The sequence below is a fragment of the Arachis ipaensis genome, chromosome B5 (assembly GCF_059453495.1).
Source record: "Arachis ipaensis isolate K30076 ecotype BB chromosome B5, ASM5945349v1, whole genome shotgun sequence".
Classification (NCBI taxonomy): Eukaryota; Viridiplantae; Streptophyta; class Magnoliopsida; order Fabales; family Fabaceae; genus Arachis; species Arachis ipaensis.
This window is the reverse complement of record NC_142440.1, coordinates 20,042,206-20,103,153: the sequence shown is the minus strand read 5'-3', so window position 1 is coordinate 20,103,153 and position 60,948 is coordinate 20,042,206. Positions and strand designations below refer to the sequence as shown.

The 60,948-nt window shown below is 33.9% G+C and overlaps 8 protein-coding genes and 2 long non-coding RNA genes across 20 annotated transcripts in view; 5 read left to right on the top strand and 5 right to left on the bottom strand.

Annotated features, from left to right (window-relative positions):
* Positions 1-6,899: 6,899 nt before the first annotated feature.
* LOC107643245 (cysteine synthase) lies at positions 6,900-9,750 on the top strand. Of its 4 annotated transcripts, XM_016346840.3 has the most exons (12): positions 6,904-6,946; positions 7,038-7,107; positions 7,485-7,543; positions 7,645-7,754; positions 7,838-7,895; positions 8,081-8,344; positions 8,425-8,562; positions 8,659-8,710; positions 8,860-8,939; positions 9,093-9,152; positions 9,304-9,384; positions 9,499-9,750. In XM_016346840.3, exons 3-12 carry the CDS (start codon positions 7,502-7,504, stop codon positions 9,589-9,591), a joined length of 978 nt encoding a protein of 325 aa, XP_016202326.1. In that variant the 5' UTR covers positions 6,904-6,946; positions 7,038-7,107; positions 7,485-7,501; the 3' UTR covers positions 9,592-9,750. The 4 variants fall into 4 exon arrangements, with proteins under 4 accessions (XP_016202327.1, XP_016202326.1, XP_020978947.1 ...); XM_016346841.3 differs by lacking the exon at positions 7,038-7,107 and having other exon boundaries at positions 6,900-6,946; XM_021123288.2 differs by lacking the exon at positions 6,904-6,946 and having other exon boundaries at positions 6,953-7,107.
* Positions 9,751-10,174: 424 nt separating this feature from the next.
* On the bottom strand, positions 10,175-19,095 carry LOC148563542 (uncharacterized). Its single transcript, XM_088486847.1, has 9 exons — positions 19,089-19,095; positions 17,283-18,664; positions 16,934-16,990; positions 16,625-16,771; positions 15,797-16,009; positions 15,071-15,238; positions 11,859-12,024; positions 11,488-11,750; positions 10,175-10,408 (listed from the first exon to the last, which is right to left on the bottom strand). The coding sequence occupies exons 1-9, from the start codon at positions 19,093-19,095 to the stop codon at positions 10,175-10,177; spliced, it is 2,637 nt and encodes an 878-aa protein (XP_088342973.1).
* Positions 19,096-19,255: 160 nt separating this feature from the next.
* Positions 19,256-22,018, top strand: LOC148563541 (uncharacterized). Its single transcript, XR_015883300.1, has 3 exons — positions 19,256-19,332; positions 20,271-20,553; positions 21,348-22,018. It is a non-coding gene; the product is annotated as an uncharacterized LOC148563541 (long non-coding RNA).
* A 1,183-nt stretch (positions 22,019-23,201) lies between these two features.
* On the top strand, positions 23,202-24,688 carry LOC107643247 (uncharacterized). Its single transcript, XR_002362592.2, has 3 exons — positions 23,202-23,676; positions 24,214-24,302; positions 24,411-24,688. It is a non-coding gene; the product is annotated as an uncharacterized LOC107643247 (long non-coding RNA).
* A 162-nt stretch (positions 24,689-24,850) lies between these two features.
* Positions 24,851-25,688, bottom strand: LOC107643246 (Lactoylglutathione lyase / glyoxalase I family protein). The gene is made up of 3 exons (XM_016346842.3): positions 25,477-25,688; positions 25,171-25,404; positions 24,851-25,098 (listed from the first exon to the last, which is right to left on the bottom strand). The coding sequence occupies exons 1-3, from the start codon at positions 25,558-25,560 to the stop codon at positions 24,982-24,984; spliced, it is 435 nt and encodes a 144-aa protein (XP_016202328.1). The 5' UTR covers positions 25,561-25,688; the 3' UTR covers positions 24,851-24,981.
* Positions 25,689-27,192: 1,504 nt separating this feature from the next.
* On the top strand, positions 27,193-31,116 carry LOC107641746 (uncharacterized). 2 transcript variants are annotated; one of them, XM_021123287.2, is made up of 5 exons: positions 27,193-27,468; positions 27,553-27,644; positions 27,812-27,935; positions 30,560-30,638; positions 30,974-31,116. In XM_021123287.2, exons 1-3 carry the CDS (start codon positions 27,258-27,260, stop codon positions 27,875-27,877), a joined length of 369 nt encoding a protein of 122 aa, XP_020978946.1. In that variant the 5' UTR covers positions 27,193-27,257; the 3' UTR covers positions 27,878-27,935; positions 30,560-30,638; positions 30,974-31,116. The 2 variants fall into 2 exon arrangements, with proteins under 2 accessions (XP_020978946.1, XP_016200702.1); XM_016345216.3 differs by lacking the exon at positions 30,560-30,638.
* A 1,466-nt stretch (positions 31,117-32,582) lies between these two features.
* LOC107643244 (CDPK adapter, putative (DUF1423)) lies at positions 32,583-35,096 on the top strand. Of its 4 annotated transcripts, XM_088486579.1 has the most exons (5): positions 32,583-32,597; positions 32,757-33,160; positions 33,664-34,223; positions 34,309-34,384; positions 34,499-35,096. In XM_088486579.1, exons 2-5 carry the CDS (start codon positions 32,809-32,811, stop codon positions 34,921-34,923), a joined length of 1,413 nt encoding a protein of 470 aa, XP_088342705.1. In that variant the 5' UTR covers positions 32,583-32,597; positions 32,757-32,808; the 3' UTR covers positions 34,924-35,096. The 4 variants fall into 4 exon arrangements, with proteins under 4 accessions (XP_088342705.1, XP_088342707.1, XP_088342706.1 ...); XM_088486581.1 differs by lacking the exon at positions 32,583-32,597 and having other exon boundaries at positions 32,624-33,160; positions 34,318-34,384; positions 34,508-35,096; XM_088486580.1 differs by lacking the exon at positions 32,583-32,597 and having other exon boundaries at positions 32,624-33,160; positions 34,508-35,096.
* Positions 35,097-36,069: 973 nt separating this feature from the next.
* On the bottom strand, positions 36,070-36,941 carry LOC107643243 (uncharacterized). The gene has a single exon (XM_016346835.3). It carries the CDS (start codon positions 36,747-36,749, stop codon positions 36,249-36,251), a length of 501 nt encoding a protein of 166 aa, XP_016202321.1. The 5' UTR covers positions 36,750-36,941; the 3' UTR covers positions 36,070-36,248.
* Positions 36,942-38,534: 1,593 nt separating this feature from the next.
* LOC107643241 (uncharacterized) lies at positions 38,535-42,802 on the bottom strand. 4 transcript variants are annotated; one of them, XM_016346831.3, is made up of 9 exons: positions 42,419-42,802; positions 41,124-41,232; positions 40,802-40,905; positions 40,384-40,559; positions 40,139-40,241; positions 40,021-40,065; positions 39,830-39,938; positions 39,366-39,654; positions 38,535-38,918 (listed from the first exon to the last, which is right to left on the bottom strand). In XM_016346831.3, exons 4-9 carry the CDS (start codon positions 40,429-40,431, stop codon positions 38,727-38,729), a joined length of 786 nt encoding a protein of 261 aa, XP_016202317.1. In that variant the 5' UTR covers positions 40,432-40,559; positions 40,802-40,905; positions 41,124-41,232; positions 42,419-42,802; the 3' UTR covers positions 38,535-38,726. The 4 variants fall into 4 exon arrangements, with proteins under 4 accessions (XP_016202317.1, XP_016202318.1, XP_088342709.1 ...); XM_016346832.3 differs by having other exon boundaries at positions 41,124-41,214; XM_088486583.1 differs by having other exon boundaries at positions 40,384-40,525; positions 42,419-42,801.
* Positions 42,803-60,253: 17,451 nt separating this feature from the next.
* The window catches only part of LOC148563540 (uncharacterized), a 1,049-nt gene continuing 354 nt past the window's right edge, over positions 60,254-60,948 (bottom strand). The window contains exon 2 of the mRNA XM_088486846.1: positions 60,254-60,820. Within this exon, the coding sequence (XP_088342972.1) occupies positions 60,314-60,820 (507 nt within the window). The 3' untranslated portion in view covers positions 60,254-60,313. The remainder of the gene's footprint in view (positions 60,821-60,948) is intronic.

The window sequence follows — 60,948 nt, the reverse complement described above, 5'->3', positions numbered from 1 at the left end:
ATATATATATATATTTCAACTACTATATCCACACAAATTTATAGTAGTTGGAACATATGTATAACATGATGTATTTGTAGTGTTTATCGATGATATTAACTATAAAATTGTTTTTTTTTAACACAAATTTAATAATAACGTCAAAATAAATCTTAAGAAGAGATGATTATATTATGACATAGATAGTATTTATAACAATATAACTTTTTATAATTATGGGTAAATAATATTAATAAATCAAGTGAGATTCAATATTACATAAAAGTCTCAAATAAAAAAATGTTACGTACATATTTTTATGCATAAATTTATCTAAATTGAATTGATCAAATTCGATTTAGCTTTTGGTACTAAATCGAATCAGTATAATTCGAGTTAGTAGAAATAAAGTCAAATCGAAACGGATAGCTTCGATCTATAAACGAATAAAATTCGATACAATATAAATCGAATTAGATTGTTTTGATTTAGCTTGGTCACCTAGTAAAACGAATTAATCTGATTTGATTTAGTATTATACAATATACACATAGTAAATCGAATCAGCTTCATTCGATTTAATTTAATTAGTATATAATTTTAATTATTTCATAAATTACATATTATATAAATATAGTTGGTCATTTTATATTGTATAACTATCTGTTATTTCTAACGAATTTTTAGAAATCGTTTATGATTCCGTTTTAAATTTATAAGTTTGTAAAAATGTAAATTTTCTGGAATTTGAACTAAAATACAAAATTTGAATTTCTATTATTTTTCGTTTTGATTTTTTTATATATTTTATTTGAATTCAAATGGGAGTATTTTCTTTTTTTTTTTTCAAAGATAGGAGATTCGAACCCGCAACCTCTTAATTGAGTATGGGGAGACTATGTCATTTGAGTTATAACTCATTGGCAAATGGGAGTATTTTCTTATTAACATTTATGTTTTAAAATTAATATATTAACTTAAAAGTAGTAAATGTCAATAGGCTGTATAAGTAGTAAATCAAATTAAACTGATTCGATTTACTATGTGTATGCTGTATAGTACTAAATCGAATTAGATTAATTTAATTTGCTAAGTGACCAAGCTAAATTAAAACAACTTAATTCGATTTACATCGTATCAAATTTCATTCATTTATAAATCGAAATTACCCATTTCGATTTGACTTTATTCCTACTAATTCGAATCATACTGATTCGATTTAGTACCAGAAAAATTAAATCGATTTTGGTCAATTCAATTTACATAAATTGGCCCATAGAGACATGCACGTAAGGTTTTTTTATTTGAAGCTTTTATGTAATATTAAATCCCACTTAGTTTATTAATGTTATTTATCCTATAATTTTTATAAATTTAAGAATTATTTTTTGATATATTTTAATGTTATTATTTTTGTTGTATATAATTAACATTGAATATAATTAATTTTATCGTTATAATTTAATTATTAATTTACTTATAATCATTTATTTGTTTGTTGTATATGTATTTATTTGTGTGTTATGATCTTTATTGAGTTAAACCCCACTTTGGTCCCTGAGATTGACGAGTTGCACTGATTTAGTCCTCCAGATTCTAATTGCACCAAATTAGTCCCCCAGATTCGAAAAAATGCACCACGTTAGTCCTTACCCTATTTTCCGTCACCGGAGGTCTGACGCCATTAGTGACTTGGCAAATATTGCCACACTGGACACGGTGAAAACGGCGTCATTTCTAGATTGGCGCTAAAATCCCCCTTTGAGCGACGTCGTTTCTATGCGATGGAAAACTAAACGTTAGCCTCTCCCTCTTTTGTCTTCACTCTTCGTCTTCAACCCCTCCATGACTGACACAGAGGAAAAACGTCTCTCTTTCGTTTCTCACTGAAATCAGGAACGAGTAAGCAATAGGATTCCGGAGACTGCTTGATCACAAGTGAACACTAAACAGTTGTCTGAGGAGGTACTTTGCTGCAACAAGGAGCTTCTGTTCCGTCACCGAGGTTAGTGAAGAATTTAAAAATTTATATTTTCAAATTTTAGGGAATGCGTTGATGGTTGTTGATCATAGTTTATTGCTTTGTATATTGTTTTTTCCTAAGGTTTGTAATGAAATTTGGGCTAGGATTTTATTTGGATGTTGTCTGCAACTATTTTTTTGGGGTTTGTCTTCATGCTCTGTTCTGGTGGTGGATAAATTTGTTTTATTTTGATATATGTTTCTATAATGTATGAATGTAGTTGATGAAAACTATGTTAAAGGGATCATTGTGTGGAACTGGTGCTGAAAAGAAATTTTTGTGAATCATGCAGATGGATGTGCACTTAGATATAATGTTCCACTATGGGAGAAAGTTTCAGAAAGATGAAAACGGGATGACCATATATTCTCCTGATAAGAAGGCATGCGTTGGATACATTGATGTAGATACTTTAGATGTTTTTTGGGTGAGAAATTATTATAAGGAACTAGGATATGATAGGATAGGAGAATGTTGGTGGCATGTGCCTGGGAGGAGTTTAGACATTGGGTTAAGAGCTCTGAATTGTGATGATGAGTTGAGAGAGATGTGTTTCATGGGTGAAAAGAATGAGGGGCTGGTTGATGTTTACTTTGAGCATGCAGTTTCAACACCAAAAATTCTTGAGGGAAATGAGATTGTGGAGTATGTTGAGGGTGACCATGATGATTTGAGAGAGGTTAGTGATGAAGCTGACAATGAACCTCTACAAGATAAAACCCCAAACCAAGCTAATAAACCCACTACCCCTGCTGATGAGACTCCATTCACCAAGAACACTGAACCAATGCATAATACCTCACCACCCAAGACCATAGAACCAACAGATCCTGGTGCTAATAACCCAACAACCCAAAACAGTAATCCTACTACCACACCCAACTCTAATCCTAGCCAAGCTACTACTACAAAGCCTGTTACCACTACTCCTCCAGTTCTCCCAAAAATGAAACCCAATTCAAATGTCAACCCAAATATGAAATTCAATACTACATCATCACATAAGGCCACTGTCAACCCGAAGAATGCCTCTAAGCCCAAGCCCAAGCCCAACCAGAATTCTGTGTCTAAGCCCAAACCAAAGCCAAAGCCCAAAATCAGAACTAAAGCCTATTGCACAAGGTCTGCTTCACAAGTGAGGACTAGGAAGCAACATGAGAAGAAAAAACAAGTGCTAATGTTGTCTTCTTCTGAAGATGAACACACCACAGAGAACAGTTCATATGATCCTCGGAGAGATGATAGCTCAACTGATGATGATGTTGTTAAAAAATGTGAGACCAAGAGGAGAGAGCCTGGGTCGAAGCATGCACCTGCTGATGGACTAGCAAAGTCTAAGAGGAAGTTTCTTAACGATGATGATGCATTGGTGGTGGATGATGAGGAGTGTGATGTGGACTTAAGTTTCTTAGAAGTCCCTGTGACAGGAGATGAAAATTTGGACAACTCATATGATCCTGGAGCAGAGTCTGATGGTGCAAACTCTTGGCACTCCGAGGAAATGAAGACTCATCCTCCTTCGGAAGATGAATTTTCTGAAGAAGAGTCAGATGATGTATTCCCAGTATTTAGAGATGGTATTCGATTCGGTGATTTAAAACTTGAGGTGGGGATGAAATTTAATACAAAGTGGGAGTTTAGAGAGGCAGTGAGAGAGTTTACAATTCAAGAAGGTAGGATGATTCAGTTTATTAAGAACGATGTTGTGATATGCAGGGCTGTTTGTAAGGCTGAGGAGTGCAAGTGGGTGGTATATGCATCACGAGATCACGAGGAGACATGTTGGCAGATAAAAACCTTCAATGACGACCACACATGTGCTAGAGAGGCCACCAACCGAGCTGCAAATAGGAACTAGTTGACTAGCAAGTTAGTGAAGAAGGTTAGGAATGTCCTGTGTGCATGCGTGTGCAGCCCTCGCAAGGGTGAATAAGAGGCCTGAAGATTTCTGTCATAAGTGGCTTACCATGGACGCATATAGAGACACCTATGCACATTACATAAATCCATGGCCTGGACAATCTCTTTGGAAAAAATTTGACCAGAATAGATCACAAGCTCCAAAGAAAAAGAAGAAGCCAGGACCAGTAACAAAGAAAAGGAGAAATGATGCAGATGAGGGTAATGAGGGAAGCAAGAAGTCTAAGGTAACTGGGACTCTAAAGAGACAACTAAAACCGTTTACCTGCAAATACTGTCTACAAAAGAGGCACACAAAGAGGGGTTGTCCAAAAAAGAGAGCAGCTGATGTTGCTCAAGCTCTTGCTGATGCAACTGCAGCTGCAGATGCAGCTGCTGCTAAGACAAAGCCCACTGAACAAGCACCTACTCAAGCTCCTCCAGATGCACCTGCTCAGGCTCCTCCAGAAGCACCATCTCAAGCTGCTCCAGAAGCCCTTGCTCAGCCACCTGCACCAGTTGAGATCGACCTCTCCCAGCCAAACTACTCCGATGCACAACAGTCCCAACATAGTCAAGAGGTAGTTGCATTTAGTTTCACAACTCATACTCAAAATTGTTGTCCACGTTCAACTGAATTTATGTCCTACTGAAACAGAATCCACCTGCGAGACCATCCAAGTTGCAGACAAGAAGGAGGTCCTCCACACCACCATCAGGATCGATTACTGTGGATCCACTACAAGGAGCAAGCTCAGCCACATCTTCAAGACTGGCCAACTTCCTAAAATTTGTCCCAACACCTGGCTTCAAGCCACCAAGAAAGAAGAAATGAAGATGTACCTGATCTTGTTTTTGCCTATTTTGGATGAAACTTGGCAGCTTTTTGTAAATGATGCTTTTTGTTTTGTGGCCTGAATTTATGGCAGTAGACTTTTAGTATATTTGAATAGAATATGACAATGATGGCACTCTGTGTCCTTTGGCTAAGGTGTATTTTGTCTTAAGAGTTGTCATTAGTATGGCAGGATTATTGTTACTTTTGTTAAAACTTATTGATATGGATATTATTATTGTTACAATTTCTTCCAGCTTCAATTATGCTACTTCAGATGCATTGTTTTTGCAATTTCTTTCAGCAATTTCATTGAATGACAGAAAACAACTATGACATTTGAGAAGAAAAATTTTTCTTTCTTCTAATACACTTCCACCCTGAATACAGTAACACAAACTCATCTTGAAGCTTTAACTACCAACATAAAACCAACAACAAAAACTACAAACAAAGCCAAACCTAAAATGTATATTTTTTGGGTTCTAACTTCAGCTTCTATCTTCCCAATTCTCCAAGCCAAATCCACCCTAACTTGGTCACCATCCACAGTAGACATTACCCTTCCTCTCAGGTCTTCTTCTCCAATGTCAGCCTAGACAAACAAACCACACCACTTCTTACCATTAACATTGTAGTTAGGGCACCCAAAGAATGGCTTGTTAGGGTTAGCCTCTGTTGTGGACCACCAAAGAACAGGGCGGCACCCACACTCACACCACTGCGGAACACCCGACGCTCTACTTCGACTGGAACTCCTACTGTTGGACCGGATGGAACTCTGGCTCCCACTTGCAATCATGCTGGTTAACTCGGAAGGGAGCAGGAGACGAAGAACCAGAGAGAAACGGAAAGAAGAAGAAGATGATGGGGTCATAGGATGAACTTAGGTTTTAAAAGGGGGATAAGGACTAAATTGGAGCAATTCAAACATTAGGCCACGTCATATAACCGTTAGTGTGTCCAGCGTGGCAATATTTGCCAAGTCACTAATGGCATATGACCTCCAGTGACGGAAAATAGGGTAAGGACTAACGTGATGCATTTTTTCGAATCTGGGGGACTAATTTGGTGCAATTGGGATCTGAAAGACTAAATCAGTACAACTCGTCAATCTCAGGGACCAAAATGGGGCTTAACTCGATCTTTATTAAATGTATATTTTATTATTATACGTTGTTATATATAGTTACATAACTAAATATATTAATATTAAATATAATATTAAGAATTGGATATATATATATATATATATATATATATATATATATATTAAATGCTCGGTGAAAGCGAGATGTTTTTTTGAATTTTTTAAAATATCGAAAAAATTATTCTCGCTATAAGTCAGTTACTTTTAGAATAATTTAAAAGAAAAATAAAAAAGGTCTCTTGTACATTGCGAGAAGGGTAAGTTCACTATCCTAAAGTTCAACTCCATATATCTTTATCTTTAAAAATAACACTAAAATAATTTTTTGGCCAGAAAATTGATGTGTTTGTTTTTAAATTCACATTGTTAATTTTCTATTTTTGTTTCTAACCTATATTTAAAAAAATCAACAATTTTATGTATTATATATAATATTTTAAAACATTATTAATTTCAAAGGATAACTGTATGCACATTAAAAAATATATTATTATATAATAGTTAATTTTCTTAAATAATATAATATATAATATTTTGAATAAAATGCATGCTTATACATATTTGAAAAAAATATATTATATAACAATATATTTTAACAAAATTAACTATTACAATATTTTTTATTTTTTTAATGAATAATTTAATTATTTTCAAGTAATATAAAATAATTAAATTGTTTAATATTTTTTAATTAAAAATAATACTATATAATAATTAATCTTAATAAATAAAAGTTATTTTTGTATGTATTTACACATTTTTATATTTACTTATTTTAAAACAAAAGGTCACATTTATTAATTTTAAAATATTATATATTAAAATATATTTATGTATGTATACATTGATAAATTCTATATTTATAAAATTTATCAATACTCTTTTTTTATAATATTTTTTATTTTTATTTAATAAAATTTAATAATTCATAAAAAAAAGAGACATCCAATATATATATATATATATATATATATATATATATATATATATATTTATTAATGTGTAAGAAGTGCGAGTGTTTCAGATACGTCCTTTGTACTTGGCTTCCCTTGTGTGATGCGTAAGTTTGACACTGACAGATTTCATTAATAAAGATTACATTCTATGTTTCCTCTCTAATCAATTTTCCAAATCACGATATTGTTAATCAGCTTTCATTGCGCATTATTACCGATCTGACTCTGTCCCTGGCCACTGCATCCATATCAGTTGCTACTATTTGTTAAGTTCCTTCTTATCATGTTTTTTTAATCGCAGTTTTATAATGTAAATCTGTTATCCTTGGTTTGGTGTTCATGCTAAAAGTCTCTAGATTTCTTTTCATTCTTGTGATCCTCATCGTGATGTTTGGTTCCAATACAAGTGGTGTTGACAAAACTTTGAGAATGAGATATAACACTTTTCCATAGCTGAATTTTCGGTTTTGGTATTTTGCTGATCTGAGTTTTCAATGCAAAAATTTTCTTTAAATATTATTCTTCTCTGTTATTATCTCCCACGAAAGCCAGATACGTATTTGGCTTTTTCTTTGTTAAGAAAAATTTGTGGTTAATGGAATTTGTTGTCGATGTGCTCATAGTTGTGTCTTTGATTCTCAGTGTTATAAGCTGATATAATGGCTGTTGAAAAGGCTGGAATCGCCAATGATGTTACACAAGTGAGTTTGATGTCCATTTCCGTTTAATGTTTCTAAGTTCTTAAAGGTTTTGCTTTGCCCCACTTGGTAGTTTTTCTCATTAGATTCTAACTTTTGTATAGTTGATTGGCAAAACCCCACTTGTATATCTTAATAAAGTTACCGATGGTTGTGTTGCCCGCATTGCTGCCAAACTAGAATTGATGGAGCCATGTTCTAGTGTCAAAGACAGGTACATACTCATTTTCTTTTCTTTTCTTTGTTTTCTCTAATTGTCACGAGTCTCAGTTCTTAATATATGTGTGTGGCATGCAGGATTGGCTACAGTATGATTGCTGATGCAGAAGAGAAGGGGCTAATATCACCTGGAAAGGTTGGTTTACTCTTGGAAGTTATTTTACACTTTGGTTGAATGGTGTTACTGTTTATTACTTTCTGTTAAAACTGAGATGCAGAACTAGCTAGAATGTGGATTGATGGAAGATAGTGTTGGTTATTTAGATGTATGATCTGATTTGTTTCTTATCTGCATGTGGCTCTTCTCATATTTTGCTGAAGAGTGTTCTGATTGAACCAACAAGTGGAAATACTGGCATCGGATTAGCTTTCATGGCTGCAGCCAAGGGTTACAAGCTCATAATTACAATGCCTGCTTCGATGAGTCTCGAAAGAAGAATCACTCTGTTGGCTTTCGGGGCTGAGCTGGTTCTGACAGACCCTGCAAAGGGAATGAAAGGAGCCCTTCAGAAGGCTGAAGAGATTGTGGCTAAGACTCCCAATTCCTACATGCTTCAGCAATTTGAAAACCCAGCCAACCCCAAGGTACCAGAAACACATCTATTCTATAATTAGTACAACTGATTCTTGCCAACTTTGGGTGATCAATTTTGTTCTTGTGGCAGATACATTATGAAACCACTGGCCCAGAGATATGGAAAGGTTCGGAAGGAAAAATCGACATGCTTGTATGCGGGATAGGTACTGGTGGTACCATCACTGGTGCAGGGAAATATCTGAAAGAGCAGAATTCCAACTTAAAGGTTAGCTGTTCTTTAGATACATTTGCAGAAGATAATTTCTGCTATAATCATGGTGTTATTTTCTTATGTTATCATTTTTCTTTTGACTTTTTGTAGTTGATTGGTGTGGAACCAACTGAAAGTCCAGTGCTCTCAGGAGGAAAACCTGGTGAGTTACAACCTCTTCTGTGACAATGACTTTCTTGTATTTTTGTTTTTAAAAAAAAGTTATTTATTTATTAGAAGTCCTCGGGGTTAAGGTCCACAACTTCATTTGTAGTACCCAGTGAGTTGCAATTTGTCATTATTAATGTGTAGGTCCACACAAGATTCAGGGGATTGGTGCAGGCTTTGTCCCCGGTGTATTGGAAGTCAATCTTCTGGATGAAATCATTCAAGTAAGCTTTATTCAAGAGTTGATAAAATGTTGTGATTCATGAATACCTTTTAGAAAGTTACACGAGCATTCAATATGTTCGAATTGGGAATAAGACTAAAAAAATGATGCATTTTATGTTTTGTTAACACTTGAGATATTTTTAAATTGGCAGATATCAAGTGAAGAAGCTATAGAAACTGCAAAGCAACTTATGCTTAAAGAAGGCCTATTTGTAAGTTCCCCAAATCTGTTGAAACTGAGAAGATCGAGCTTGAAAATGTCTATTGTACTAGAATCAATCTATGTTGAGCGAATTTCGGAAGTTAAAGTGGAAGCAGGTTATAAATTTGTTCTTTTTCCCAATTTTCTGGATGTTGTTGCAGGTGGGAATATCTTCTGGAGCAGCAGCAGCTGCTGCCATGAAGATAGCAAAAAGGGCAGAATATGCTGGAAAGCTTATTGTGGTGAGTTGATTGTACCCCTAAAGTTTTGGTGAAAGTATTTAGAAATCTCTATTTGAAAGACTGAGATGATGGGACATGTTTGTGGCATTTCTGAATTGGGGTTCTATGATGCAGGTTGTTTTCCCTAGCTTTGGAGAGAGGTACCTGTCCTCTGTTCTATTTGAATCGGTTAAACGGCAAGCTGAAAGCATGACTTTTGAGCCCTGAATTCCATCCAGCCTAAGCTCTTAAGTTGCTTCAGTCTTCAGATGGAGATTTTCAAGTGATCAAATAGACGTAGCTAGTGATCCTAGAAAACTATTTTCTGTGATTCTGCAATAAATTTTGCTTCAAAATTCTTGAATAAGGAAATTTTGAATCTTGAACTATTATTTTAAGCTGTCGTTTTTCATTTTTCATTAAATAAGTAAAAATAAGAAGGAACAAGCTAAGCTAAGAAATAAAAAGTAATATTGTATTGATGAAGCATGCATGCATATTGCATAGAGACAGTAGAACAGCAGCGTCCCTCTCTTATGCGTGCACGTCTTTCTTGATTTTGTGATCACCAACACCTACCTTTTGTCAGCATTTCTAAATCCCAATCTTCATTTCCTTCATGGGACGTCGGAAATCCATGAAGACTCCCACTCCTCCCTCAATTATTGAGACCACAGAGTGGTAGTAGGAGGTCATGTGTTGAAGAGAAGAAGAAGCGCTTTGTGGAGATCACGGATGGTAAGTGAGGTGGTAACTCATCATCACACGTGTCAGAGTCTGCTAAAGACGAATAAGAACAAGTCATCGTCGTCTACCTCCATGCTTGATGGGCATTGAGGAATGTTGGTGAAGCAGAGGCGAAAGCGTCTAGAGAAAGAGAAAAGCTTCCACATTTCTGATTTGTAGAGGGAATAAGGCAATAAGCATCTTCCTTTTTTTTTTTTAAGTCGATGGATTGGATCCTAGGCCTGGGTGCAGCTCCCAGCGAGGCAGGTAATGCTGCCATTGATCCAAGGCCTCGGCTGCAAGCATCTTCCTTGAGTTGCTTTAAAAGTAGTAGTACATCTTAGGCATGTTCAAGACCGGCCCACCCGGACTCGAGGTATATTTTGTCTGTTTTTTGTTTGTCATTTTTATTCGATACTATTTTTGGATTGGATTTAAGTTATATTTTGGGTCAACTTATCTCAAAATTATTTTTTAAAATAAAATTAGTAATATTATATTATTTTTATATTTTAATTAATATTTTTTATATTATATAGTATTATTTTTATTTTTAAAATAATTTATTTTAGTATAAATATGATATAATATTTATTAAATTTAATTTTGAAAAATAATTTTTTTTACTTTAATATATAAAATTTATAAATTTGTATATATTAATTTTGCATCGAGTTGACCTGTTATAACTAAGAGTGACAAATAGACTAAAATTCGCTGGACCAGCTTAGGTAACTTGTTAAAAAAAGACGGAGCCAAGTTAAAAATTTGAGACAGCCATAATAAAAAAAGTCCACCTAATCTATACGGCCTAATCCACGGGTCTTGGGTTTAAGATGATAATTGAATTTGAAACGTTATTGTAGTCGAGGCCTGGGTCAGATGGCAACTTTATTTGCCTCACATAGAGCTGCACGGGTGTAATGCCTAGGATTGGAGGCTGTCCAATTCACTTTACCAAAAAACATAGAGCTGCACGGGTGTAATGCCTAGGATTGGAGGCTGTCCAATTCACTTTATCAAAAAAAATTTGAAACCTTATTTTTGTGCCTGTATTTAGAATATTTGTTCGCTTTACTTTAAGCTATAATTTAGACTATACTTAATTGATTAGAGACTTGGATAATATTTAATTATATGTTATGAAAAATAATTGTTTTCCTTTAGACAATTTTAGTTTTATTATTTTGTTTCAAAAAACTTAATTGATGATTATGTTTATTAGATATTTAGAATTATAAAGACTTTATCGTTTGTGAATTTAAAAATTATAATTTATTTTATGTCTTTAGAAATTATGTTTATTTAAATATCGGTGAAATTAGATATTCTTTACTTCGGTCTACAAGTGCGCTTCACATTTTGAGTTTTCAGCCAAAAGCAATCAGAATCACTAACCTGGGATGCAAATGTCATCCATTTATACTTTTCTTTCTTTCTTCTGCAACCCACTCTATATCTCACCAACTTTATCATTCTTGACATACCTAACTTTCTATTTAATAAAGCATGTTCTCTAATAGCATCTTCAAATTGAGCGAGTAATTTGAACTCTAACTCCACCTTAAACTCATAGTCCTTGCTCATCTCAGTCTCATTATATTTAAGGTACCTTCTCTTTATAATCATATCATCTGAATCTCCCTCGTAGTTATCAATATCTTCATTTTGAAATCCTCATAAATTTTTCAAACTTCAACATCCTCACCAATAGTAGCATCCTCACCAACAGCTTGTCCATTATCATCTTGATTTAATGAGCCATTAACCCTCCCCCTCCAAAGCATTTGAAGCTCCACCATCATTTTCATCTTCAACCTCAAAACCAAAATGATCCTCGTAATCTCCATTATCAACATTATCATCAAATCTATCTTTCTCACTAGATGGTTCTAATTCACCTTCAACCTCTACTTCTATTAGACTACTGCCACTCTACTCATTTTCAGTTGACATATAATCTTACGGTTTGAAGTTATCTCAACACCATTACCTTCTTGACATCCATCAACAACATACATCAAGCAGTGCTTAACAATTTGTGACACTAGTAATCTATCCGCTGTTCTCATGGCATTTTCATCACTCATCAACTCTAAGATTTGAGTTCAATTGGCAGTTTGGTTTACTATAGTATATCTTGGCATAACCTTTGTACCCTAACTTCTTCAGCTCAATAACTATTTTTTGCAGACTCTATTCATCAAGCTTAAATTGCAAGTCTTCCAACACTTTTCCCTTCAAATATTCTAGACCGTGTCCTGTATCATGAAATTTTCACCGTGATGTAGGTTTATGGTGAAATCCAAATTTCCATCACTACACCAAAAAGAAAGAAAAAAAAACTAATAAACCAGCATCATTACAGCAACAACAATCAACAATAAACAAAATTCATAATCTGCGAAACCAATTCATAAACCAATTCAACATTTCAATTTAATCAATATTATATCTATTTATAATAAGCTCATAAACTAATTAAAATAAAATCCACATCAATAACATAAAAGAATCAACCTTGAAAAGAAAACTAAAAAAAAAAAATAAATTATCACCTGTTGTTGTAGAGGCAGAACGTGGACAACGAGCAGCAGTTCAAAAAACAAGAAAGGGACGGAGGACCGGTGCAGCGAGACGCGAGCAGTGGAGCACACTAGGGTTACGAGCAATGACGGCGGACGAGCAATGAAGGCAGATGAGCAGGGATGGCGGACGAGGCAAAGGGCGACGAGCACGCGAGGGACGACGAAAATGACAGGGACGACAAGAACGCGAGGGAAGACGAGAACGCGACGGAGGTCGACTGGGGGAGACGCCACGAACAGGAGCTCGTTGAAGAACTTAGGGCAATGTGTGAGTGTGGGATAAAATGACAAGGGTTATTTTAGAATTTTTAAAATATGCAGATGTCCTCAATTGGATTGGACTCCTCTAAAGTTGTATTGTCACTTTAGAGAAAAAGTATACTATTAATTACTATTGAATTAAGATTGTCACAGATAATAAATGTTAAAAATTTAAAGGTGATTTTTTTTGGTGACTTAAAAGAAAATAAACAAAAACCAAGAAAGAAAAAAAAACAAGAAACTGCTTAAGAAAGGCAGTCTCGCTGAATACTACTCTCAAACTCCTTCCAAGGCAATGGAAGCTCCACTTGGGGAGAAATAGTCCTCATTGCAGTCTTTGCCATGATGTCTGCTACTGTATTTGCATCTCTCAAGATCAACCGAAGATCAGCACGCCATTTCCAAGACATGATATCTCGGATTTTTAACACCAAAGGATTAATAAACCCAGAGCAATTTTGTAAATTATTGACAATAGTAAATGCCTCCACACAGTCTGTCTCACATATAATGTCTCTTTGTCCCGAGTCCCATGCTAAAAGAAAGCCTCTCCAAATAGCAAACAACTCTCCTTGCAAAATGCTACGACTCTCAATTGTTCCCAGACAGCCTCGTTGCCACCTTCCCTTCCAATCTCTGCTAACACAAGCAAAACTAACTCGAGAACCACTGCCAGGATAGCTAGCATCACAATTAATCTTAAAGGTACCCACTGAGGGGGGAATCCAAGAGCCACTAATGGTTGAGGGGATAGATAGTCGTTGCAACTCAAAAATATTTCGGAGCTCCTTTTCTAAGGACAAAGCCATACCAATCACCTTGTCTGTGGTCCAATGCTCGTGAGGATGAAAGATCTCGTTATTTCTCGAACACCAAATCCACCAGAGACCAGAAAAGAATCTAAAAGGGCGCTGTTTGCTATTATATAAGAACCAACTCATCAAATCCACTGGTTGATCGGAGATCCCTAAAGCTTGCCAAACAAGTTGGGCTTTTGGACAATCCCGAATACAATGTAAAACCGATTCCTGACCTGAGAAACATCGTGGACAACTATCCGTGTGCGAAATGCCCCTCCTAAAATGAAATGCAGCAGTAGGAAGAGCCTCCCGAAGACATAGCCAGGCAAAAAATTTGTGCTTTTCTGGAACATGTTGACGCCAAAGCCAAAGCCAATTACCCCTATCCTCCCAACTAAACATCTTCTTACTGAGCCACAAATAACCACTATGAGCATCATAAACCTTTGAGGCCGCACCAGTCCAACACCAACCGACCTCTGAACCAGCTTGAACATCTGGGTTGTAAGAGTTAATGTTGCTCTGCAGAGACTGATTCATATGAGAATAGATATTCTCAAGGTTCCACTGTCCAGATGACCAAAGGTCCAAGATCCTGAGATCCGAATCAGAAATGTGAACATAATCCATCTCCTGACATAGTCGCCCCTCTCTTCTCCATTTAGAAAACCAAAAGTTCTGTTCCAAATCCCCAATGCACCAACTAAAACCTTCCTTCAGGATATCCCAAGCTCGACATATACTCTTCCAAACATAAGATCCCCTTCCTCGAGACCGACTAAAACAATCAGCCTTAGAAGAATGGTATTTCTCCGTCAACAGTTGAACCCATAGCTTGTCGGGATGGTGAAAAAGTTGCCAAACTAGTTTTCCAAGAAGAGCAATATTGGCACAAAAAGGATCTCTAATTCCCAGACCTCCAAACTTCTTAGGAGTGACCAACACTTTCCAGTTAACTAGATTCAGGCCTCTACCATCAGCTTGACCCTTCCATAGAAAGTTTCGCATCATGGATTCTATCTTATTAGTTACCCCTTTAGGGAAGAGAGATACTTGCATGCGATAAGTAGGAATCGCAGTCACTACCGAGTTGAGCAAACAGAGTCTGCCTGCCTTATTAAGCAATCTCCCTTTCCAGCTGGCTAGCCTTCCCCGAATCTTGTCCAAAACATCGTTGAAAGTTGCGCGTGTCACCCGAGAGTGATTAAGGTTCACCCCTAAATACTTGCCCAAGTTCTGGACGAATCTGATGGAGGAGACTCCAGTGAAAATCTCTTTTCTTGTCGCTGAAACATTCCTGGAGCATAGCGCTTTAGATTTTTTCACATTAACCTTCATTCCAGAGGCTCTGCAGAAATTTTCCAAAGCTACCATTACAGTTTGAACTTGTTGTTTTTCAGCTTTACAGAAAAGAAGCAAATCATCGGCAAACATCAAATGAGAAATTCTTGGACCCCCTCTAGAAACCGCAACTGGCTTCCACAAGCCCTTATCAACTTGCTGATTAATAGAACAGGATAATCTCTCCATACACAATACAAACAGATACGGTGATATAGGATCTCCTTGCCTAAGACCCCTGCTCGGAGTAAAGCTATTTAATCTATCCCCATTCCAGAGGATAGATAGTGAGGAAGCAGTGAGACAACGCATAATCAGATTGACTGTCGGAGGAGGAAAGCCAAAACTCACCAGGGTTTGTTTCAGAAATCCCCAATCCACTCTATCGTACGCTTTCTCCAAATCAATCTTAAAGGCCAGGGTGCCTTTCTTTGACTTTGTCTTCTTCATAAAATGGAGAACCTCTTGTGCTACAATGATGTTGTCAGGGGTTCCTCTCCCCGGGATAAACCCTCCTTGAAGGGGCCCAATAATCTCTTTGAGATGGGGACGAAGTCTATTGACCAGGACCTTCGTTATAACTTTGTAAACCACATTACATAGACTAATTGGTCGGAAATCCTTCATGGAAACCGGGTTTTCTACCTTCGGAATAAGAACCACAAGAGTTTCCATCATCCTTGGATCCATATCCAAACCAGAGAACGCATGACGAACCATAGTCCAAACATCAAAACCAACAATCTTCCAGTATTCTTTAAAGAAGAAAGCCTGAAACCCATCAGGGCCCGGCACCTTAAAAGAATGCATACTGAAAACAGCCGACTTAACTTCTTCCAGAGTAACTGGTGCTGTGAGGCTACAACATGCTTCATCATTCAGGGAAGGCAGCGGCACATCACCAAGACAACCTAAGTCTACATCCTCCGACTGGCAGAATAGGCATTTATAGAAGGATTCAGCTTCCTTTCTAAGGACATCCGGGTCCGTTTCCCACACCCCATCTTGAAGAAAGAGACCATGAATCTTATTATGCTTTCTCCGCACAAGAGTCTGGACATGAAAGAACTTGGTATTTCTATCCCCAAATTTTACCCACTGCTCTCTGGATTTTTGAAACCATAGAAGTTCCTCCTGCACAAGCGTGTTATTAAATTCCTCAATCAGCTGTTTTTCTTTTTGCCGCATAGACAAATCTTCCATTACTTCAAGTCGCTTCTGAAGGAAATTAATCTGTCTCTCCAATTTGCATTTCCTAACGAAAATGTTGCCGAACACTTTAGAATTAAACTCCAAAGAGTTCTTCTGCACTTCTGAAAGCTTGCCATGCATCTCTCTGTAGCCAGCCTGCCATGACTGGTTCACAATATTTATGTACCCCGGATGAGTTGTCCAAGCTACAATAAACCGAAAAGGTCTATTCTTTTTCGGTTGGGGACGACCTGTACAGCGTACTAGGATAGGACAATGATCAGACTGAAGCCTATTTAAAATTTCTGCGTAAGCCTCTGGAAAGAGAGATAACCAGCCACTATTGATACAAACCCGGTCAAGTTTTTTCGCCACCTCAACACCATTTTTAACCCTTCTGTACCAAGGAAACTGTCTTCCAATAGTCTTCAAGTCAAACAGATTACTATTCCCTAGAGAGGCTGCAAGCCGATCTGCATGACGACTCGAGAAGAGGCAACCCTTAGATTCATGAGAGAATAGTACTTCATTAAAATCACCAAGAACAATCCATGGCCCGCAGAAAGACGAAGACTGAGTAACAAGATAATCCCATAGCAGAACTCTGGTATTAAATTGAAGACTACCATAGATACCACTGCACCTCCAAATCACAGTATTTACCTGAACCTCAACTGTAACACACTGATCGAAAGCATCAACCCATTTGCAGTGAACACCCTGTATTGCAGAAAGGAACCAAATACCCCCCTTGTGTCCTGACGCCTCCACTATACCAATAGGGTGATAACCAAGTCTTTCCCAGAACAGTTTCAAGTGTTGAAAAGGACAGTGAGTTTCAACCACAATAAAAATTACAGGTTTAAATTTCCTAACCAGCTCTTTACAATTCACCCGGGCTAACTTATTAGAAGCACCCCTAATATTCCAAGCTATTATATTTAAACTATCCATAATATAAAAATATAAAAATATAAAACAAGGAAATCAAAGTGCTTCACCAACCTCAAACCGAGGCTTGCCCAGCGGAAGTGACTCCCGTGACCTTCAGGTTTGCCGAATCTCCCTGGAATATCTCCTTAATCCCGCCTACCGACGCAGTAACAGCCGGCAATGCGCCTTCCTTCTCCAATGGAACCGCCACGGTAACACCTTCCTTCACGGTTGCAGGAAGACATGACGATGCTTCCACCACCGTGCCTCCATTCTTCTCAACTGGCGAGCTCTGTAGGGACCCCGGCCTTGGTCGTTTCCGGAGAGAGGACCCGCAAGGCACTGGGGTGTGTCGGGTTGAGGAGATCGACGTCTCACCAACACGGGAAGCGCTGTGTCCGACCTTGACTCGTGACCCGACCCTAGCGCGATAGGAGCTGGATCCATTCGTGTGAGAGAAGTGAATGGTGGGCCTGATTACTCTACTCGAATCGATTTTGGATTGAATGCCTCTTTGGACCTTGTTAAATTGCTTCTGACCCAGCTTGGTTTTACCTTTCCTCACAACTTGCTCCCAGCCTGGTTCATCATGCATGCAAGCCTCCTCAACATTATTTCCTTCCAAATTATTAGCCTCCAAATCTTCTTGCAAATTCGATGCAGGATTCTTGCCAGTAACGCCACCTACCACATTAGGTTCTACTTCATTTGAATTGTGAATTTTGGTCTCAGGATGTGGCACTGCCTTTATACCGTCCCATGGCTTGGTGGCATCGGAATCAGCACTCTTTCCTTCCCTAGAGTCTCTACCCAAGCACTGTGCCATATCGTGACCATAACGTGCACAAGAGTTACAAATTAAATTTAAACTTTCATACTCCACTACATGAGTTACGCCTTCCACAATGATATGCTTGATCACTGGCAGTCCTAAATTTATTTGAACACATACTCGGGCATATCGTCCCCTCTCAGCCAACTTAGTGGCTAAGTCCACTTTGATGGGAACTCCTATTGCAGAAGCAATACGCATCATGGCCTGTTCTTGATAGCACCAGATTGGGAGCCCCGAAATCTGAACCCATACAAGCGTAGACCCGAAGGATTGCTCACATGGCCGAAAATCTATATCCCACGGTTTTACAGCAACATAGTGCCCCTCAATCAACCACGAGCCACCAAGCATGACCTTCTCACGATCTTCACATGCATCGAATTTTACCATGAAGTACCCAAACCCCACATCAAGCAGATCAAAGCCACCTTTGATGCGCCAAACCATCCGAAGCTTGTGTGAAAGAGCTGTGTAACTATAATTTTTATCAAGAACCTTAATCACTAAAGCTTCTCGATAAGGCTCTGTCAAACAAAGCTTGGCTTCTTCAGTGAAGTTTACACATGGAGGTTGGGAATCGCCCTGCTTGCCCACCACTGTGGCTATACTATCCCCAGATATAGATCCTGCAAGTGCAAACGCATTCGATTTCTCTGACCCAATGACTTTATCTCTAAAGGAGATCTTTGTAGGATTTGAAAAATCCCCTCGTGAAAAACCCTCCTTGGCACTTTACTAATATTAAAGTATCACTTTATCACTTTACTAATATTATCACTTTAGAGGATTTTTTTCCTCTTTAATTAGGTCTCCAACCCTAATAGTGAGAATATTCATCTTTTTAAACAAAATATTCTGTTATTTCAAACAATTTTGTTAACATAAAAACTAAATTGAAAATAATTATATGATTTAAGAACCCAATTAAAAAGAAAAAAATATAGTAACTTAATTAAAAATTCGTAAAACTATAAATATCTGCAGAACAATTAAACCTAAATTTTATTAATCATGTAATATTGTTCGTTTTGTCAAGTAAAAAAAAACGACTTTCCATGGTTTGCTTTGAAATTTTTTTCCAAAAACCCAAAATTAACTGGATAAAAAACAGGGTCCATGATTTTTGGGCCGGTACACAGAATTGGTTAGCATTGGCCCAAAAAGAAAAAGGAGTTAAAAGGTGAGCTGGAACTGCAATTGGAAGAGTAGGCGAACAATGAAGCTAATTAGGGTTGAAAAGTGCCCTGCGTCCTGCGACTTATGGGGCCGTGGCGAGTGAGTAAACGCAGTGCAGGTATACATCTCCTTTTGATTTGATTGTGATCTGATGATATGTTCTGATAGAATGAGGCAATGATGATGGTGTTGTGCATTTGAGCATTGAGTGGTGAGTGAGGACGAGCATGGTGGCGAGGCGTTGTTTCTGTTGACGCAGCCATCTTATTCGTCGGATTGCCCCTCTCAGTGTGAATGCCAACCTGAGCCTCCTTTGACTCCTATCATTAGTTTAAGTATGAGGCTTGACTTCTCAATGCCTATGATTACTATTACTTCCCCTCTCTCCGTTTCGCAGCCTACAAACATTAGCAACAACAAACAACAACAAAAACAAAATTCACATGCAATAATTTCCTTGCTCTTTTTCTCTTTCTGTCTCTCTCTCTCTTTCCGTTCAACCTTAGTGTTATTGCATGTTAGTGTTATTGCAAGTGCTTCTGCTTCTTCTACTTGGAATCATATCATATATATATATATAGTACTTCTTCTTCTTCTTCTTCTTATTATGACGGCGGGGCAGTGATGATGATCTCTTCAATTGCAACAGACATATGAGTTGGGGGTTGAGAGGTGTGTGTTGTGGCAAGGTGACTCAATGTAGTGTCTGTCTGCCTGTTGATGCAGCCATGCATGCATGCCTTCCCCCATTTCTTGTCTGACAAAAGGCGAATCTGAGCCTCCTCCTTCAATTCCAACACTAGTTCATTCTTCAGCGCTTTTTCTTTTCCTTTTTCCCTTTCATTCTTATTAATCATGGACACCCACCCAGAAACATTTCTATATTTATTTATTTATTTCACACTACTTGTTTCGTGAATGGTTACTCTGTCTTTCTTATTATTCTTCAACTATTACTCTTTGCTTAAGTTCTCAACTTTCTTCAGATTGCAGTGTAGTTCCATGATTTTGATTTTTCCGTTTTCCTCTAAATATTTTTTTGTGGCTTGTTTGCAGTTGTGGAATGGGAATAAATATCCGATCCTGAGACTAATTAGTTTTTGAATTTGTTTAGTGCGAGAACCAGTATGGTTAGATTGCACAAAAAGACAATTTTATAGTTAATATTCATCAATATACATTTTAAAAACATCATGCTATACATATTTTCTAACTACTAGTTGAAAAATATGTATAAAATATATATAGCATGATGAGTTTATAATATTTATTAATGAATTTAACTATAAAATAAAGTTCAACTAATTTAATGTTCAAGACCGGCCCACCCAGATTCAAGGTATATTTGACCTGTTTTTGGTTTGTTATTTTTATTTGATATTATTTTTAGATTAGGTTTAGGTTATGTCTTGGGTTAACTTATCTGAATCGAAATAATTTTTTAAAGTGAAATTAGTAATATTATATTATATTTTTATATTTTAATTAATATTTTTTATATTACATAGTATTATTTTTATATAACATTTATTAAATTTAATTTTTAGAAATAAAATTTTATTATTTTAGTATATAATATTTATAAATTTGTATATATTAATTTTGTATTGGATTAACTTGTTATAACTAGGAGTGTTATAACTAGGAGTGACAAACAGATCTAAAATCTGCTGGATTGATTGGCAAACAGACTTAAAATTTGCTTAATCGATTGGCGTAACTTGCCAAAAAAAAGTGAGATTGGGCTAAAAATTTGAGCTATTATCATCTTGATTTAATGAGCTATTAATCCTCCCCTCCCCCACCCCAAGAATTTGAAGCTATATCATCATTTTCATCTTCAAAATCAAAATGGTCCTCATGATCTCCATCATCAATACTATCATCAAATTTATCCTCACCTTCAACCTCTACTTCTATTAAACTACTGCTACTATTCTCATCTTCAGTTGGCACATAATCATAGCAATGCTTAACAGTTTGTGTCACTAATAACTTATCCTTTCTCATTGTATTTTCATCACTCATCAATTCTCTAAGACCTGAGTTCAATTGGCAGTCTAGTTTACTGTACTATATCTTACCATAACTTTTGTACCCTAACTTCTTTAACTCAATAACTATTTCTTGCAGATTCTATTCATCGAGCTCAAGCTGCAAGTCTTCCAACACCCTTCCCCCCAAATACTCTAGACCTTGCCCTGTATCATGAAAATTTTCACCATAATGTAGGTTTATGGTTAAATCCAAATTTCTATTACTATACCAAAAGAAAGAAAAAAAAAATCTAGTAAACCAACATCATTATAACAACAACAATCAATAATCAACAAAATTCATAATATGCGAAACTAATTTATATGCCAATTCAACATTTCAATTTAATCGCTACCATATTTATTTATAATTAGCTCATAAACTAATCAACAATAAAATTCACATCAATAACATCAAAGAATTAACCTTAAAAAAAATGAAAAAAAAAATATCACATGTTGTAGAGGCAGAGCGTGGACGACGAGCAACAGTTCATAAAACAAGAAGAAACGGAAGAGCGGCGTAGCGAGACGCGAGCAGTGGAGCACACCAGGGTTACGACGGACAAGGCAAGGGCCGACGAGCCTACGAGGGACGACGAGAACGCGACGGAGACCGACTGGGGGAGACGTAGTGAACGGGAGCTCATTGAAGAACTTAGGGCAAGGTGTGAGTGTGGAATAAAATGTCAAGGGTTATTTTAGAATTTTTGAAATATAAAGATGTCCTTAATTAGGTCTCCAACCCTAATAGTGAGAATATTCATTTTTTAACATAATATTTTGTTATCTCAAATTTTTCGTCAAGATAAGGACTAAATTGAAAAAAAATTACATGATATAGGAACCCAATTGAAAAGAAAAAAAAGTATAAAGATTTAATTAAAAATTTGATAAAACTATAAAGATCTGCAAAATAATTAAATCTAACTTTTATTAAGGGTTAACCACCAAAAATATCCCCGAATTATTTAAACGTTGACAAAAATACACCTAAATTTTACTATTGACAAAAATGCCTTCAAATAATTTAAAAATACAACAACAATACCCAACAGGAAATATATATTTTTAAAAAAATATCTTAAGATTGAATTTTGATGCAATTTTTTGCAAATATGATTATAAAAATAAAATATTATAATACATAAAAATTGGTAATTTTTTATTAAGTATATATTTTTTTATAATTTTTTTTGTTAACAACCAATAATACTTTTAAAAAATCACAAAACAATATATACTTAACAAAAAATTACCAAATTTTAACAATAATAACATCTCATTTTTTAAATCATGCTTGCAAAACATTACATCAAAATTCAATCTCTAGTATATTTTTTGAGAAATACATTTAATGTTAGTTTTTTTTGCAAAATTATCTAACATTAAATATGTATTTCTCAAAAGATATATTAGAGATTGAATTTTGATATAATTTTTTACAAGCATAATTAAAAAAATGAGATATTCTTATTTTTAAAATTTGGTAATTTTTCGTTGAGCATATATTTTTCTTGTAATTTTTTGTTAATAAAAAATATATACTTAAAAAAATTACCAAATTTTAAGAATAAAAATATCTCATTTTTTTAATTATTCTTGTAAAAAATCACATTAAAATTCAATCTCTAAAATATTTTTTGAAAATATATATTTACTATTGAGTGTTGTTATTGTGTTTTTAAATTATTTAAAGACATTTTTATTGATAGTAAAATTCAAGTGCATTTTTATTCGCACTTAAATAATTCGAAGGCATTTTTGATGGTTAACTCTTTTATTAATCATGTAACATTGTTCGATTCGTCAAGTTAAAAAAAATCGACTTTTCATGGTTTGCTTTGAATTTTTTTCAGAAAACCCAAAATTTAGATGGATAGAAAACAGGGTCCATGATTTTTGGGCCAGTACACAGAATTGGTTAGCATTGACCCGAAAAGAAAAAAGGGGTTAAAAGGTGAACTGGAACTAGAAGAGAAGGCGAAATGTGAAGCTAATTAGGGTTGAAAGGTGCCCTGTGACTTATGGGGCGGTGGCCAGTGAGTAAACGGAAAGCACGTATACATCTCCTTTTGATTTGATTGTGATCTGATGCTATGTTGTCGCAGAATGAGGCAGTGATGATGGTGTTGTGCATTTGAGCATTGGCGAGCGAGGATGAGCATGGTGGCGAGGCGTTGTTTTTGTTGACGCAGCCATCTTGTTCGTCGTATTGCTCCTCTGAGTGTGAATGCCAACCTGAGCCTCCTTTGACTCCTATCATTAGTTTAAGTATGAGGCTTGACTTCTCAATGCCTATGATTACTTTCCCTCTCTCGTTTCCCAACCCACAAGCAGCAGCAACAACAAAGAACAACAAGAAGAACAAAATTCACACGCAATGATTTCCTCGCTCTTTCTCTCTCTCTCTCTTTCCGTTCAACGTTAGTGTTATTGCATGTGCTTCTGCTTCTGCTTGGAATCATATCATACATATATATATATATAGTACTACTTCTTTTTCTTCTTCTTCTTCTTATTATGACGGGGCAGTGATGATGATCTCTTCAATTGGAACAGACATATGAGTTGGGGGGTTGACAGGTGTGTGTGGTGGCAAGGTGACTCAGTGTAGTGTTTGTCTGCCTGTTGATGCAGCCATGCATGCATGCCTTCCCCCAATTCTTGTCTGACAAAAGGCGAATCTGAGCCTCCTCCTTCAATTCCAACACTAGTTCATTCTTCTTCGCTTTTCCTTTACCTTTCTACCTTTCATTCTTATTAATCATGGACACCCACACGGAAACATTCCTATATTTATTTATTTATTTCACACTTCTTGTTTCGTGAATGGTTACCCTGTCTTTCTTATTATTCTTCAACCATTACCCTTTGCTCAAGTTCTCAACTTTCTTTTCAGATTGCAGTTCCATGATTTTGTCCGTTTTCCTCTAAATACTGTTTTTGTGGCTTGTTTGCAGTTGTGGAATGGGAATCAATATCCGATCCCGAGACTAATTAGTTTTTGAATCTGTTTAGTGCGAGGACCAGTATGGTTGAATTGCACAAGGTAGAAATGAATCAGTGATGTCGTCTTTAACGAGCAGAGATGATTTAATCATATCATTGTGCTGAGTTTCTTATAACTTTTTAGTTTCATTACCCCTCTCCTGCCCAGGTACTGCGAAGCGAAGCTATTAAGATGTTATGATACCACTCTTCAAGTATTGGAGGACCTGCATTTGTTGTATAAAGTATTCAACAGATGCCACTAGTCCAAGTGACCAGCAGTGCAGCAGTAACTGCTGCAACCTGTTTGTTATGTTCATTCTCGAGAAAGTTGTACTATATCTATAAATTATTTGTAAATCACCCGAGACAGTGACCAATTCTTTCGATATTCGACTTATTTTGATAATCACCAATTCACCATCACACTCGTAAAAATTCACTTGCTAATTCGCTTGTCCGGGTTTAAGTAAGGTTTGTAAAATTTCTTACTAGAGTTTAAAATTTACATCGATTGAATTACTGTGCAATCCAAAAGTTATGACAAAAGCGATAGAAGAACTCAAGCTAGCCATTGGCAGAGGATGTATTAGGGTGTTGATCAATGCCTTTGATTGGAAACTCGAAGATAGCATGCATAATATAAATTGGTCATGATTACAAGTGTTGATAAACGATAAGGCACAAACACAATACGTCATGTCATAGATTCATAGTTATACATAGAAACATACTAGTAATTAGGAATCTTGTTCCCGGCTTGCAACCTCCAAACCGTTACCATCTGGATCGAAAAAGAAAACTTGCTTGATCTTGCCATTTGGTAGGGATTTCTGAAAAGTCTCGATACCCTTGTCCTGCACATATCAAAACGATAAGTTTCAATAAAATGAAACAAAAGGCATAACATAAATAAGTAAAAAGGAAACCTTGAGGGTGTTGACAAAGGAATCGAAGTTGGAGACGGAGAAGCAGATATGGTGGCCTCTGGGGAGATTCTTGGGATCAGCGACAGGAGAGCTGGCGCTCCATGGACCCTCGGGGAGGGAGGTGGTTGGGTCGCGCTCGATGAGATGGATGTATACAGAAGATGATGGGAGGCGGAGCCATATAACCTCGAAGTCTCCGAAGTTGGGGGTCTCCACTTGCTCGAACCCAAGTATCTGCACCGTAAAGTTAATTACAGATGCTGATATAATTACTTGGTAATTGAAGAGACGAAGGAAGCGGCTAACCTGTTGGTAGAAATTGGCGAGGCGCCTAATGTCAGAGGACTCTCGAGAGATATGATTTAGGCTCACTCCTTCAGCTGCCGCCATTTCTTCTTCTTCTGCTGCTGCCGCTGCTTCTGCTTCGGATTATACTTACTAAAATACGTGTACCGTTTTCTTTCTTAACTCCCACACAATTACAATTGCTAACAAATGCACCGCATGGACAATTCGCTCGCCTTCTAGATCCAAAAGATTAGGTTAGATTAAAACTTTATTTTAATATAAAAAAATTGTATTTGATAAAAGTGAAAATATTATGCAGTATGCACAAAGATTTTTTAGTAAAAAAATAAAAGTTAAGTTAAATAAAAAATAAATATAAGAAAAAATAAAAAATACTATTTATATATTAAAATCAGTTATCAAGTATTTGTGTAGAAATACATATATAATTTAACTCATTTTTAATGTGTATTTTACTCTAATGTCAATTTTTATGAATGATTTTAGTGTACACTTAGCATGATTGAAAAAAAAAATTATTCATTTTTTTGTGTAAATTTAATTAGGAGCCCTATGGTTAGACTTGGTTTGATAAAACATTTATCAAAGTTGTGAGAGTAGAATCGATTTTATAAACTGGTTTAATAATCCAACAAAAATTGAATCGTGATTGAACTGGTTTAATTAAATATAAAATAAAATTATTAAAAATTTAATATATAATTTTAAATATTTTAATTAAATAATTTTTAAACTAATAAAATTCTAAAATTTTATAATTTCACCTAATAGCTTATTTATAATTTATTATTAAAAATTTATAAACAAATTCAAAAACATCAAAATATATGAACGAGGAAGTTTTGAACTAAACAATGTACTTTTTATTGTTTCACTTTTAAAATAAAAAAAATTCTAATTAATTTTAATCAACAACACCTAAGTATTGAACACAAACTCACAATATTTCTAATCACATCCACAACAAACCAACAATACATTCAGGATCAGAAGTTAGAAGTATTTGTTGGATCACAGATTATGTTAAATTTTTGCATGAGGTGGTTCATTTCATTTCATTCCATTCATGATATGTAATGAGCATTATAACGGGCAACATAAAATTGTATCTCAAATTTGCAGGAATACATCAGATAATATTCTGCTACAGTGAAACTTATAACATGAGGTGTAAGAGCTTGTAAATAAGGCAAATAATTAAGTTAATACTCAATTTGATTCTTGAATTTGTATACAGAGTTTTAATTTAGATTTTAAAATATAATGATTTTTACCTTCATTCATCTCTAAATTTTCATCCTTAAAAGTTCATGGCATTATACGCATATGTTTATCGGAGTAATCGAAGCTTTCCTTATTGTTCGATTCATGAAGAAAATTTTTGTATTTTGTGGTCAGTATTTAACTATAGAAGAAAAGTTTGTGATTTTCCATCATTAAATGTAATCTCATACTATTAAAAAAATTATTGATGGCCAATTAATGGTTACAAAATACAAAAGTTTCTGGCTCAGTAGCACTTCTCATACAAATATTATAACAGAAGAAACAAAATAAAAATATATGAATTGTTTTTTTCCCTTCCACATATAGCTAACAAGGAAGAAACAATGGCATCCGAGGGAGTGTCACCAACATATTCGGCCTTCCTTCATCATACATTTATACAAGACTTTCTCTCTCTTTTTAATTTGTTCTCCCACGCATCCTTCTCTTTCTTCTGTGTGTGTTGTTTGAATGATCTTTCCTTCTTCCAACACACATTAGAGGAGCTTGTTATGATGGATTCCATGAAAGGGGGAACAGAAACAAGAACAGAGCAGAAACAAGAGTGTGCGACTACTTTCCTGAATGAGGGTATCCTTATGCTTCTCTCTGGCTGGCATGCCCTTCAAATGGCCGTCAACAACCAATGGGGTGGCTCTGACTCCCTCCAGAAATCCCACCACCTTGCTTCTCATCTTTTCTCTTCCTTATCCAAATCCTATGGTATCATTTCTTCATTCATCCATTCAATTTTCGATTTACTATATGCCTTTAATAATTTTTTTCTGAATCACTATTGCTCTGCAGCACCCGTTCCTGTTGAAGATTTGGAAAATCTGCTCCATGAATGCATGTTGCTTACATTTAACACAGAGATAGAAGATGGCAGTATTGAACAGGTATGGATATTTATTTCTTCTATTTGCAGCTTTAATTTCCCTGCTGCTTGTATCTTAATTTTTGAGATTGGAAACAACTGTTTTTAAGAAATGTACCCCATATATTGTCAACTCTTGATTCATTGACATCCTTGGAACTGTGTTGTTGTTTTCATTGATGGAACCAGGTAGCAGAACAGTTGGTGGGAATCCATGAAGAATACTTGTTACGACAGTCATCTCTTCATATCTGAAAGAGCATTATACTCAGAAGCAGCAGCAGTCATAGGTGGCTATTCTGTGCTATAAACGGTAAATCCTAAGTCTTATTGTTCTATTAGTCTCTTTTTCTGGTAAACAAGGGAAAAGTTTAATATTTTGCACAAGTTTCTTCATTTATTTCCATGTCTTGGTGTTTGATCTATTGCCATGTTCACTAAAACGGGAAAATTGACTTTCAAGGTGACATATATATTACTTTCGTTCAATTTTGCAAGAGAACAGGTCATATGATTTCTGCACATTGCAGGATATGCTTCTCTGTTGATAGATAGCAATTGTGTCTAGTCATAGGATTCTATCGTAGAATAGATATCAAAGTTCTCATATGAGAGAGCAGTGTTTAACCTTATTGGAAAAAGAACCATGCAGTATTTAAGGAAATTGAATGGAATTACTAGATAATTTTACTATGTCATGCTGCCCAATTAAGAGGCAATCATAGTTATCTTGTGATACGTGCTTCAAATGTTCGTGATATGAAGAGTTCAAGAGTTATTTAGAAGATATTTTAGTTTACATTTTTAGAATATTTTATTTAATGTATTTTGATTTTGTTTATTTAATTACTAGATTGGGCCTTATGTTTATGGGCTTTAGGGTTTTCTTTGTTTTAACCTAATAAGAGGTTATAAATACCTCATTAGCTATTGTAGTCGTAGTATAGAATTTTTAGAGGTTTCAAAACCCCTTTTTGGTTTCGTGATGAAACCATGGTGTGGACAATTGAGGTTGATGAGTCCCTCTCTTGTTACATCGGGGAATTGAGTAGAAGGTTGAGGAGTCCCTTCGATTCAATTTCCAAATTATGGCGTTGGCAAGTTAGGTTGAGGAGTCCCTTTCTTGTTGCGTCAAGAAATTGGGTAGAAAGTAGAGTGATTCTCTTCGTATTCAATTTCAATCTATCAATTTTATTTCTATTTTCAATTTCAATGTATATTTTCTATTCAATTTCAATTCTTGTCTTGTTTATTTTATTATTTCTTTATCACTATCAATGATACGGAAATAAAAGATAAATAAGAAAATAAGGATTCAAACTGAATAAAAAGATACATTGAAATTAAAATAGAAACAAAAAAAGATAAGTTGAAATTGAATACAAAGAGAATCACTCTACTTTCTACCCAATTTCTTGACGCAACAAGAAAGGGACTCCTCAACCTAACTTGTCAACGCCATAGTTTAGAAATTGAATCGAAGGGACTCCTCAACCTTCTACTCAATTCCCCGATGTAACAAGAGAGGGACTCCTCAACCTCAATTGTTCACACCATGGTTTCATCACGAAACCAAAAAGGGGTTTTGAAACCTCTAAAAATTCTATCTACGACTACAATAGCTAAGGAGGTATTTATAACCTCTTATTAGGTTAAAACAAAGAAAACCCTAAAGCCCATAAACATAAGGCCCAATCTAGTAATTAAATAAACAAAAATTAAAATACATTAAATAAAATATTCTAAAAATGTAAACTAAAATATCTTCTAAATAACTCTTGAACTCTTCATATCACGAACATTTGAAGCACGTATCATTCTCCTCCTCTTCAAAAAAGATTCATCTTCGAATCTTGTAGGTGGAAAAAAAATAATATATGAAAAGGACAATAATTATAAAAAAGATAATTTCTTTTTTTTTTTTTGGTTTTTTTCTTCTTTTTTTGTTTTTTTTTTCACTTTATGCTTTTTTTTTTAATAATGAAACGCAAACGAAAACAAGAACACAAGAACAAAATGAAAGACGCGACAAACACTGGACTTTTTTTTTTATGATAAAAGAAGAACAAATATAGATTAATAAGAATTAATCTAATACCTGAGCTCTGATACCAAATGATAAAGAAATAATAAAATAAACAAGACAAGAATTGAAATTGAATAGAAAATATACATTGAAATTGAAAATAGAAATAAAATTGATAGATTGAAATTGAATACGAAGAGAATCACTCTACTTTCTACCCAATTTCTTGACGCAACAAGAAAGGGACTCCTCAACCTAACTTGCCAACGCCATAATTTGGAAATTGAATCGAAGGGACTCCTCAACCTTCTACTCAATTCCCCGATGTAACAAGAGAGGGACTCATCAACCTCAATTGTCCACACCATGGTTTCATCACGAAACCAAAAAGGGGTTTTGAAACCTCTAAAAATTCTATACTACGACTACAATAGCTAAGGAGGTATTTATAACCTCTTATTAGGTTAAAACAAAGAAAACCCTAAAGCCCATAAACATAAGGCCCAATCTAGTAATTAAATAAACAAAATCAAAATACATTAAATAAAATATTCTAAAAATGTAAACTAAAATATCTTCTAAATAACTCTTGAACTCTTCATATCACGAACATTTGAAGCACGTATCATCTTGGTTTGTGAAATGGAATCCAGATTGTGCAAACTGCCAACCTTTTCTTGCAAAATTGCGTGTGGTTGTTTTTGTTTTAATACTTTAGAGAACTAGAAAGAGAGCAGCTTCAAAGAACTTGTGCAAAGAAGCACAATGGATGCTTTAAGATTGTCAGCGAATTGAAATCTTTACCATTGTTTAATTGGTTACAAATTCTCGCTCTCCATTTTTATTCTTTCATCTCATCCATTTCTCCACCTTTGCCTGTTTCATTTCATCCCTTTCCTTGTTGTGTGAAGTCCAACCAAGCAATACAGTCACTTGTGCTTTGCTGTTAACATCCATGGCTTCCAAGACCGCCTCCAACATTCCCACCAGGTATAGCTTTCACCTTATCCATTCTTCATTCTTCAGTTTCAGATATAATATTCAGTCGCAAATCATTCTTCACTTTTTCTCACTTCAGTGAAAATAACAGGAAAGTCTCAAACATATTACTTTTTCTTTTATGCACATGTAAGATTTTGTTACTTGAATGGGAAGAAATGGATGGTCACTCTCATTTGACTATTCTATTGCTGAAGTGTTTCTACAACAAGGAGTGTCTTAAAGGGGGAATGAATCTCACATGGTTGATTTAGACCTTTGATGCTGAATTAGTGAATTGCAGGGGACTACAGTGGCTAACTAGCTTTCTTTTTTGGTATTGATAGTGGCTAAGGAGTGCAGAACAAAGCTTTCCACTCTTCTTGCTATGGACTTAACCCTGCATTCAGTGCTGATCACCTGATAAAGTTGAAGTTGGTGAAGGAAATTTCATTAATGAGTGAGGTTTTCAAGGAGGCCATAGTCAACATTGAAGTGGAAGAGAATTTCTTAGCAGAACTTGAGGCAAAGAAGCTTAAGGTTTCTTGTCTCAAAAAAGATCACAGAGAACATAAGGAGGACAAAGTAGCTCAGACACACAATCAATGGATGATCAAATCATGCAACTTCAGTTAAAAAGAAGAGAGATTTGTCGTGCCCTTGAAACCATCCATCATTAGAAAAGTGGAGCTGAAATCTGCTAAAGCAATGATTGCAAACTCAATTCCAGCAATTGTTCAACATGGGAGAGGTTGAAAGCCAAATGTTCCAAGCGTGTAGCTGCGATACAAGAAAGATTCATCAGTTTATAAAGGGGTTAACATTTTATCATACTCTTCTAGAGGTTCCCATCCCGATGACTGCTATAGTTGATATATGTAAAAGAATATGCAAGAGTGGTTACTTTGTTATCTATATCTTTTATGGATTAAGTTCTTTCCCTGCATAAATTACAGCTACAAAATACTAAAAGTAACACAGATAATCTTCCAAATTCAATGTAAGAATGACTCTAGAGTCAATCAAAAAATTCTGGAATCATTTGCTCAAATAAACATATATCATATTGACGTCATAAAACGAAAGAATATATTACATAATATAAGTAAGTTAAATTTAAATTTTTTCTTAATTTCTTCTGTTGCTTTTGTGCATTTTCTAATTGTCTACCCTGACACACAATTACACAAATGAATAGAGAGCATAAGATATGTATTTAATAAAGCAGTACTTGTGTTGTGACTTGTGATTGAGGTTTTTTCCTTTTCTACCTACAGATATGGTTTGGTTTTTTCTCTTATTGGTAATTTTTGTCCTGTCAATGGTAACAAACTCTGCATGAGTGGCAAACAAATTTTGCATTGAATTTTTAAAAAAACCTTTAATCGTGTATTGTGGGTGAGGAAAAAATAGCACTAATATGTTCATATTTTTTGTATTTAGATTATTAGTTAAAAGATATAAAATAAAATACTCCTTTTTTTCAATTAAAAAACTCAAATCCACTTTGTCCAATTTTCTTGAGAATTAGAATTAGAACCCTCATTAGAATTAAATTTTTTTTCTTGCTTTAAAACACAAAAATACATCAATTTTACAATTTAAACTCTTTTGAGAATTTTAATTCTCATTTTCAAGTCAAAAAATAAATCAAACCAAAATATGTCTTATTTGCAAATCTAATCTAATAAAATTTGAATTTAAAATTAAAATATCTAAATTAACCTTAACATAATTTAATTTTTTAAATATACTCATTTCTCTTTTTCATCAAGGATAACATAGTAATAAATATTACATATACTTCAACTATTTTTTTTCATTTAATTCTTTTTATTCCAAATTTAAGATTCTTTCAGGAATTTAATTCAACTTCATCCCATTAAAAAGTTTCCAAACACACTTACTGCTTTTGTTTGCCATGAGTTTTGCAATTAGTTTCGAGTTTTGACCTTGGCAGCACCATTTTCCGTATGTTACTGTTAAGATTTGGAAAGAAAACCCTATTTTAATTTTGTACTTTGCACTCTCACTCATCTCATTCTCAACTAACAAGTAACAAACGCTTTTATTAATTAATACTCCAAATTACTAACTTTATCCGTTTACTGAATCATATTCCTTTAATAGAATTCTCAGCTGACTGAAACCATAAACCCTAACGAGCAAGAAAGAGGGTAAGATGAATGAGAATGGAAAAGCAGAGAATGGTTCTTTCAACAATCGGCCGGTGGCGCCAGAAGAATCCGGTGAAGGCGCGCCATATGCGCCAGAGAACTGGCCGCAGAAAGGGGACAACTGGGGATGGAGGACCGGGAGGAGGATCACGCCCGCCGGATACTTTCAGGATCGCTACCTGTATTTGCCGGAACGTCTCAACAACCATTCAGGATCCGCCCGCAAGCAGCACATCTTCGCCAGCAAGCTTGCCGTTGAGCGATACCTCAAAGCTAATTTCCCCGAAGCTGATCTCGGTGCCTTCTTCTCTTCCTTCACCTGGAGAATCCCTGCCGTTCCTTATCCTTCAACAAACGGTCTCTTCTTCCTTTCTCCTGCTCACTTTTTCTCGTTTTTTATATATTGCTTTGCATTTTATTGAGTTCATGCACGAAGACTCTAGTGGATCAAGTTTTGTGATTCTGCAATATTAACATGTATGTGTAAAGGTGAACGGGATTCAGATCTTTGCTGAATTATCTTCCTCACATTTAACTGATGATTCTTAATTTGAACGAAGAAAGGATGTAAGATTGCAAAAACTAAATAACAAAGATGGATTTCTTCATCCTTATTAGGTGGATTATCTTTTTCATGTGATGAATGGTGTTCTATTTTTGCTACATCATTGGAACATTGTGTGTGATAAACTGATTGGTAATCCCCAGAATTATACAAAATCTATTGGATTCCATTTCCTCTTAGTTATGAAATGATGCTTTTCTTTTTTCTTTTCTATTTCTTACCTTTGGCACTGGCGCCAGTTAAAAAGTTTATACTGTGAATTACTATGTTTTTCTCCTGATGTTCTACATTGTAGGCAATATGTTGCCTATAGCTGCTGTGCCTCTTAAGCAGATCCCAGCTGAACAGTCAGATTCTGATACTGAAGCTGTTAGATGTAAGGCTGGGAATAAGAAGTGTGCTAGCCTAATATTGGAAGAAGTAGAAAAATATTCGCCAGCCATGTCGTGCGATATTTGCTGTTCTGAACCTGGTTTTTGCCGTGATTGTTGCTGCATTCTTTGTAGCAAAATGGTTAGTTCGGCTTATGGTGGATATAGTTTCATCAAGTGCCAAGCAAAGAACGACGAGGCTGTCTGTGGTCATGTTGCTCACATGGAATGTGCTCTTCGAGCACGCTTGGCTGGCACTGTTGGAAGAAGTATTGGGTTAGATGCAGAGTACCATTGCCGAAGGTGTGATGTGAGGACTGATCTAATTTCTTATGTCAATAAGCTTCTCCAAACGTGTGACACCATTGATTCGGACGATGAAATTCAGAGAAAGATTTTGAATCTTGGTGCTTGTATCTTGCGTGGTTCACAAAGGGCCGATGCAAAGGAATTGCTAAGACATATTGAATTAGCCATCTCAAAGGTAATGACTCTTTGGTGAAAGAGATACTAATTATCTTCCTTGTCATCCTTTAACACTTTGTAAAAGCTCATGACCAATTGAATAGTTGCATCAGCTCAAGTGTGGGACTAATCGTGAAGATACGTGGATGCCTGATGACTCTCTTACTGCTTATTCTACCGGTAAGAATCGTTTCCCATTAATTCATTGTCAAAGCACTGGCTGGCAGCTTCTTTTCCCTGCCACCGTAGCAGTAGTTGTGTCATCTATGTTTTCTTTTGGTAATCTATAAACAGGCTTATCAGATCATGACAGTGATGTAATGGAAGCTACTGTTCATGGAAGCCCATCAAATGTTACAACAGGGGAGGAATCCTATGATTGTCTACCTCAGTCTTTAAAATTTGAGGCGGAAGTTGATCAAGTTCTCTATGCTCTCAAAAAGTCTCAAGAGTTTGAGTACAAATTAGCAGAAGAGAGACTCCAATCACACAAGACTTATTTACAAAATTTATATCAGCAATTAGACCTCGAAAAGTCTCAATTGGAATGTAAGAATTCATCTAATTCGTATCTCTTGTCCCATACTGTCAGAAAAAGAAAGGAGCAAATTGGGGAGGAAGTGGCCAAATTTAAAGTTATGAAGAAGATAGCTAATGGTTTTGGTAAGACATCCAAAGATATTTTAAAGGAACACTTTGATGTAGAAATTACAGATTAAACTTGTAAATTCTCTAATTTGAATTTTTCCATTAGTCTTCATTTTATTGAGCCACCAATCTGGTTAACTTTCCCGAGCAAAATCAGGTGGCATTTGGATGCTTTGTTAGATTAGATCTGTAATTCAAGTGTTGTTGAAATAAAATAGCAATGTTATACTCTTTTCCTCCATAATGTAGCAATGTTATTTTCTGTGAAGATTGTTGAAGCCTAAGATTAAAAGATCACATACTCTAGTATTGCGGGAAACAAATTTTCACAAGCAATACCTTATGTTTTTTTTTTTTCATCAAAACAATAACTAATATCTTGAATTGATTGTTTTAGGCCTTTATTTAGTTATTAACTTAATTCTTTTAATCTAGTTTTTTAATTTTTTTTTACCATAGGAGATTCGAACCCGCAACCTTTTAATTGAGTATGGGGAGACTATGTCATTTGAGCTATAACTCATTGACTTAGTTTTTTTAATCTAGTACTCTAACAATATATTTTATCTCATACTTTTAAACATTGATGACTAACTGATGGCTAATGAATTCTGATGACCCTCTTAGCATTTCTCATAGTTTAATAAAAAAATGTTATTCGTATACTAAAATTAGTCACTAATATATTTATATATTAATATATAAATATATGTATAGTAATTTATTTTCAATATGAATTTATATTTCAATATTTATTTTATAAGGTGAATTCTACTATATCCTCTCTAAAATAAAGGATAAATTATTCTTTGTGACATATACAGTAATTATTGATAAATTATTCTTTCTCTTGAAATTTAATAACAGTGTCAATTGAAAAAGAAAAGAAAAGATAACGTGAATCTTCTTAAAATTCTGGTAGAAAGATAATTATCAATTATCACTGTATATATCACAAAAGATAATTTACACTTTATTTTAGAGAAAATATAGTAGAATTCACCATTTTAGTGGCTGATTTTAGAGTCTTTATGAGAGTCTTTATAGCATATTCGATGTTTATTGCTATTCCCAATGAACATTGGGTTCTTTTAGCTTCAGCACAATTCCAAAGGAGTAATGCTAATGTGATAATCACAGCAACTAACAAATAGGTGTAGGCAGATGCTAATTTCAATAAAAATATGAAACCACATAATTCTCACGTACCAGCCATCTCCATAAAATCACAATCGTTAACTAATAAACATCACATAAGAAAAAGTAATGGAGAAAGATATGGTTCTTATTTTTCCAGCATGCGAAAATGAAAAAAAAAAAAAAAAAAAAAAAAACAACAACAACAACAGTTGTCGAGTCTTAAAGCAACAAAAAGCGAACTAATAAGTACCAATAATCAGTTTACAAGCACAAATGTTCCAGCATCCACCATGGCTCTATTGTCATCAACACCACGTTGATGTTTGGGCACCGTAACGATGAGCTGTCCATCAAGCAAGATAGCAGTGGCCATCTCCGGACACGTGGATTCTGGTAGTCGGAACCGCCACACGTCAAGGTGGAGGTCGAACTCATCAAAGGACAATTCCGTGAAATCAGTTTGAGAATCCCTGACGACAAGCTTGGTAATCCCAGGGTGCAGGCGGAAGGTGGAAGCTTCAACAGTAGCGATGCCTGCCGGTGCGTCGGCCACGAATCGGAAGCAGTGTGGCCATTCCTCAACGGACACGTCAGCATCGGAGCAGAGTGGGAGCTGGAGCACCTTGCTGAACACGTGAGGGAGCCTCCTGAGCTTCTTGGAATCGGAGGGGGTGAGAGCGAGGAGCAACTCCGCTTCCGAGAGAGGGTTCGTGTTCATGATTTCGTATTGGATGCTGATGCTGCGTTTCCTTGTCATCGTATTCGTCTGATGAAGAAGAAGCTGCTTCTTATTTACCTTTTTTATTTGTTTGTATGTAGATATGGAGAATCTCTGCTTTATTTTGTGTTTTTGCTGCCAAGAATAAGATAAACATTCCCACCATTTTCCATATTGCCCTTCTACTTGTTCTTATTTACTCCCATGCTTTTCTGTTATTTCTAGTTCTCTTCTTTTCTTTCTCCTGTTATATAGTGGGTTCGGATTCACACACACAAAGATGATGCCTTCTTTTTGTTCTAGTTAATTTTTTTCGTCATTTAATTTTAGATTTTTGTTTCTGTTTTGGTTCATCTTTTTTCTATTATTAAAAATTTAAAATGTTGGTTTTCATTTTCTTGTCTAGTGTTAAATAATGGGGCCACGTATCTATAAATACTGAAAAATAAAAATAAATTAATTAAGGAGAAAAAGCAAATTCATAGCCAATTAAATTTAAAACAATACAGGCCATGAAATGCACTAGTGGTGAGACATTCTTTTCGATTTATGTTTTTAGAAATTAAAATAGAAAAATACGTTTTTGTTGAAGTGATAAATAATTACTCAGTAGAATAAAACCCAACTTGTCTATATCAACCATTACATATTTATATGGTAGAAGAAATAGATTACACAAACAAGTAATAAAAATTAATCATGATTTATGAGGACGAACAATGCATGAATGATTATTTAATATTTATGATGAGATTAGTTCATGCATGCGTCGAACCCCCTGCACTAGTTATGTTCAAGTGATGTTTAAAAGTGAAAACGATGGTTTTTTACTTCTTAACCCATGCAAATTCAATAAGATGAAGACAGAGGGGGAAGGTGTCATGATCCTTCCTCCAAAAGATTATTAAGAAGGTAATTTTATCTTTCATTTTCGCTTAGTGTGGCACACTGATTGTAGGGCATCCCTTCATCAATGGGAAATGGACAGAATTTACTACCTTCCGTGTCATATCCAGCCTAACTCTGGTGTCCGTGTAACACTCTCTTTACCAACACCAACAATGTCTTTTTACATATAATGATAATGAAACTATATTTTACCAAATTTATTTAAAATTCAATTAAATCTGTTGAGGACATTAAACTTATATCTAGTACAAATATATTATAACATACTATTATACGAAACAAAAATCTAGTTAAAACTTATAGAATTTATCTGTATATATACCATATAAATTGTTGCTCATATGAGTAAGCAGATTATATTAACATCATACAAATTCTGAGGATTTATTTTTAACATATAAAAAGTGTATCTTTAATTTTAGTAACATTCTGATAATTTGAATACGAGCTATAGCTCAAATAACATAATCTTCTCATACTCACTTAAAAGTTGCAGATTCGAATTTCTTTATCTTTAGTTTTAAAAAAAAATATTATGATAATTTATTAACACCTACTCCAATAAAGATGTCCAAAACATCTTCTCATAAATATATTTGTTTAACTACACTTTAAAACGTGACTTATATGAAAAATTAAAGATACACTTTAAACCGTGACTTATATGAAAAATTAAAGATTTAAAAAAAATAACATTTTTAAATAAAAATGACGCTTATATAATACGTCAAAATCAAATTCTACAATTCATTATCCAATAGTCCAAAGAAAGTATTTTCATATAAAGACAATTATAAAAATTTTATTGAAATATCCACCTTATTTATTACATGATTATGTAGTATCATAGAAAACAATAAGTATTAATATGCTCAAACTCTGATAATTTGTTATCAAGTCTCCTCAGACACAATATTGAAGACTTAAATTTTATTTTTATATAGGAAACAGTTATGAAGAGTTAAATTTTATTTTTATATAGAAAACAGTTATGTCCCAAAGGTGACAAGAACCAGCAAAATTAGAGGCTTAGTTCCATGAAAGAGACAATCCATCTTTGTTGTCTTTAGCCCTACGCAATATTCTAGAGGCAAAGGAAAATATCGATCAATCCATCTTTGAAAGGTCTTCATGATTACGCATACGACGCCTACGGCGAGATCTTCTGTGGCTTCGATTATGTGTTCCTGATGGTTTGTCGGGGGAGTTGGGATGGTGAATCTCCTCCTGGGGCGAACCATCATCAAAAAGACTATCAAGAGGGTCTAGCTCTGTCATGGTATCAAGAACAGCTTTTGCCTGCAATATGTGAAAATAATAATTAATCTTAAACCCAAAAGGTTCATCCTAATCTAGTTTTGATAATTGCCTAGATGATACGTTGATATAGCAACTATTGTTTACACTAATTTCTGAACTCTATATTTGCAATAGGCACTAATCAAGTTTGAAAGATTACAAAAGCTCAAAGGTTTTTCCATGGACCACATTACTAATGCAAAAAGGAAGTTGGTCTCCATTGGCTTCTTTCTCGAGCTTTTTGAAGCAGAGTTAAAGCGATTTCGGCCTCACCAACATATTTATTACTATGCTTAGGGATATGATGCACATTTGATGGTAAAGACCACCATTCCAAAGCTATGGCATCATCTTTATTATTCAACCCTTGGCCTTAATCTTTAGTGTTAAGTTGTATCTCTAGTATTTAATTCGAGAACTGGGGCAAGGAAGTCTAGTAATACTTACAATACATCTTGCCTCAAGATTTGGACTTTTGCTGCCATTGACAGTTTTGGAATCTCCTCGTGAATCATTATGTGAACCATTGGGAGAGTTGCCTTCGGTTTTAGCATTAGAATCATTATCGTGTGCCCTGTGACCATGGACTGCATTATCACTATAGAAATTCCGGTATCGCCATCTTAACTTGGCTGTATTGGGGGTTGAATCATCAAAAATCCTCTCTACATAGAAGTGCTTTGACATAATTGGCTTTAGAAGTGGATAAGTATCAGTCGGGTACTTTGTTAGCAATCTGTCATTAAGCAACAAACACAACTTACGAATGGGAAAACGCACAGGATGCCTTTTCTCTACAGAATAGGAATGTAAAACAATAATGTCAACTAAGGAATACCAGAGAATGTAATACAAATAGAAGCTTATAGCAGAAACAAAAATAGTTCATTAAATGAGATGAGAAGACCAACATATTTGCTAACTCCTTCTGTAATATACTGCCATCCATGGAAAGAATCTGATCTATAGAAGAATACCAGGATCTCCAAAACATCCACATCCCTGAGAAAGCTCCTGCTCCTGCAAAGATTACAAGACATGAAACAAGCAGAAGGTACAAAGGCCTTATTAGATAAAATTACAACGAGATGGTTTCTTGTACCTGCTGAAAGGTAGACTCGAAATGGTTTCCAGAGCTTCCAAGTTGCTGCAATAAAGGAATAGACAAAGTGAGGAAGAATGCATCTTCGAGAAAGAAGAAATTCCCATGTGTGACTGACCTGCCCAGGTAGCAGCACCCCCAGCAAATGCAGTAGCAAATTCATTCAGAGCTTTGTATCTATATGATACAAGAAAATTTGCCTCCTCAGCTGTCAATTTTTCCTAGTGGAAACAAGGCATTAATGCAGATGTCATCAACAACAAAGAATTCTGAATACCCCCTGCGATCTAATTAAGAGAAAAAACCTAATTTAACTACATTTTTCACAACCAAAGCCAAAACGGGATACAGAGAAACAGGTACCCTTTTGAGGCGAAGAGCCTGTTCGAGATCTACTAAGGGGTCCGGCATTAGCCACAGATTGGTTGATAACTCTAGGCAAATGGCTAAGTATAGCAGCAGAGCAGCGTCTCAGCAGCAAAGCAGCAGAATCAAAGAGGATCAGCTGGTGCGAAAGTGAACAGAGAACTGTCAATAAGCTGATATTAAAGAAAAATAAAAAATTAGTAACAATTTTGTGATCTAAATTTTTAGAAAAAAATAATTAGTGGTTTGATCAACTTGTTAAAGAGAAGTTAAAAAAGAACATTTTGTATTGTCAGAATATTTTAAGCCAGCAAGCACAATAATATTTGATGTAACATTATTTCCTTTAATTTACGTACAAGGCTCAATCTAAACAAGGACAAAAATAAAAATAAGCAGCTGATGAGTAATTAACCTGCTGAGAAAATAAGTGAATGCAGCAGATGGCTAGGCAGAGTAGCAGCGGAGCAGTACCACAGCAGCAGAATGAGAGGTGTGGTGGCAGCAGCGAACAAAGAACTATCAAAATAAGTGAATGCAATTCCGTTTAAACAATTACCAAATTTCCAGAGACACTCACATTAGACACAAAATCAACAACAAAGAAATTTTTTGGGTATCCTTTGACTTAGCATGAATAGCAAACTTTTTGGGTTCAACAAACTTCATCTAGATAGAATAGCAAACTTTGAGTTCAAAAAATCTCCATTAAAACAAAAATAACAATAAAATCTTACCTAGCAGGATGATTTGGAGGAACCGCAAGATCACCAAATCTACTAATCTAGTACCAGTCTCGTGTATCCCTTGCCTTATACTTGTTCTGAGCTGTAAGTAAACAAAGAACTATCAAAAGATGAAATAAAATCATTGTTAGTTTATATTATGGGTAGAATGATGTATGCTTATCAAAAGCTGAAATAAAATAAGCTTTACTGTGAGTCTGTGATCTATGCTTATCAAAAGCATGGCTTGTGTTTTCAATTTCAATCTTATCTTAGAATTTTCATGTATTTTATTTTTACTTTTTCTTTCACATAATTTTGAAATTAGAGATCTATGAAAATGAAAACACAGAAAAATTTCACAAACCAAACAAAAACTATAGGTGTTAAATTTCATCCAGTTTTACCAAACAGAAACTATAGGTATTCAACTTCATCCAGTTCTAAACTGCAATATTCCAAAAGAATGTCCAAGGTATGTACAGCACACACTTGGAAATCAAAATTCAGAAATTCAAAAGTAAACTTCAGTACAAGTTACTAACCAACATTGCAATAGAAGCTATTCAAAAATTAAAGTTCATGTGCTCAATATAATTACAATTGTAACTTTAACATTTATCCATCAGTTCATTCAAGAATCAAGATACCAAATATCATCAACATATGTCATAAGTTAATAGCATTTGTAGGGACAAAAAGTATAAGGTAATCAACAACCAGATCATCATAAATTCTAGATGCACAAGCCTTGCAGTGATCATGGCATTAAAATGACATGATTCAACAAAACCATCACACCAAAATTCTAAAAGACATCACTCATTATCCCGTTGACATATTGTAAAAGCAATCTATCAGCAATTTCTAAAAGCAATCCTTGTAAACATTTTAATAACTTCACAGCTATTGTATTTGTATCCATGCTCCACTAATGCCAATGACACACAATATACAATCAAGAGCAGGAAACGCAGTTTTCAACAAATAACAAAATTCACAGCATTTAACTTAGAAAAAAAAAAGACGAAACAAACGAAAAAAACGAAAAAAAAAAACACAACACAAAAAATTCAACCCGAAGCAAAGCCCCATCCACAATCTAATTCAACCGACCCACTAAAATGTACTAATCTCACCAATCCATAACACGTTAACAACAGACAACTACTATCTACTAACAATTGAACCCTAAAAAACAATGAAATCGTGAAACCACGCATGAATTTGAACAAAAGAAAACCACACAGTTATTATTAATATAAAAAAATGCTGAAACAATTAAAAAACCGTGAAAAGAGCTTAACCTTTTTTTCCAGGGAGGGAGCTAAACGCGATTGAGGTGAGGGATGCGGCAGTGAGGGGTTGAGAGATGGAGAGGCAGCGATGAGTGAGGGTTTGGGAGAGTGGGGGTTGAGAGAGTGCTAGATCACAGAGCGAGGCTTCAATTACGGCGGAGAGGGAGAGAGGCAGAGCCAGCGACGAGTGATGAAGAGTGAGAGGAAGGGGTTGCGTGGGACAGTGAGGGTTCAGAGAGGGAGAGCCAGCGAAGAGTGGTAGTGAGAAGAATTGGTTCGGGTAGTCATCGTAGAGACGAGGGGGTTACGGCGGGTTACAGTGCTTTGGGAAAATTTCGTGGAAAGTTTGGCGAGGTTGATTAATTCGTTGTTGAGGTTTTTTTTTTTTTCTTTTTTTTTTTCTTCTTTAGTGACAATTAAGTATCTAGAAATTTTGATTCCAGATTTATTTTTGGCGATTTTAATGAAGTTCTATTCTCTCATGAATTTAAGGGTTGCCTCTTCTCAAGTCGCGCATACAGATCAGCTTGTTGCCTTTCTAGGAGATAGTGATCTGTTTGACTTGAAAATTATTGGAAGACGGTTTTTTTGGTACAGAAGGGTTAAAAATGGTGTTGAGGTGGCAAAAAAACTTGACCGGGTTTGTATCAACAGTGGATGGTTATCTCTCTTTCCAGAGACTTACGTAGAAATTTTAAATAGACTTCAATCTGATCATTGTCCTATCCTAGTGCGCTGTACAGGTTGTCCCCAACCGAAAAAGAATAGACATTTTCGGTTTATTGCGGCTTGGGCAACTCATCCGGGTTACAGAGATATTGTGAACCAGTCATGGCAGGTTGGCTACAGAGAGATGCATGGCAAGCTTTTAGAAGTGCAGAAAAACTCTTTGGAGTTTAATTCTAAAGTGTTCGGTAACATTTTCGTTAGAAAATGCGAATTGGAGAGACAGATTAATTTCCTTTAGAAGCGACTAGAAGTAATGGAAGATTTGTCTATGCAGCAAAAAGAACAACAACTGATTGAGGAATTTAATAACACGCTTGTGCAAGAGGAACTTCTATAGTTTCAGAAATCCAGAGAGCAGTAGGTAAAATTTGGGGATAGAAATACCAAGTTCTTTCATGTCCAGACTCTTGTGCGGAGAAAGCATAATAAGATTCATGGTCTCTTTCTTCAAGATGGGGTGTGGGAAACGGACCCGGAGGTCCTTAGAAGGGAAGCTGAATCCTTTTATAAACGCCTATTCTGCCAGTCGGAGGATGTAGACTTAGGTTGTCTTGGTGATTGACGCTTCGCTTAAGGATTTTCTGTTTATTTTTAATGGCACCAAAGGGAGGCGAATCATCTTCACGGAGGAACACAACCTGAAGAATAAAACAACCGTTAGGATAACTAAGGTGGTTGAGTTCTTTTCATTTTTTATTCCTTCCCATTTTTACTATGTTATGTTTTGGCTTCCTGCTACTTTGTTTGGTTTATTGCATGATCCTTTATTAGTAGATTCATAGGTTCTAGTTTAATTTTCTGTTAAGTGCTTTAATTCTGAAAGATGTCTCATGTATTGCCCACTGAGCTTGAAATCAAAAAGAAAGAAGAACAGATGTAGTGCATGAGAATTTGAGTTTAATTTTAAGAGTAGTCTCATTTACTTAGATGTGGTGGCAATATTTTTTGTTTTCTGAATGAATGCTTGAATAGTGCATATTTTTTATATTGAAGTTTATGAATGTTAAAATTGTTGGCTTTTGAAAGAATGATGAAAAAAAGAGAAATGTTATTGATAATCTGAAAAATCATAAAATTGATTCTTGAAGCAAGAAAAAGCAGTGAAAAACACAAAGCTTGCGAGAAAAAAATTAAAAAAGAAAAAAAAAAGGCAAGCAGAAAAAACCAATAATCTTTTAAACTAAAAGGCAAATGGTAAAAAGGATCCAAGACTTTGAGCATTAATGGATAGGAGGGCCCAAAGGAATAAAATCCTGGCCTAGCGGCTAAATCAAGCTGTCCTTAACCATGTGTTTGTGGCGTGAAGGTGTCAAGTGAAAAGCTTGAGACTGAGCGGTTAAAGTCGTGGTCCAAAGCAAAACGAGTGTGCTTAAGAACTCTGGGCACCTCTAACTGGGGACTCTAGCAAAGCTGAGTCACAATCTGAAAAAGGTTCACCCAATTATGTGTCTGTGGCATTTATGTATCCGGTGGTAATACTGGAAAACAAAATGCCTAGGGTCACGGCCAAGACTCATAAAGTAGCTGTGTTCAAGAATCAACATACTGAAATAGGAGAATCAATAACACTATCTGAATTCTGAGTTCCTATGGATGCCAATCATTCTGAACTTCAAAGGATAAAGTGAGATACCAAAACTATTCAGGATTGCAGTTGTAAACCCCACTATAAGAAGAGACATGAACTTAATTGAACTCTCATTCTCATGCAAATTCACATCCCAAACTTATATTAGTTCTGGTTGCTTGAGGACAAGCAACAGTTCAAGTTTGGTGTTGTGATGCGTGAACATCTTTTCTATATTTTTCTAGTGAATTTGCATCTAAATTGTTGATTTTAATAAAGAATTAATTATCTTTTAGCCAATATGGATGCTACTTTGAGTCTTGTGCAATTCTGTTTATTTTAGGTAGCATTCAGCTGGATTTGATGGAGTTTCTGCAAAAGAAGAGATGAAGGCGAATGATGCTGTCAATCCTGACCTCTCTGCACTCAAACCTGAATAACTCGAGCTACAGAGGTCCAATGTACATGATTCCAGTGGCATTGGAAAGCTAACTTACAGATCTTTCCAACGAAATATAATAGTCCATACTTCTTCTCCGAACTCGCTGCCAAGGCTGCGCCTAACTTGAGATTTCTCAAGTTAGGCGCAAGACACAACAACAATACGCGAGATTGGTCCTGCCCACTTCAAGTTAGGCGCACTAAAGCCCAAGTTAGGCACACTAAAGCCCAAGTTAGACTTTAGTGCGCCTAACTTGAAGTGGGCAGGACCAATCTCGCGTATTGTTGTTGTGTCTTGCGCCTAACTTGAGAAATCTCAAGTTAGGCGCAGCCTTGACAGCGAGTTCGGAGAAGAAGTATGAACTATTATATATCGTTGGAAAGCTCTGGAAGTTAGCTTTTCAACGACACTGAAATCACGTCCATTGGACCTTTGTAGCTCGAGTTATTCAGGTTTGAGTGCAGAGAGGTCAGGATTGACAGCATCATTCGCCTTCGTCTCTTCTTCTGCAGAAACTCCATTAAATCCAGCTGAATGCTACCTAAAATAAATAGAATTGTACAAAACTCAAAGTAGCATCCATATTAGCTAAAAGATAACTAATTCTTTATTAAACTCAACAATTTAGATGCAAATTCACTAGGAAAAGATAGGAAAGATGCTCACGCATCAGTGATGTGCCGCTGCCTTCCCTGAATGATGAAGCCTGTTGTAGCCTCACAGTGCCAGTTACCCTGGAAGAAGTTAAGTCGACTGTTTTCAGTCTGCATTCTTTTAAGGCGTCGGTCCTTGATGGGTTTCAAGCTTTCTTCTTTAAAGAAGGAGATTGTTGGTTTTGATGTTTGGACTATAGTTCGTCATGCGTTCTCTGGTTTGGATATGGATCCAAGGATGATGGAAACTCTTGTGGTTCTTATTCCGAAGGTAGAAAACCCGGTTTCCATGAAGGATTTTCGACCTATTAGTCTCTGTAATGTGGTTTACAAAGTTATAACGAAGGTCCATCCTGGTCAATAGACTTCGTCCCCATCTCAAAGAGATTGTTGGGCCCCTTCAAGGAGAGTTTATCCCGGGGAGAGGAACTCCAGACAACATCATTGTAGCACAAGAGGTTCTCCATTTTATGAAGAAGACAAAGTCAAAGAAAGGCACCCTGGCCTTTAAGATTGATCTGGAGAAAGCATACGATAGAGTGGATTGGGAATTTCTGAAACAAACCCTTGTGAGTTTTGGCTTTCCTCCTCCGACAGTCAATCTGATTATGCGTTGTGTCACTGCTTCCTCACTGTCTATCCTCTGGAATGGGGATAGATTAAATAGCTTCACTCCGAGCAGGGGTCTTAGGCAAGGAGATCCTATATCACCGTATATGTTTGTGTTGTGTATGGAGAGATTGTCCTATTCTATTAATCAGCAAGTTGATAAGGGCTTGTGGAAGCCGGTTGCGGTTTCTAGAGGGGGTCCAAGAATTTCTCATTTGATGTTTGCCGATGATTTGCTTCTTTTCTGTAAAGCCGAAAAACGGCAAGTTCAAACTGTAATGGTAGCTTTGGAAAATTTCTGCAGAGCCTCTGGGATGAAGGTTAATGTGGAGAAATCTAAAGCGCTATGCTCCAGGGATGTTTCAGCGACAAGAAAAGAGATTTTCACGGGAGTGTCCTCCATCAGATTCGTCCAGAACTTGGGCAAGTATTTAGGGGTGAACCTTAATCACTCTAGGGTGACACGTGCAACTTTCAACGATGTTCTGGATAAAATTTGGGGAAGGCTAGCCAGCTGGAAAGGGAGATTGCTTAATAAGGCAGAAAGACTCTGTTTGCTCAACTCGGTAGTGACTGCGATTCCTACTTACCGCATGCAAGTATCTCTCTTCCCTAAAGAGGTAACTAATAAGATAGAATCCATGATGCGAAACTTTCTATGGAAGGGTCAAGCTGATAGTAGAGGCCTGAATCTAGTTAACTAGAAAGTGCTGGTCACCCCTAAGAAGTTTGGAGGTCTGGGAATTAGAAACCCTTTTTGTGCTAATATTTCTATTCTTGGAAAGCTAGTTTGGCAACTTTTTCTCCATCTGAACAAGCTATGAGTTCAACTGTTGACGGAGAAATACCATTCTTCTCAGGATGATTATTTCAGTCGGTCTCGAGGAAGGGGATCTTATGTTTGGAAGAGTATATGTCGAGTCTGGGATATCCTGAAGGAAGATTTTATTTGGTGCATTGGGGATTTGGAACAAAACTTTTAGTTTTCTAAATGGAGAAGAGAGGGGCGACTGTATCAGGAGATGGATTATGTTCACATTTCTGATTCGGATCTCAGGATCTTGGACCTTTGGTCATCTGGACAGTGGAACCTTGAGAATATCTATTCTCCTCTGAATCAGTCTCTGTAGAGCAACATTAACTCTTACAATCCGGATGTTCAAGCTGGTTCAGAGGTCGATTGGTGTTGGACTGGTGCGGCTTCAAAGATTTATGATGCTCGTAGTGGTTATTTGTGGCTCAGTAAGAAGATGTTTAGTTGGGAGGATATGGGTAATTGGCTTTGACTTTGGCGTCAACATGTTCTAGAAAAGCACAAATTTTTTGCCTGGCTATGTCTTCGGGAGGCTCTTCCTACTGCTGCATTTCATTTTATGAGTGGCATTTCGCACACGGATAGCTGTCAACGATGTTTCTCAGGTCAGGAATCGATTTTACATTGTATTCGGTATTGTCCAAAAGCCCAACTAGTTTGGCAAGCTTTAGGGATCTCCGATCAACCAGTGGATTTGATGAGTTGGTTCTTACATAACAGCAAACAGCACCCCTTTAGATTCTTTTCTGGTCTCTGGTGGATTTGGCGTTCGAGGAATAACGAGATCTTTTATCCTCACGAGCATTGGACCACAGACAAGGTAATTGGTATGGCTTTGTCCTTGGAAAAGGAGCTCCGAAATATTTTTGAGTTGCAACGACTGTCTATCCCCTCTACCATTAGTGGTTCTTGGATTCCCCCCTCAGTGGGTACCTTTAAGATTAATTGTGATGCTAGCTATCTTGGTAATGGTGCTCGAGTTGGTTTTACTTGTGTTAGCAGAGATTGGAAGGGAAGATGGCAACGAGGCTGTCTGGGAACAATTGAGAGTCGTAGCATTTTGCAAGGAGAGTTGTTTGCTATTCGGAGAGACTTTCTTTTAGCATGGGACTCGGGACAAAGAGACATTATATGTGAGACAGACTGTGTGGAGGTTTTTACTATTATCAATAATCTACAGGATTGCTCTGGGTTTATTGATCCTTTGGTATTAAAAATCTGAGATATCATGTCTTGGAAATGGCATGCTAATCTTCGGTTGATCTTGAGAGATGCAAATACAGTAGCAGACATCATGGCAAAGACTGCAATGAGGACCCTTTTTCCCCAAGTGGAGCTTCCGTTGCCTTCGAAGGAGTTTGAGAGTAGTATTCAGCGAAACTGTCTTTCTTAAGCAGTTTCTTGTTTATATTTTCTTTCTTAGTTGTTGTTTATTTTCTTTTAAGTCACAAAAAAAAAAAATTTTGATTCCAGATTAATTAATTAGTCTTAAAAAATAATTTGATTTTTTAAAATAACAAACAATATACACATTATGTATGTTTTGTTACAATATGAATGTCTATTAAGTATCTACTCAGCATAACTTTGTCCCTCCAATCAAATGCTTTTTGGGCGGTATAAACATTGAATAGAAGACGGTGCAAGTTTTTCAAAATTTGAAAAAGTTAATATTGCACATATATAAATAGGAGTATAAATTGAGGCAAATATATATATATTACTTATAGTGAGATAATAATATTGGTAAACTTTAATACTAGAGTCTTCTATTTATACATTTTTATTTTATATTTAGTATATCTTTCTTATTTATTTTACAACACGTTTTCAGCACGAGACTTTGATCAAATTAGGAAGACCCAAGTAACAAATTTTCATTATGTCGAAACTTTTCATCTTGAATTTAATGCTCTTGATATATTTAGAAACAACTATTTATCATGGATACTAGATGCTGAAATCCATCTTGATTCAATGGATCTTGGAGATACCATTAAGGCTGAAAATAATGCATCCCAAAAGGATAAAACCAAAGTCATGATCTTCCTTCGTCATCATCTTGACGAAGGATTGAAAAATGAATATCTCACATTAAAAGATCTTGCAGATATGTGGAAAGACGTTGAAAAAAGGTATAATCATCAAAAGACGGTGATACTTCCTCAAGCCCAATATGAATGGACGTACTTGCGTCTACAGGATTTTAAATCCAAAAATGAATATAATTTAGTAATGTTTCGAATCACCTCATGAATGAAATTATGTGGGAAAAAGATAACTGATAATTACATGCTAGAGAAAATTTTCTTGATCTTCCATGCCTCGAATGTTCTCCTGCAGCAGTAGTATCGAGAAAAATGATTTAAAAAATATTATGAGTTAATTTCTTGCCTTTTTGTTGCTGACGGAACACAACAATGAGTTGCTTTTAAAAAAATATGAAGCGCGCCCAACTGGCGCCGCCCCTTTTTTGAAGCAAATGCGGCAAATCATTACCCCCGAAGAGGTAAATGACAAGGTTTTAGTAACAAGAAAAATTATGGAAGGAAAAAGAATTATGTTCACAAGAAAGGATCTCATCAGAACTGGGATAAAGAAAGAAACACTAGGCAAAATAAATCAATCGAGGATAAATATTTCCGTTGTGGTGGAAAGAGCCATTGATCGCATACCTGTCATACCCCAAGGCACTTAGTCGATCTTTATCAAGTATATTTAAAAAAGGACAACAAAAGAAAGAAGACAAATTTTGTTTCAAATGATACTAAAAATTCCACCACTCATTATGATGTATCTGATTTTTTGAGGATCCTGAAGGAAATATTAGTCATTTGATCAATGATGGAGTAGTTTAATATGTGGGATTGTTAAGTATTCATGTAAATAAATAATGTAAGAAACTTATTGTTAAGTTTTATTTTCTATGCATCTGAATTTCAAGTATGATGTATATAAATAATGTTTAACAAAATATTTATGAATTTCAAAATTACTAAATATGCCAAGTTCAAAAATAATAATAATAAAATTTTTAGTATATGATACTATATACAATATTTCTTAGAAAAACAAGATAATTTTACTGCGCATATACTTCTACTCATATTATTATTATTATTATTATTATTATTATTATTATTATTATTTGTCTTTGAAGAAAATGACAAAGACATATAATGAAGATATTTATCTTGCGGATAGTGCAAGTTTGCATATTATTCTCAAAAGTAATATATATTTTACTCATCTTGTACCAAAAGAAGAATATGTTAATACTATTATTGGCTCAGGCAATGTGATAGAAGGCTCCGAAAGAACTATAATTTTGTTTTCTGGAGGAACAAAATTCATAATAAATAATGTACTATTGTCTACTAAGTCTCTAAGGAACTTATTGAACTTCAAAGATATTCGCCGAAATGGATATTATATTGAAACAATGAATGAGAAAAATCATGAGTACTTATGTATCACAATTCATGATTTAAATAAAAAGGTCATATTAGAAAAGTTACCCTCACTCTCATCTGGGTTGTATTATACTAGAATTAGTGCAATTGAATCACATGTCACTGTAAACCAGAAGTTTACTAGCCCAAATGAATTCATAACTTGGCATGATCAATTGGGTCATCCGAAAACAACCATGATGCGAAGAATTATTGAAAACTCCCATTGACATTCACTAAAGAATCAGAAGATTTTTAAATTTAGTAAATTTTGTTATGATGCATGTTCTCAAGGAAAGCTAATTTTAAGGTTATCACTAGTAAAGATTGGATTTGAGTCTCCTGAATTCCTAGAAAGGATTCAAGGCGATATATGTGACCTATTTATCCACCATGTGGATCTTTTAGATATATTATGGTCCTAATAGACGCATCTTCGAGATGGTCACATATGTGCTTATTGTTTTCTCGCAACCTGAAATTTGCGAGATTACTTGCTCAAATTATTTGATTAAAAGTACAGTTTCCAAAAAATCCAATCAAAGCAATTCGTCTTGATAATGCTGATAAATTTACTTCCCAAGCTTTTGATGCTTATTGTATGGCTAACGGAATAAGCGTTAAACATTCAGTAACTCATGTTCACACACAAAATGGGTTAGCAGAATCACTTATTAAACGCCTCCAATTAATTGCTAGACCCTTACTTATGAGAACAAATCTCTCAACCTCGGCTTTGGGCATGCTATTTTACATGCCGCAACACTTATTCGTTTGAAGCCAATAAGTTACCATCAGTTCTCTCCTATGCAATTAGCTTTTGGCTAGCAGTCAAATGTTTCCTATTTAAGAATATTCAGATATGCAATATATATTCCCATTGCACCACTTTCTCGCACCAAAATGGGATCCCAAAGAAGATTGGGGATATATGTTGGATATGATTCTCCCTCTATAGTGAGGTATCTTGAGATACAAAATGGAGATGTATTTAAAGCCCGATTTGCGGATTGTCATTTTGATGAATCAAAATTTCTAACATTAGGGGGAGAGAATAAGCTTCCTAAAAAGGATGAATCAAAATTTCTAACATTAGGGGGAGAGAATAAGCTTCCTAAAAAGGAACTTAATTGGAATGCATCATCATTGATGCATTTAGATTCTCGATTAGGCAATGTGAACTAGAAGTTCAAAAGATTATACATTTGCAAAGAATAGCAAATGAATTGCCTGATACATTTTATGATACAAAGAGGATAACCAAATCTTATATACCAGCGAAAAATGCTCCAATTCGAATTGATGTCCCAGTAGGACAAGTGCCCACTGAAACAAATTCACGCTAGAAGCGTGGTAGACCGGTTGGTTCCAAAGACAAAAATTCTCGAAAAAAGAAAGAGGTAAATACTATTCTTGTTAAAAAAGATATAATAAAGACACCTGCAGTTGTCCAAAATTCTGATATAATTTTGACGCTAGAAGACGTTCAGGTACTTGAAAATTGTAAAAATGACGAGATCTCAATAAATTATGTCTTTACATGAGTAAAATGGGTCCGAAATAAGACAATTTTTAATAAAATATTTGCATATAATGTGGTATTAAATATCATGCATGAAAGTAAGGATCTTGAGGCACGAACAGTCGAAGAATGTCGACAAAAGAATGATTGACCAAAATGAGAAGAAGCTATAAAGGATGAGTTAGACTCACTTGCAAAACGTGAAGTCTTTGGACCTGTAGTCCGTACACCAGAAGATGTAAAACCTGTTGGATACAGATGGATATTTGTGAGAAAATGAAATGAGAAAAATGAAGTTATACGCTACAAAGCTTGACTTGTGACACAAGGTTTTTCACAAAGGTTCGGTATAGATTATGAAGAAACATATTCCCCTGCAGTGGATGCAATAACATTGCGTTATTTGATCAGTTTATCTGCATATCATAAACTACATATGCATCTAATGGATGTGGTAACAGCCTACTTATACGGATCATTAGATCGTGATATCATAAATTACAATATAAATGTCTACTAAGTATCTACTCAGCATGACTTTGTCCTTCCAATCAAATGCTTTTTGGACGGTATAAACATTGAATAGAAAATGGTGCAAGTTTTCCAAAATTTGAAAAATTAATATTGCACATATATAAATAAGGGTATACCTTGAGGCAATAAGGACACAACAATACAAATACAAAATACTTCTCTATCTCTTTCTCTAGTCTTACTTATATTGCAATAGCATATACAAGTCTCTTTCTTTCTATTTCTCTTCGTGAGTTGTTGAGTTGCAATATATATATATATATATATATATATATATATATATATATATATATATATATATATATATATATATATATATATACCTCGATCCAATCGGGGGATCGAATTGATTATAAAAACATGAGTTTAAAAAGAGAAAATCCAGACTAATAATACGATAACTCCAACGATCGAGTTGTTGAATAAACTGAGACCTGTAATAATTTCTAGAAGAAGAAAAAAAAGTTTTTTGTAAAACATTGTTCCTTTCATTCCTATTCATGTATTGGATCTCAACAAAAAAAAAGGATTCATTTAAAAAATACAAATTATTGCTTTTACCCAAAATTTGTATGACTTCTCCAAATGTAATAACTAAGATTCCTACAGATAATAACGATCCACATAAAAGAGCTGCATAGCCAAATATCATCATACTTACGTGCATCATTAACCAATGAGATTGTAAAGCGGGTACTAATATTGCAGATTGATGCATTTCGGTTGATAGAGTTTTCTTTTTAAATAAGATATGGAAAGACAAAAAAACTGCGGATGATCATTCGGACCTTTCAATTCATAGATGTGGATCTCGGACCTATGAATGGGGATACTCCCGAAACTCACAAAGAAAAAAGGAAGTGAGTTAGACAAAAAGAGAAGAAACTTGGACAAAAAAGGAAGTAACTTGGACAAAGAGAAGAGAATCTTTATAGAGGATTTCGAATAGATTCGAAATTTAATAGATTAATAAAATCTATAAATCTGAATATATTACTCCTATTGAATATTCAAATTCATTTTTCTATTACTATCTCTTTTATTTTGTGATTTTATTCTATAAATTTAATTATATTAAATTGATAAATTTTGAAAGTTGAATTCAATTTCTATTTTTAGATTTGTTTTTAAGTTTTACAATATACCATAACAATATACCCTCCCTATATATAAATATAAGATGATATAAATATTAAGTATAGAAGATTTTTCCAATAGAAAAAAAAGTTTGAAAAAAAAAAACAAAGAAAACTAAGACATTATAGGGAGGGAGGGGTCAAACTTTTTTTTCTATTGGAAAAATCTTCTATACTTAATATTTATATCATCTTATATTTATATATAGGGAGGGTATATTGTTATGGTATATTGTAAAACTTAAAAACAAATCTAAAAATAGAAATTGAATTCAACTTTCAAAATTTATCAATTTAATATAATTAAATTTATAGAATAAAATCACAAAATAAAAGAGATAGTAATAGAAAAATGAATTTGAATATTCAATAGGAGTAATATATTCAGATTTATAGATTTTATTAATCTATTAAATTTCGAATCTATTCGAAATCCTCTATAAAGATTCTCTTCTCAAATTGAATACTATTCAATACTATTCTATTTAATTTAGTGAAAAGTTAGAAGAAAAAATGGAATAATATCTACAAATACTAATATATAATATATAGATATATATACTATATATATAAATATATATAATATAATGAATATTATATTCAAAAATCTTATATTCAAATTGGAAAATTGAATATTGTATTAATTGATAAAATTGAATAAAATAACTAAAAACAAAATACAGAAATGATAAAAAATTTACTAAAAAAATGTATTTATTTTATTCCACATTTTATTCTAATCTAAAAAAAAAAAAAAGATTCTAATCTAATATAGAAATAAGATAAAAGCGGGTAGCGGGAATCGAACCCGCATCGTTAGCTTGGAAGGCTAGGGGTAGGGGAGCGTTCCGCCTTAGAGGAAAGGACCCGCGCGAGCAGTGGTGGACGAAGTGGAAGCGAGAATGTCGGCTTGAGTAACGCAAACGTTGGTGAGAATTCAATGCCTCGAAAATCTAAGGGTTCCTCCGACAAGCCTTACAAGGAGCTCCGGGAACGCTGAATAGTTACTTGAACAACGAGTTACATTTACGTACCATCAGTGCTAAATCTTCTATACTTAATATTTATATCATCTTATATTTATATATAGGAAGGGTATATTGTTATGGTATATTGTAAAACTTAAAAACAAATCTAAAAATAGAAATTGAATTCAACTTTCAAAATTTATCAATTTAATATAATTAAATTTATAGAATAAAATCACAAAATAAAAGAGATATTAAAAAAACAAAAGAATTGTATTCTAATTATTTCTTTTTTTTTCTTTGTTTTTTTTTTTAGAAAAATTATTAGAAATTAAATTATTTATTCACTTGAATATATATTTATATTCATATATTCAAATGAATAAGAAAAATTCGTATATATAGAAAGAGCTTAACAAAAGATATAAACATTTCAACTATATATACGAATTTTTCTATATATATATATATATATATATATATATATTACTTATAGTGAGATTATATATATATAAATTACTTATAGTGAGATAATAATATTGGTGAATTTTAATACTAGATTTTTCTATTTATACATTTTTATTTTATATTTAGTGCATTTTTTTATTTATTTTACAACATTTTTATCAATTCATCGTATATAATTTAAAGATGATATTTAGGTATAGTATTAAAGATGATATTTATGTATAGCATTAACTACGGTGACGTATCTATTTAATAGTTTTTGAAATAAAATTCTACCTGTTTTGGTAGGATTCGTGATAAATAAAGAATAATTGATAAAAATTATATAAAAATCCAAAAGACAATGAATATTTTACTATACAAAATTATATCGTTTCTATGTTTATGTGGCAACAACAAAATATACAAATGTAAATAAATACATGAACAATTTTATTTTATTTCGCATTATCTATTAATAAAAGGACATATATTTTCACTATTTACTATCGTAAAAAACGTAATTGATATTTTTTTCTTTTAAAGATTAATTAATCTAAAATTAAAATTCTTAAGGATATAAATATATAATTGTCACTTTATTTTTGATTTTTTTAAGTTTTGAGTGTGTTAATAAAAAAAATAGTGAGAAACACTGCCTAGCTTTGGTTTGTGTTTATATTTTTTATTTTTATTTTTAGTATTTTTTGTTTTTTAAATTAATACAACTTTATATAGTTATTTTTATATAAAGTTACTCATTGAAAATTATTAAATAATTTGATATTTTTTATTAAATTATTATTTAAAATAGATCTCAACTCTTAACTTTATATAAAGACAAATTATATGTGATTTTATTTTTGTGAAAAAATATAAAAACAATAAAAGTCTAATAATAAAAATACTGAAAATAAAAATAAAAATAAAAATACAAACTAAACTTAAAAGGACTGATTAATTTGTGAAAAATATTTTTTATTTTTATTTTTATTTTTAAAAGTAATTTTTTTAACGTTTTACATCTTAAAAATGCGATTGATTTGTGAAATAAAATTCATTTTCAAATATTAAAAATAATAAAAATATGTTTGATTAGTCTATTCTTAAAATGTATTAGTATATGTATTCATATTCTGTATAAGATAATATATAAAAATATATAAAAAAATTTTAAATTTTTTAAATGAAAATATTGTAATAATTTTTGTTATAAAAATTTTATAAATTAATTAAATTTAAATTTTAACTATTTCAATATTAAAAATAATAAAATCAATGATTAATAATTTTACTTGTTTTCAAAATATAACAATTACTCGTTAATAGTAATATATAGTTTGTGATTAAATTGTAATAATACATTAGAATCTTTTATTTTCAAAAGTTTTTCTTTAAATAATATTAGTAGTTAAATTTATAGATATTTTCTGGTGATTTATGAGTAAAATTTTCAAACACTTTTACTCTTATGTTAATACTGATTTGTATAAGTACAATTTAATATGAAATAATTTTATCCCTAAATTACTTTTTTTATTATCATAGAAAAAGAAATTATTATGGAGATTTATTTTTGTTAAAATTTATTTAAATTGTTTCATATTCTAGTATTATATTTTTTTTGGAATTAAAATAATATGATTACTGTTATTATATGTTAAAATTTAACAACATATTTTGTCTATTCTTAAGTTTAAGTAACTGTATTTATACCTAGAAATGATTTTATTCTTTTTTTTTTTTTTAGTTTCAATACCTATCAAAACTGCTAAAGATAAAATGAATGCATAATTAAATACATAATATATAATCTTAACACTTGTAGAATGATAGAAAGAATTTGGAGTAAAGTACCAATCCGGTCTCTGTCCATTTTTTCGAATGACAACGCAATCCTTAACAAAAAACACGATCCATTTCGGTCTTTGACCTTGTGTCCCGTCTGCCAACGTGGTCTTTCTGTCAATTTTACGGCGAAAACTCGACGGAAATTGCTGACGTGTCAGGTTCAAAAATGGACAGGGACTTAATTGTCTCTAAATTTAAATTGGTTAGGAGTTTATTTGTCCTTATTATTTTTTAAACAATATTTTTAATTATTTTTTATTCATTATATTAATATTCTTTTTTTAATAAATTATTAAATATATGGTATAATAAGTACAAACTAATTAATAAATTATTCAAATTTAAAAATATCATTTATTATGAAACCAAATAAATAATTTTTAAATATAATTTTTAAATATATAAATAATAAACATTAAAATTCAGTTAATACATTAATAATAATAACCCTATGATATACTATTAGTATTATAATCTAGCTAATTTTCAGAATAAAGTGAAAATAAATGAACACATTATTTGATATATAGTAAATTTTTTTTGACTAATAACAAATTTAATTTTTTATCTCTTTAAACTAAATTAATAATTCTATTTGATATCTTTGCACTAAAATACACTATAAGTAGGTTATTAATACTAAATAAAATAAAACATAATAGAATTATTAATTTAGTTTAAAGAGATAAAAAATTAAATTTGTTATTAGTCCAAAAAAATTTACTATATATGAAATAATATGTTCATTAGTTATAATACTAATAGTATATCATAGGGTTATTATTATTAATGTATCAACTGAATTTTAATGTTTATTATTTATATATTTAAAAATTATATTTGAAAATTATTTATTTGGTTTCATAATAAATGATATTTTTAAATTTGAATAATTTATTAATTAGTTTGTACTTATTATACCATATATTTAATAATTTATTAAAAAATAATATTAATATAATGAATAAAAAATAATTAAAAAATATTGCTTAAAGAATAATAAGGACAAATAAACCCCTAACCAATTTAAATTTAGAGACAATTAGGTCCCTGTCCATTTTTGAACCTGACACGTCAGCAATTTCTGTCAAGTTTTCACCGTGAAAGTGACAGAAGGACTGCGTTGGCAGACGGAACACAGGGTCAGGGACCGAAATGGATCGTATTTTTAGTTAAGGATCGCGTTGTCATTCGAAGAAATGGACAGGGATCGGATTGGTACTTTACTCAAAGAATTTGTGTCTAAAGTCTTGAATTATCCATACGCAAAATAATAATTATTGATACAGTTCCTTTCCACAAAAAAGGAAATCGTTTATTACAATAGAGACAAAAGTGATATTGTTTATTCAATAATCAAAGTCGATTTGCTCGTCTAATACAACTATTTTTTTTTTCCAAAAAACAAATCTTTGTTATGTGTTAATAATAATATTTTATAATTTATATAAAAATAAAGTGTAAAAATAATGCATCATATGAAAAAAAAAAATATTCCCGAATGAAAGAACAATTAGTAAAAAAATGAGATTTTCTTCTAATATATATGATTTTTTACCATAAATAAGTTATGAAATACATAAACAAGTAAAATAGAAAATGAATAAATAAAATAGTTTTTTTTAATAAATTAAAGAAATATTAACGACTATACAATTAATGGTGGACATATAATTATTAGACAAAAAATTACAAGAAAATATTAATAAAAATATTAGATTTAATATTAAAATAAAATATAAATAATAAATAAAAATTTAAAATTTAAAATCAAAATATTTAAGATCAAGAAAGAAAATAAGGAGAAACTTTTGATAAACAACGGCTCAAACATTAACGTGACAATAAATTAAATCAAATAACATATATTTGAGTTAACGAAAAAAAATATTTTTTTAACAACTTAATAATATCCAAACAAATTTTGAATTTCATAACTACTTTTTATGAGCTTATAACACGTAAAGCGTGACCAAAATTCTTTTAAAATGCCACTAATGCGTTATCTTATTTTTTATAAGAAAATATTGTTAAAATATTTTTTATAAGAAAATATTGTTAAAATATTTTTTATTCTTTATAAATATGATGCTTTAATTATTGGTCATTTTGAATTATTTATCTTAATTGCTGCCCCTGTTTTTTTCCCTCTAAATTTTGCTAAATTAAGAAACTGATATTTTAAAAACTTTTAATGTAATCATTGTGCCTCCAGGCTCCAGCGATATACTTCCACTCTATTTTGGTGTAGAGAATGTCTTTGTAAAATATTAAGTTTTAAAAATTTTGAACAACAGTATTCCTAATTCCTAAAGGGCATTTTAAAGAGGAGAACAAATTAAATGCTTTATTAACATGTGCTAACTTGGATTATGCATAAAATTATATTTTGATCATGCCAAAATTTTTAGATGGGAGTATTTGATGGAAGTGGAGGATATAATTCAGCATGACACCTAAAAAGTATTATCCGAGGCAAACCAAAGTCAAACAAATCTCAATTTTAATCATTCCCCACCTTCAAGGAAACGATCATTAGCCACATTGTTTTAGGATCGAAAGGAAGAGAAATTGGAATCATCATCATTACCCCAAAGGCAAGTTGTGCTTGAAGATTGCGAGTTAAGGCATAAGCCTGACTAGTTATGATGATGTCAGAAGTTGACCAAATGTATTTCAGTATTATAACTTAGTTGAGAATAGCTCTAAAACCGCACCATAAATCGAATAGTTAACTTTCTTCTAATGCAAAAATGTCATCTTCATCTAGATCTTAATCACGAGTAGAACAAGGGATGCATAATTTCCTGTTTGCATGTGATCCATTTCAAAGAAGATTCCGTTTCTTTGAAGGGTTTCAAAGATATGGTTTCTATAATGCCTGTAGGTGGAGTTATGCCTACTGAATCTAGAGCATTAAAACTCATTCTTTTATCATCATGCAAAACAGATTTTAGTCCCTTTGGAAGATAATGGCTAATTCTATGCTGCCAACTGCCAAGGAAGGAAAACGAAGAGAGTGGAGAAAAATATGGATACCAAAAGAATAAGACGACATGGACAAGACACTTGTTTATCTAAGACAAAGATAAAATGTGACACAAAAGAAGCTATCTATAAAATTTTATTACAAGCAAAGCAGAGAGAGTGAGTGTGCTATGAGCCCTGTTTCCTCTGTTGTCATGAACCATCCACTTGAGAAGTGCTGCTTGACCTTACCACCGGCAATGGAGTAGTTGACCTTCTCCTCAGCATCTGCCTCATGCCATCGGCAACGCAAACTGCCGGATTGGCTTTGATCTTACCACAGAATGACATGTGAGCTTTCACAGCTTCTTCCATGGCTGACTGGGAGGGCTTTTTCCTTCTGCTCACTTCATCTCTTACTGCTTCTGAGCACAATCCACACAGCCATTTCCCATCAAATTTGGCTTTCACTTGGTTGATATAATATTGGGTGCAATCCTCTTTCAGGCCACAGCATTCGCACTTGGCTGATTCAATCTCTATATCTTTTGTAGCTTCCCCGGAAAGAAGTGTTATAAGGATGAGAATGCAAAACTTTGAGGTAACAGGACTGAGAGAGAGTGTAAGTTTTTTTTTTTTTTTTTTTTTTTTTTTTTTTTTTTTTGGGTTTGATGATGGTTCATAGAAGAGGTTTGACATATGATTTTGCCTGCTATCTATCTGCTATAAATGTAATGGCCACATGATGCATGGTTCACGAGCATATAATCAGCCATGTAAGACATTAATCATGACTATATATGCGAATGTAAATGTTTCAATGATGTACGAATGTGTGCTCTTTATTA

Coding starts and splice junctions, on each gene's coding strand:
- LOC107643241 (XM_016346831.3), bottom strand. CDS start 40,431: ATGCCGGACCCCTTAGTAGATCTCGAACAGGCTCTTCGCCTCAAAAGG. Junction 39,655..39,829: donor CAGAAGGAGTTAGCAAATAT/GTTGGTCTTCTC, acceptor GCTTAATGACAG/ATTGCTAACAAAGTACCCGA. Junction 38,919..39,365: donor ATCTTGAGGCAAGATGTATT/GTAAGTATTACT, acceptor CACATATTGCAG/GCAAAAGCTGTTCTTGATAC.
- LOC107643246 (XM_016346842.3), bottom strand. CDS start 25,560: ATGGCGGCAGCTGAAGGAGTGAGCCTAAATCATATCTCTCGAGAGTCC. Junction 25,405..25,476: donor TCGCCAATTTCTACCAACAG/GTTAGCCGCTTC, acceptor TTTACGGTGCAG/ATACTTGGGTTCGAGCAAGT. Junction 25,099..25,170: donor CCTTTGTCAACACCCTCAAG/GTTTCCTTTTTA, acceptor TGATATGTGCAG/GACAAGGGTATCGAGACTTT.
- LOC107641746 (XM_016345216.3), top strand. CDS start 27,258: ATGATGGATTCCATGAAAGGGGGAACAGAAACAAGAACAGAGCAGAAA. Junction 27,469..27,552: donor TTCCTTATCCAAATCCTATG/GTATCATTTCTT, acceptor ATTGCTCTGCAG/CACCCGTTCCTGTTGAAGAT. Junction 27,645..27,811: donor AAGATGGCAGTATTGAACAG/GTATGGATATTT, acceptor TGATGGAACCAG/GTAGCAGAACAGTTGGTGGG.
- LOC107643244 (XM_088486579.1), top strand. CDS start 32,809: ATGAATGAGAATGGAAAAGCAGAGAATGGTTCTTTCAACAATCGGCCG. Junction 33,161..33,663: donor TCCTTATCCTTCAACAAACG/GTCTCTTCTTCC, acceptor TCTACATTGTAG/GCAATATGTTGCCTATAGCT. Junction 34,385..34,498: donor TCTTACTGCTTATTCTACCG/GTAAGAATCGTT, acceptor ATCTATAAACAG/GCTTATCAGATCATGACAGT.
- LOC107643243 (XM_016346835.3), bottom strand. CDS start 36,749: ATGACAAGGAAACGCAGCATCAGCATCCAATACGAAATCATGAACACG.
- LOC148563542 (XM_088486847.1), bottom strand. Junction 16,010..16,624: donor TGGCGAAAAAACTTGACCGG/GTTTGTATCAAT, acceptor CTATTCTGCCAG/TCGGAGGATGTAGACTTAGG. Junction 10,409..11,487: donor GGATGACATTTGCATCCCAG/GTTAGTGATTCT, acceptor CTACTTTTAAAG/CAACTCAAGGAAGATGCTTG.
- LOC107643245 (XM_016346841.3), top strand. CDS start 7,502: ATGGCTGTTGAAAAGGCTGGAATCGCCAATGATGTTACACAA. Junction 8,711..8,859: donor GCTCTCAGGAGGAAAACCTG/GTGAGTTACAAC, acceptor ATTAATGTGTAG/GTCCACACAAGATTCAGGGG. Junction 9,153..9,303: donor TGCTTAAAGAAGGCCTATTT/GTAAGTTCCCCA, acceptor ATGTTGTTGCAG/GTGGGAATATCTTCTGGAGC.